The following is a 60,948-nucleotide window of genomic DNA, read 5'->3' on the forward strand; positions in this document are numbered from 1 at the left end:
CAGCCTTGCGCCTTTGTTTGGGAAAATTAAGAAATACGCCGTGTCCTTGGGGTGGTGGAGCAGCCGATTCAAGAGTGCATCAAGGCCAGTCAGGCTCCGGTGGGTCAGAGGAGGAACTCTAATGCAGCTTTTATGAGTGTGCTTCCAGTTAGTGTGGTGTGGCCTATCATAACAGTATGAAAACAAAGAATCAATTATTGAAGAGAACAGTAAACAGAGAGTGTAGCCAGTCCCTCTAGATTTCCCAGTTACCCAACTGATGAGGTGAGGCCGAGCTTAGCTGAGGTAAAGAGTGCTGCTATCATAGGAATGAGTCAACGTTCAAAGCATACATGCCAAGCCATGACGGGTAATGAACAGTCATGAAACAGAGTTAACAGTTTGCTGAAATCTTTCTACAGAATGCAAGATGTATAGCAGTACAGCATATCCAGTACTAATGTCCGAGTAATTAGAGTTGTATAAAGCTTAGAAAGGTGGGAAGGCTGCTCAAGCATCAGTAAGCTTTGTAAAAAAAATATATATAGATACAGTATATATATAAAAAAGAAATGCATTCGATAATGTTGTTAGCACACAATCTGTTAGCACACCTCAATTTCTCCAGAAATTGTACCCTCTCTAATTATAATATAATACACTAATTTGTGAGATATTTCTAAAACTGTTGGACTCTTCATTTACACACATACAAACATTAATTGTTGGCATTACTATCTTAAAGACAGCAAAATACTGTTGTTTTAATGGATTTAATAACATTAGTAGCAATACCGTACTGGGCAGTACAGGCGTTTTATTACAGCAGTAATACAATTACAGTTGAAAGCATGCAGTTAAGTAGGTCTTAAAACTATTGTTATTATGTGAATTGTATTCTGGTCTGGAGAATGGCACTTATCCAAAAAGTTTAGCTGTTCAGTTAAACTTTCTCTAGGAAGGGAAATCTCCATCGACAGGCCCGAGTTGGGGTATAGTATATTAAATAATGTCTCACCGTCGGGTTTGACTATTCTTCCTTAAAATATTCAAGATGGCGGAGAAAATTTAAACTTCCCCCGTCATCAGTAAGAGAAAATTATTTTGAAGAAATTACTCCAGGAGATGTTGTAGGTGGACAGAATGTTAAGAGAGCTACAAGTACAGTTGTGGTCACTCATCACCACCAGGAATACAGGAGGGAGACAGATACAAAATAATCATAATAATAACTAACAACGGCTGTCTTGGAAGGTGCAGTTGGGGTAGAAGCCTCAATCTTATGGATTAGTGCCCCTTGGCAAAGTCAAGACTTAAGAGTCACTTTTGCTATAGGCATATTACCTCTCTGTCACAGACTGCCATTGTGTTTTGTGACATTACATCGAGATAGACTTGACGTTATGAAATCAAATAACACAGAGACGTTTTAAGAGATTTAAAGAGAGTGAGGGAAAGAACATTTGCATTATTTCACAGAAGGCATCCTCATTTGCTGAAATCGTATGAGCGATAACAACTGCGATTAAGAAAAAGACATACACTGCAGAGTGAACAAGTCCGCCCACAATTAGCAACGTGAATGATCAGACAAATGTTAAGTGTGCACCCTCTCATTTAGCCCTGAAGCCTGTTTCCAGCACGCAAGCCTGGTCTCTTGTCTTCAGGAGATCTTCACACATCATCTTCCCCATTATCCATTCAGGACAAGCCTCCAACACTCGAGGAGATACGGTGGCGCAACAGGTGTGCAATGTCAGTCTGAGATGAGAGACTGGTCCACTGGGTATCATGATAGTGCTGATGTGGTACCCGAATTTGCTCATCTATTATTGATACGAGGGCATTTGCAGATGTACTAATTGCACACGAGCACACAAACCCGAGTTGAGTTTGAACACCAATGGGCGCGTTTGTGTCAGTGAGTGAGTGAGCGTGTGTACCATGTGCTCGCGTGTGCCTCCGTGTGTTTGCACGCGTTTGTTTCACAGACCAAATTCGAGCCATTTCAAAGACTTGCAAATCCCAAAACCGTATGAACACACTCGGCATCACTGAGGGTCCACTTCTGACCTCAGTGGGTCGTCAACCTCGCCTCACCACCGTCTGCGATACCTGAGGGTTGGATATGACCTTCTGGGTCAGCGTGCCATGCATGGACCTGCCAGCAGCGCTGACCTGCTTAGCCCAGGGGTGCCACTCCAGACTAAGGGGCCCATTCCCCAGCACACTGTCCCTCTGCGCCCGCCAGCTACATTACATAAAGGTCACTCAGCGTGGCTCTACGGGGGGTCAAGGTTCGGAGCCATGTCGTAAAGCTGAGCCGTATCACAGGCGTGTGGTCCTGGTGGCTCCCCCGTGCGTTTTCATTTCCTTCAGACCTGCATTTGCAGAGTCATCGCAGAGGGTGTAATAAAATATGAAATGCCACACCGGGGGGTACGTCGAGGGGGGGTGGGGGGCGGGTGGGGGTGGAGAAGTGCCAAAGCAAAGTGCCATCCTTTTGGTCGTGTTTGTGCTTGTGGCTGGAATAAACTTAACCTAGACCCCACACTGATAAAAACCTAACCTAAATCACATAAGGGGTGGGCCTAAATTCAACAAGCACTAAAACTGAGGACATTTTCGAATCGAGTGCTTGGTAATGCTTTTATATTTGATTTAAATGTTCGGTTTTGTGGACGTAAAACCCTAATCACGACAGCCGGAGCTTGAGCAGAGGTAATCTTTTCAGGTAGTGCACATTCCCTGCACAATAATACAGGACACACCTGTGTCCCATTTGTAAATTCTACTCTGTAAAGATTGACATTGAACGATGCCTACAACTGTACTCATTGAGATAAAACTCCCCTGCAGTGCCTAGGTGTTTCCCCCTCTATACCTCATATGTTTGAATAAGCCACCAGACACGGTGGAGAATGCTGGTGGCGGATGGAGGGATTTCTCATGGTTTCCGACGAAGGCGTTTTTGCTCAAACTTTGTAACAGTGAGGGCAACTCGTGATGACCCGCAAGAGCAGCCCCGCTTTCGAAAAAATAATCCATTACATCGGGTTGATTGGGTGCGTAAACCATTGCTCTGAGTGTGTCGGAAGTCAGAAATTTTTCACTGGCCTTTTAGACAGGGAAAATAAACACTTTCCATTTTGTATAAAGTAACAGCCCAGCCAGAGAACTGGGTCCTTTCTACAGAGGTGGTCTAGTGAGAGCCCGTTTTAGTTAATATTGCTGCCATAAATTACAGACTGACGCACAAGAACGCCTCGGCCTCATTCCCATCGGCGTTGGGCTTCCACACACGTAGGCATGGACAAAGAAATTCAAACAGAATATTTGCCTTCCCCCACCCCTCCTCCCCCATCATTGCTTGTAAGCACGTTACGCACCTCCATGGAGAGCGTCTCGGCCCTGGCCTGGTCCCTGCAGAAGACCTAATTGTTAGACGCCTGCACTACTGAGGGGACGCGGCATGAAATATTAACGGCGGCTCATGGGAGGAGAGTCGCCCACGACAGTTGGGTAGATTTATAATTAAGCAGGGGGAGGATTAAAGACACACTGAGAATGAAGATTAATAAGCAGCCGGCTGGGCTGATGATGCCAGAGCGGGAAGTCAAGAGTCATTAACCCATCCCGCTCCCCGCGAGCAGCACAGTGTCCCTCCGCTGGGGGGCGAAGGAGGCCAAGGGTCATAAAGTCCCAGGATGTTGTCTCCACTGCAGTCTCCGGGTCGTTTCATACGGACTGAGGATCAGCACTATGGCTTGTTTGACTGGATAGTGAGACATGGGTCGGTAAATTGTTTAAGCAGGGCAGAGGCTTTTGAATGGGAAGCATTCTTATCGAGAGAAATGAAGGAGAAGGCTTTATAAATCTGAAGGCTGGAGGGCATGGTGCTGAGAAACAGCAACATTAAGTTGTCAAAGTGGATGAGGTCATTTGTTTTTTTTCATGACCGGATTAATAGTGCTTTGTGTTTGGGCGCGGAAGGTGGAAGAGAGGCAGGGTGTGTGGGTGTGCGGTGCGTGTGTGTGGGTGGGTGTGCGGTGTGTGTGCGTGTGCGTGGGTGGCGTGCATGCGTACGTGATTGATGTCACACTCCGAAGAGAGAGACTAGGTCTAAGAAATGTATTTGGACTCATTATGCAAACATAATGAAAGCCTTCCTCCATTGACTTTGCATAGTTCTGCTCGGAGTTCTCCAGAAATGTATGCACTGCAAAAATGAGGCCTGGCGCGTTCACTTGAACAAAGCAACATGTCAGTGCTCCAAACTAAATATATAAAAAGCTTGGAGTAAATGTCTCCCACCCCCCCACCCCCCACCCCCAACCCCCCCCCCCCCCCCCACCCCCCCAAAAAAGAAAGAAAATCAAGAAGTGAAAGAAAAAGTTAAATAGCCCTCAACGTTTGCCAGGTATTTGTCTCTCATTTATTTTCCCCCATCTTATCTTCTTGACACAGCGAGCATGCGGTGCACCACAAGCGCACACTAGAAAGTCAGCCTGCAAAAGGGGCTGGATGAAGTGTGGCACACCTGCCCAAAGTTATTACAGCCGTGACACTAATGCGGCGCGCCCCCCCCCAAAAAACAACATTACTCTTCCGCGCCGGGCGAGCGGGAGCGTGTCTGAGTGTTAATGCCAGCGTCAGGGCACGCGGAGGTCCCCCTCTGACAGCTCCCACGGGACACCTTGAACAGCACACCGCCCCATCCTGTGCCAAAGTAGGAAAAGCGGACCGCGAGTGCACTGCGCTCATCCTTTTGGCGTGCCACGCAGTGATGGGTGCGGCGGGGTGGGCCTCCGCTGCGACGCTGACATGCTGTAAATGCATGGTCACAGGATGGGAGGCTGGGAGAGACAGGAGAAGACCCCCCCCCTGCTGAGATCAGGTACTGTGGGTTTGTAACCTGCATTATTAATACACACACAAGCAGAACGATGTGTGTGGTTTGTGTATATGTATGTGCATGTGTGTGCCAAGTCTGTGTGTGTGTGTGTGTGCGTGCGTGCTCGTACGTGTGATTGCGTGCATGAGTGCAGTTTCGAAATATGCAAACGTCTGTGATGTTCACGATGAGCAAATGAAACTTTTGGGGGGGGAAGTTGGCTCCCTCTATACTCCCTCTCCAACTTCCAACTGTGTGAGTGAGTCGTACTTTTTCTGCCTGGAACATAGCTGTCTCCCTCTGCACTACTCTAAGGGACACACACTCCCATCTCTGAAGTCCTTCTCTGCCTAACTACGGAAGCGGAGAGAAGCGCTCAGTGCAAAGAGTCAGTATATTTGGCCTTCCAATGACAGCCTTGGACCAGAAACATGAAATTAGCATTCTTTAATTAACATCTGAGTCTTCTGTGATTATAATTTCAACTTGGATGGCAAATTGTTTAGAATTACAAAGACAAACAAATCTCAAAGGAATAAGGATTCTTATTTTGTATCGTTTTTTTTGTTGTCCTTTTCAATGCACGCTCTGGTGATGCGTAAACATCGAGCATGATGGGTGAATTTGTGGGTAAAGGAAATGTGTTTTATCACCTGCCATAGCGTGGTTTGAGTGCAAAAGAACAAGTGTGAATACCCGTAGCGGTAACCTCGCAAACCCTGTCGACACAGGTGTAGGATGACATCACGTGTCGACTTTGATTAGTGTCAAGGCAGCATGGGAGAATCAGATGAGCCCATCAACAGACAAGCATGCTGCTATCCTGGAAGGTCTAAACAGACCCATTTCTCCTCGAATGAAGCGCCTCGGCATGAATTTTACATCTGAAGACCTATATACATATGCTTACCATCAATGTGTTGTCAGGTGAGGCCACGGTTTTCAAACATTTCATCATGGATGTGCATGAAACCGGTACAAAGGATTCACCCGGAGGGACCTTCCTGTTCTGTGTGCAGCGGCTGATGTGATCCTCTCCCTTTTTCAAAGAGATGTCCCACCCTACAGTACACCTCACATGTACTGTCAAAACTGAGGCATGTTATATGCACTGTCAAAACTGAAGCATGTTTGATTTGGAATAGGGAACTGTCCCGTATTATAACAAGCGTTCCCTTTTCATAAGAAGACGAGACCCCTTGAGATGGAGGTAAAGCTTCCGTTAGAATTTCCATTTTAGGAGCTGTCTGCGAATGGAGTTCACCTCAGAGAACCAATTTTCGTCCAAGATACTGTGTGGATCCACATGATCAGCAGGAGGGGGAAGATGTTGGTATGCCAGGGTTAGGGCAACAGTGAAGGAGGCCTCAGCCACTCTCCTGCCTGAGCCCGGCAACAGGGAGCACACTAATGATGTCATGCATTTTGCTGCGAGAGAAAGTTGCCCACGAATGCCAGCCCTACCTTTAGGGCCACAACAAACAGTCCTTTATAGTCTCTCCCTCACTTTTGGACACACAAACACTCACACTTTTGACGCGTGCACACGCAAACAGGAACACACATTCATGCCGTGTGCCCTCAGAGGCACATCTAGTGGTGCTCATTTACGGCTTCTACTGCAGCCCCCCACCCCCTCCCTCCACCCCCTCCTCCTCCTCTATCCCATGTAGGGTACTAATGGCAACCTCACCTTTGAAGTAATGTGTGTGGCGATACGAAGAGCTGGCCTGTACGAATTAAACAAATGGGCACTGTATTCTCAGGAAAACATTAGGTTTCCGAAGCACCTTGAATCGATTTAGGAAACACTTTGGTCGATTCCCCACAGTATAGACTAGAGCACAGGCACCATCATACAAGCTGTGCCCAAGAGAGAGAGAGAGACAGGAAGAGAAACACAGAGAGAGAGAGAGAGAAAAAGAGAGAGAGGGGAAGAAAGAGACAGAGCGAGAAAGAGCACGACAGATGGAACGAGGCAATGGACCACACAAGAGTGCCATCTAGTGGAGCGTGCATCCATCCACCCACCCACCCACTTCATCCATCCATCCATCCATCCAGCCACATCCGACCAGCCGCCCTCTCATCCTCCTGTCCCAGTCCAAATCCTCTCCTCTTGCGTTACATCTCGGGTCCCCTTTCCTCTCCAAAATATGCGAGTGAATTGTCATGCCAGAAGTGCGCCCGCCCGCTTGTCTCCTACGTTTACATTTAGTCATTTGGCAGACGCTCTTATCCAGAGCGACTTACAGTAAGTACAGGGACGTTCCCCCGAGGCAAGTAGGGTGAAGTGCCTTGCCCAAGGACACAACGTCAGTTTGCATGACCGGGAATCGAACTGGCAACCTTCGGATTAGTAGCCCGCTTCCCTAACCGCTCAGCCATCTGACTCCCCTCCTGTGGGTGCGAGGCGATGTTTGTCCGCTCGGAACAAACAGGCAGAGGACTGACTTCGGCTGCGGGGTCAGGCACTGAGGGAAGTGACTGTGCAACGAAGACTTATTCATGCCTGAGGGGCTGTGTTTGTCTTCATATCTCTCTCTCTCTCTCTCTCTCTCCCTCCCTCCTTCCCCCCTCTCCTCTCCTACGCAGCCTTGGACTTTACCTTGAAAGGTCTCAGTTATCAAACGTTGCCTGTAAGCTGGAGGACCATCTCCAGTCAAGGTCCGAGACTGTAAATAGCCGTGATGGATTACTAATCGGCTTGCTTGGGATGCAATGGGGCAGGTCACTGTGGGTGGATGCATCTGTGGGTCAGTCTGTGTGTGTGTGTTGGTGGAGAGAGAGAGAGAGGGGAGGAGGGAGGGGGGGGCATCTCCAAATACTTCCAACAGACAAACCGCGTCTCCATCAAAACCCGCACAAACATCCACAGGCTTTAGAAAAAAGGAAAAATGCCACTCACTTGCGACATGTTACTTCGCAGAAGTTTGGATTGTTTTCCAAAGCCTTACATGCGAGCCACATACACACTGGGAAAACCATGACTTCAGCTTTGTAATGTTCTAAACTCAATAGTCATTAACTCACTTGATGTGGCACTGAAAGAGACTGCCTTAATTCTAGTTCATTGACTGAGTCAGCACACATGTCCGGGGGCTGACAACTTTCGATCCGAACGCTTCCCCTTCTTCCTCTCCCCACTGGCGAGATCACCCATCAGTCAGGCAGATACCAGCGAATGGAGACGTTATCTGTGTGTTTTGGCAATGCACGAGGAAGAGAGAAGGAGTCGATAGCCATAATGAATTCACATCCATTATTTATTGCCAGCCCCCGGAATACTTTTAAGCAGAGTCTTGCTATAAATAAACCACTGTCATTTCCCTAAGAAACAAGATATCATGGCTTCACACTTCAAGAGGATCACTCGGATGCTTAGTGTCCAATTCCGGGTAGGTTTTTTTTTAGGGTGTGTGTTAAGCCTATACGCCACACTACCTGTGTGTGCCCCCCACTATCCCCTCTAACACACACACACATACAAAAGCGCACCCCCTACTGCCCCCACCCCACCCCCACCCCCTCACCCTGCCCCCTCGAAAAGGTGGCAGTTTCATTATTCCGTAGAGGAAACGAGCTTTTCATCTCCACCGCGAGTAATTAACAGTTATTTAAAGCCCACACTCACCAACCCACGCACCCACCCCATTATCGGCTGTGTATAAGCTCAATCTACGTTCTGAGAGGTTGGATGAGGGGAGGAGGCGCAAGAGATAAAAAGCCAAGAGAGGAGGGGGGTGGGGGGGGTGTAGACAAGCCTCAACCCTTCTCGGCATCTGTCCGTGAACCGGCCGAACGATGCCCCTCGCTTAGCATCCCCACCGCAGTGGCGCGCTCTGCATATCGGAACATCTCACATTCGTCATACTGTCGGAGGAAAGATACGTTTGTCTTTCCAATGCTATGTTGTTTGGTGTGTGTGTGTGTGTGTGGGGGGGGGGGGGAGGGGGGCAGTGTCTATTCTCTATTTTACACTCTTGATTCTCTTTAGCTGCCTTTCTCTTTGTCTCTCTCTTTCCTTCTCTTTCCACCACTCCCTCCCTCTCTTCGAGTCGCCTGTAGAATGTTAACACTTGCTCACATTGTGATGTCCCTGAAGCGGTTGGTCCTGAGAGTGAGAGTGAGTGGAATGTTAAATGGAGTGCTCGACAATCGCCAACGTTCTCCACCCAGGTCCTGTTCCATGCATGGTGCGTATGTGTTTCGATGAGTCACACGTTTTTTTTTTTGCGTGTGTGCGTGTATGCACTTGCCTTCTATTTATGTCTGTGTGTATGTGCGTGCATGTGTTCATGTGGGCGTGCATGCGTGCGAGTGTGTGTGCTGGTGAGCTAAACAGGGTTACAAGAGGGTTGGCAAATGAGCCATTGCCACAGCCTCTCCACTAAGCAGTGTTAATGATGATGAGTGGGGAGCACTTTGTCACACTGAGGTAGGCTAAAGGAGTGTGTATGTATGTGTACGTGTGTGTGTGTGTGTGTATGACCTCACGTGCTGGCTTGGATGTCCCATGATTAGGTTCTTGGATGTATTTGTTCATGCATGTTGCGTGTGCTGCTGGTGTGATTACGTGGGGGGGGGGGGGGGGGGGGGGGGTGAGGGGCTTGGTGGTTCCCATCAATAACAAGGACCTCTATCCTATCTGACACCCCTCACGGAGGCTCCGTCATGGCAACCATCCTCTGCTCTTCTCCAGCTCCATGGTTGCCTTGGATGGAATGTGATCATTCAACTTATTTACAAATAACAGGGAGTTTTGAAAAATGCATAGTTTGGGACCTGGGGAGAGATAGCGTGGGACTGCAGGGCGTTTGATGGAACAGGTATTTTTTACCCCCTGCTTGCCTGCCCAATCATTTCTCCACAAAACAAATACACACTTTCAAGCGAACCGCACACACACACACACACACAAATAAACCCCTCAGTTTACCATCATCACAAAGGATTCACGGTGTGCTCGCCAAAAAGAAAATTTGCAATTCTCTGCCTCTGCGGTTGGCTATGGCTTGTCAGCACTTTAGTCAGGAGGATTCCACACAACCTCACAATTACACTTCCACTAGACATCTCTGGTGGATAGCTCTAAGATATAATCCTCTTTGCATTAAAACTCATCGTTGCTGTTGACGACACAACTGTGAGCATTTCAACAAATGTTTGTCACCCTATTCCCTCCCCAAGGCTTCATCACTTGTGTCCCACCATCAAGGTGCGAGGACGTTTGGTTTAATAGGCTGTGTTTGTCACAGAGGCGCTAGACTGGAGACACAGAGAAACTGAGAGCGAGGGAAGGGGGAGGAGAAGGGGAGCAGGAAGGAGAAAGAGTGGGCGAGAATGAGTAAAGGGAGGCTGGAAGAGAGAGAGAGAGAGAGAGAGAGAGAGAGAGAGAGAGAGAGAGAGAGAGAGAGAGAGAGAGAGAGAGAGAGAGAGAGAGAGAGAGAGAGAGAGAGAGAGAGAGAGAGAGACTGAAGTAAAGACAGGGAGAGACAGAGAGAGAGAGAGAGAGAGAGAGAGAGAGAGAGAGAGAGAGAGAGAGAGAGAGAGAGAGAGAGAGCGAGAGACTGAAGTAAAGACAGGGAGAGACAGGGAGAGAGAGAGAGAGAGAGAGAGAGAGAGAGAGAGAGAGAGAGAGAGAGAGAGAGAGAGAGAGAGAGAGCGAGAGAGAGACTGAAGTAAAGACAGGGAGAGACAGGGAGAGAGAGAGAGAGGGAGAGAGAGAGAGAAATCACAGCACAGTCTCAGCAGCAGGCCAGCTGATCAGCAAACATCAAAGTAAACAGCGCTTGTGAGAATGCCTCTGACAGCTACACGGCTTTTCAGAGAGGCCTTAGAACACTCGCCTGCTCAGAACACAGGCCTCATTTAGGTTAGCAGAGGATTAGCTACAGCAACGAGCACAAGCACAGGAATTAAAATGCAAATTAGAGGGGGATTGCAAAGAGGAGAGCAAAAAAAAAAGATATGCTGAAAGACTGGATGCATCCCGTTTTTTAATTGAGACCATTGTTGCACCCCCCCCCCCTCCCCCCCATCAAAGAATAGTCAGACAAATGCACAGGCATATAAAAACACGCACAGAATGATACACACACACACACACACATATTGCATATATGCAAACCAATAAACATACGCAAATAAACAAAAGGCCACATTTATACACATGTCGATTCTCAGACAGAAAGAAACACGTATTCTTCAAATGGTGAAATCTCCAAAATGGATCTGGCATTGCAGGGGAGACAAACATGCACACAGCCCGGCTTACCATAATCGTTTTTCTGAACTTGATGGAGGAGAGTCCATATTTTCCATGTCTTTTTTTTTGCACTGTCCTGGAGAAGCAATTATAAGTTTCCTCTACTCGCATCTCACCCTGGGCTAAAACACAGCAGCAAATTAATCATCATAAAATGGGCAAAATTAAAGGTCAGCTAAAACTCACTATCATTGTCCAGAGACCCCCTACTTTCTTATTTGCCGTCTGCTATATGCACTCTAAAGGGACATAGCGACAGTTAATGAATAAATCCAGTGTTCATATTTTTTCCGAATTCTATTTTTTCTAACCAGCCTGTTCTCAGAGAACGTACTAAGTGGATTTGCATGGGTCAGTGGCAATGTCGCAAAGGGAAACTGGGCAAATACTATATTCAGCACGATATCTGTAGGTCAGTAGACAAGACTGTTTAATCTGGGTCTTTAGAAACCACGTTACCTATGCCCTCTACACTTTACAGTCATAAGAAATGCCTTTCATACTTGTGCAAATGACTGCCGCAATCCTGTATACTGTGTTTCCATTGAACAACAGCATGACTAGACACAGTTGGATGCTTGTCGATAAATAGTATAGGGAGCGAGGATGCAAAGTTTTGGGGGAAAATACTTTCTGTCAGTTTGGAGTGTGTCAGGGTCCACATCATCCCATCCTCTGCCTCTGACCCAGATACAACATGGAAGTGTGGATGTCTGGGTGTAAACAGAGATTTATGATGTTTCCCAAAGTGATGGCTCCATCTTTGGTCTGATGGGTGTTTCCCTTCGTGCAGGGGGCATCTGTTGACTTGGGGCGCGTGGTGACACTATCTGGCCCATGCATGATTGAAGGATGGAGTCAGAAACAGGAAGGGGGCTGTCACCAGGCCTGACTGACAGAGAGCTGGAGGTGACAGCTGTGTTTATGACAGACCGCGTACCCTCTCCCTCGCTCGCTCTGTCACTCTCTTTCTTTTGCTGTGTCTCGCGATCGTTTTCCTTCCCGCACTATCTCTCTCTCTCTTTATCTGGCTCACTTTCTCTGTCTCTCTCTCTCTCTCTCTTTGGATTAAAGGTGGATGAATTTACCCCCACCTTGAAATGTCATCTACCGAATCAACAAAAACAGCAGGGAGTCATAAATAGCATTTGAACAAACATGCACCCAATTTTCCAGGAGGTTGAAGGCGATGGGGTTGGAGGGGGGGGGGATTGGAGGCGGATAAGGTGGAGGAGGGGAGGTAAGTTATGGGGACAGCTGCAAATGAGAGAATATCTCAAGTATTGACTGACATGGCTGACGGAGGGGGGCGGGGGGGGGGGGCTCGTTGGCTGCTTACAATACGATGTCGTAAATCTGTGTTGAAAGTCTACCGATTTTCTTGGACTCCGGCCGTGCCTCGCTAAGGCGTAAGTTCAGCGACTCCTTAAGCAGAACAGAAGCTATGCAAATTACACTCTCTTCTTCTGTGTCCGGTCTCCAGGTTGCTTTTTCCACGTCGGTGGGCAGTGTCATTGAACCATTTGCTTAACCCAGTCACCATAAACCCACGTTACAGTCACCTAATAGGTCTTTATAAATGAGCATCGATCTATACCCCCTCCCCTCACCCTCTTTTCTAAGCACGCAAGCTCGAGTTCTCTGAACAAACGGCAGTAAACTGGGTTAATGCACGGCAGTAATGGACCACGTCAGTCAAACCAAGGACACCAGGGTAGCAGCAGGTGTTACACTGCATGTCTCTTTAAAAGGCAGCCTTCACATCAAAGCAGGGTTGCAGGTGTTCAGCATCCACCCTCCCGACTTACACTTACACTTCTACAAGAACAAAAGGGGTGTGAGATGGGGGGGGGGGTCACAACTTCGTGACAGCAAGGGCGGGCTGGCTTTTCCAGGATTGTCATAATCCCCGTATGCCCGAACATGATCCCACTTCAACTCTTTTGTTTTCCCTTCAGCACGGCATGTTCGTCATTTACAGATACTGAATGTCGAGGCAGGGGCTTGCCCCGGCTATAAATATCCTCTATTTGACTCGGGAAGGCTATAGACAATAATTCTCCCAAGTATCCATTGGTGGTCATGCTAATTGGTTTGGTGGGTTTGTTGTGCTACCAGCCAATTGCTGTCTGCCGTGTCGTGGGCTTGGCGTTGCTGTCAAAGAGTTGGACAACAAGACCCAGTACACGCCAAAAGCGCGAGACTCGTTGGCAGCCATGCAAGAGAATTTCGATGAAAGACAGAGAGAGAGAGAGAGAGAGAGAGAGAGAGAGAGAGAAGGGAAATAGAGAAAAATGGATGGAGAAGCTTAAATAGAATCCAGTCATTTGACTTTGCCTCGCTCTAGCTCCCCGCGAATCAATTCAATGACCAGAGCGGATCTTAAAAAAATGTACATGAAAATCAATACATGACTGTTTCTCCGATTCATGCAGTTCTCTCTGCCCCCTTTTCTAATTTCTACTGATTGCTTTTCGCTCAATGGGAAAGCAGAGGAGGCCTGGTTCCTCCTTCCTCTGGGTTGATTTACATGAGATTCCTGCAGCTTAAAAATGCCCATGATCTTAAACTGGCAGTGATGTGTCTTGAGTGACAGCATATCGAATCCCAATCTTCTAACAGGTCTTGGTGAGGAATCCGTGAACAGGAAATCCTGAAGGGCGTCGGAGACTTGGCATATTAATTCTATTTGATTTGTATGTATTCTCCATCTGTGTAATGGCTTTGACACTGAGCCATCACATTGTGACTGCGGCTCACTCTGAAGCCCAGTGTTGGGTCACCTGCCACGTTCCCAGTGCAAACAGTATGCGGCAGCTACAGACCCAGCAAAGCCAAGAAGCTGACATTTTGTGATAGGAGAGAAGGACACATGCACGTGCGTGACTGGCGTCATTACTATTTAGGCTACACATCTTTTGTCTCGTGTATTCTACACGAAACAAAGCGATGATACAAAATGTGCCCTCGAGCCATGCTGATTGTAATGCGGAGATACGGAAAGGCAGACTAACATTGTCAGTGTGAACACTGGTAGCGGATGAGGATCGGACGATGAGGCTGAGACACTCCCTCAGTCAGTGTTTTGAGTACTGATTTGGTTTGAATATTTCATCCTGACACAACAACTTGAGCACAATTGGACCTTCTTTATGTCTTGAGTAGAGTTCGTTTGGAGTATTTGGGGGTAAGTGCTCTAGGCTTGACTCAAGAGAAAATAAGTACTTTGACTATACTTTAGCGGTTGCATTCCGTTCAGGACTGAGGTCTATCTAGTAAGCCTAGCAACACATGAGCCAAACACACACACGCACAAAAAAATGCATTTTCCACAATACTGTATGCCAGGGTGCAAAATGAATCAAGCAAGGGTGCTAAAAGCAGAGTACATTTTCTCATCAGGATCCCTTGGCACCTTGGGGGAAAAAACGGATCTATCAAGTCATCTTCAACAACCCTTCTAGATTATAACTCACCTTGTCAAACTCTATACGAGAAGGTCTCACTGACTGCGCTTTTATGCAATCTTTGACAATAACTAAATAACAGACTGAGGAATCCAAACCCTTGGAGCAGATTACCTCAAACTAAGTGAAGACAGAGTGAATCAAACGCAAATCACTGTAACATGACAGTTTTGTGTTGCAACAGCGGAAGACAGCATTCCACATCGTGCCCACAGTTTAAGATAATAACTAGCCTGTTTGACAGTAAGTCTTGAAAAATCAGCCAATCATTGTCCTGCAACTGCCTTGGCACATAGCAGGGCCACAGTTATTATAAGCTTAAGGGACATTTTTTTTCTTCTCCTCCACAGAATCTGTTCAGACAAGATAAGTGTAGGTCTTGTAATTGTGAAGACCTCTTCTTTCCAGGCCTCTGATAATGGGCCTGTGGAAGGCTTTTGCTCATTACGCAGCCTTTGTTTTTTATTGCAGTGGGGTTGATTATTTTTCAAGAGAATTCTACGGTTTAATGCCATTCTATAAACAGTGCAATGGCAACCCTCAGCAAACCCTTGTCCTTAGAAATCAGGGTTTTATGAATGGGCCCATTAAATGCATCCATATGTGCTGCGACTTGGGCACTGGGCACTGATGATAACAGCCTTAGCACTGATCGGAAACTTTAGTCCACTTTATCTCAGTGTAGACAGGCAAACTGCTGCTTACTCTCATAATGATTATAGCCAGACCTTGCAGCACTAGTATAGGGTAATAGAGTGAATTGTAGAATCTATAATCTACTGTACCAAACTATAATTAGTGTTATTAATGATGAAATTGCTGACAAAAATTGATGTCCAGAACTGGTGATCCATAAGGATTGCTGAAAGTTAAACTGGTAACAAAAAGGCCAAAAATTGGTTTTTATTAGAAATGAAAATAACCTGCTGGAAAGTCAGTGGAACCGCTTAGTCCTGTCTAATCCCCCTGTTTAGGAATATGAAGTTCTAACCAGTTAAATAGGCTTGGAATACTATATGACGATAAGCAGAGCAAGAGGGTTAGCACATTAGCATATTTCTTTTGAAGGTGGCAGGTCAATGGACAGGATGAGAACAATGATCACTTGAACACCTTTCAAACGGTGTCCTCATCTCAGGTCAGGACATCCTCTGGTTTAAAAACCTCTTGATAGTCCTAATTTCCGCAAGTCTCTGTTCCTGTGGCATGCCAGTCTGTGACTGGAATGACAAGGAACTCAGGCATCAATCCCCAGCAAACCAGATTAAAGTCATGAGTCATCATTTGGGCCGTGGGGTGCAGTGACCAAAGACCCGGGCTAGAGTCTATTCCTCTATCCGGGGAAAAGAATGGCCAATCCCATTTCTCTCATCTCTACGTCTCTTTGAGGTTCAGTAGAGAGGGTAACCATGACCAATCACACCCAGCAATACCCCCCTTCTCCCCCTTCCCCTCTCCCACTTCTTCCTTTAGCCCTGGGCTTGCAATGTAATTGCAGCTACTCTTGCGAAGGCTCATCGGAGGAAAGTGCAGGGGATTTCGAGTGGGGGGACATAATATTGGATACAGAGAGACGGGTTGAGAAGTAAAACCCTGGGTTGAAAGGTTTGGAGATTCCAAAATGTCAACAGGACTTTCTTAGTTGAAGAGCCAGAATGAAATTGCTTTGGCAGTAAATGGCAGCAATTATTCTATTTTGGACAGATGTACTTGGGATTCATTTAAGTCCAACTCTAAGGCTGTCAGTCAAAGACAGAAAACAAAATGTATAGACAGAACAAAATTCGGACTTTGCATACTGTAACAAGAAGCATGACTACACCCATAATAGTTGGTTTATTGTAGCCAAATTGTGTAAACAGTCATTGGAGGACCATTTGTGGACTAAACAAATGGAATGTTCCACTTTTTAAGAGCACGTGAACAAACACATCTTTGGTCTCCATGACGTTGTTGTCTACTGCCTTCACTGGAAAAACCCAACCAACACCTTGTTATTCATTCAACGCAATTTGTGTTGACAAGAAGTAGCTCATTACTAAGTTATCCCGCCCAGCCTGCCTAAATGCATTACAAATACGACGCAAGGACAACTTGGAATGGGAGCAAATGGTGCGGATAAAAGGCATTGTCTGTTTTAATGGTTTGATCAAGTGTGTCAAAGGCTGGATCAGGGATCTGAAGGACACCGGGCCCCGGGGAGCCGGGCTGAGTCATCTGTGCTCCGCTTCAAACAGCCGACTCTTTCCCTCTGAGGTCCCTCATCAGATCCAGCTCACAGTCAGCCGAGCCGCGGAGGAAAAGTCTTGGTCTACGGATTCAGCTCTAGTGATGCTGCAGGGCCCACACGCTCCCGCGCCGCGCCGAGAAGGAGAGGCGTATTAAAGAAAAAGGGCCTCGGTTGACTTTGATTGGAGTCCAGGCGTCTGTTGGTTTACATGTGCCGGCGTGCGCCTGCGCGCCTGTGTGTGGAGCCGCAGTAACGAGGGCACATAATGAGCAGCGTTTGTCTTTCTTTTTCCGAGGGAAGTCGTAGAAACATATCTGTTGTTCTATGTGTCCCACAGAGACTTCTAGAGGTTGCAGATATTGCGTGTGTGAGTGGGTGGGTGTGGGTATAACTCTGGCCCTCGTGGTTGTATATTTGTGTTGGATTCTCCAACAAATAGACCCCTGGTCATCTGAATTACTGTATAGAAAATGAAACATTTCTCGAAATCTATAAAATAAATGTAAACATATGGGAGGGAAATACATTTGTCGAGTCCGTTTTAGAAGTGTCCAAATGAGTGAACTAATGTCTCTGATCTCGAGTCCTATGTCGGTCTCATTAGTGTGGAAACTTCAGCACCCTGGACAGCGACACAGAAAAAGCCTTTTAAACCATTCAATCTAATAGAATCTGTAGTGTTTTAGCTTTTGTGGTAATTCTTAGTATCTCCTATCATCTTCTAACTCTGTTTTCTTTTCAAATTGAACAAATGTTGTCATTTAAATGCCTGGAAATGAGACATATTGTAATGTATATTCATATTAAAAAGAGAGAATGTCAAGGCATATGTTTAGACAAATGTTATTTTGATATCTGAATCCCTGTGGACCAATTCTCTGAAGAACATGCTTCACATTCCTGCATTTGAATCCATTAAGGAGTTCTCTCTGATAATCCATCTTGTAGACCTCAACTTCCTTAGCTCATCCCCTCCTCCGCTTCCTCCCTCTGTGTGTTTGCCTGTTGCAGTTATATCTGCCAATGATCTCTCTGTTTTCGACCCAGACACACACACACAATGTTCCTCTTCCACAAAATGCCCCCCCACACACACACAGGCACACACACACACACACACAAGCACACACACACTTATGTATCTCTCATTCTCCCTCAACGCACCCTCTGCAGATTGTGTGAGTTTGATTGGGGCATATTTGCATCAACAAATTGTACCGGCTGTTAGTGTGCCATAGAGCTACACACCCAACCTCCCCTGCCTGCGTCAGCCAGGCTCCGACTCTCGCCTACACAGGGATGTTCTTGTGCTGGCTTCCCTCCGCGGGCGGCCTACTTCCCTGTCTCTCCCCTCCCCTCCACCCATACCCCACCTCCCTTGACATGCTTGACATATTAATGCTTGTGGAAATATGAACACATTCAACGCTTGAACTGCCAAGGATTACCATTCTCTGATGTGCATTTGGCAATGAGAATTTGGTGTAAAATTCTTAAAAGGCAAAGGGGCCGCTTTGCTATCTCTTTTTTTTTTTCTTTGAAATTGGTAGTTCTATTTAACTCGGAAGCCTATGCCAAATTCAAATTTATTTTGGAAAAATATCCATTGTGAAACACCTGAATGCTGTTGAATAGGGTGTTGTGTTGGGAGATTTGATTCCTGCATCAAATGGAGAAATGTCCCGATAGGTACATTCATACGTTCTGTACAAAGCGGTGCTTCATGAAAGCTCTTTCTCAGGTAAGTTAAAAACCCACATTATAAACACAAAATACAGTATCAATACTATGTCAATTCATGTCTGCTGGCAGCTGATGATCTGAACTGCATCTAGTATTTTTGTGTACACACCTAATTAAATCAGATTTGCATCCACACACCATAGCACAGTAGCTACTGAGAGCTGAATGAAGCCGCAGGTACAGTGACACATATATATTTAGTTTCAAGTTGTCAAGTGGCCGTACAGTTTCCCAGGTGCCAAATGGTTTCCTAAGGTGATTCTTTGAACACTGCGTTTTTTAATTCATGTCAAAGTGCAATGAAGTTGTACCAAGCATCGGCCACCCACACTGGCCAAAGCCTCTAGTGAGTAAAAAGAAAAGGCATAAATGCCGCTGCCACGTTGTAAGACCATTTCATTCTCTACAGCTTTCTTCCTTTTTTCGTGCCCCCCCCCCTCCCCCCCCTGCAGTGACCTACAGAGCTGGCAGGCTTTGAGCAGAGGGAAGTCAATCAGGCTTTGAGCAGAGAGGATCCTTGGGCAAGCGGAGCCTCGTCTGTGTGGGGGTCTGCCAAAGATTCTTACTGCAGCGGGGGGTTGTCAGCACAGGTTGGCCTGACACTGGAGTCAGTTTCAGGGGTTGCTTAGGCAATGAGGCAAAAGCAATTTTGCTAACTCTGTTCTAAAGACAGACAGGGAAAGTGACTTTGGGGAGTTAACAAGCTCCCACAAAAGACAGGGAGGAGGACAGAAAAATACAGTGTATATATGCAAGTGGTTTCAGCAAATTCAAAGCGACCTATGAGGACAAACCGTGTTTGTAATCACCTTGAGCAAGCATCAAGCATTGATGTTACTTTAGGGCTGCGGCTCTATAACGCTATCTAACAAATTAAATGACGCCTCTGCAGAGGTAAGCGGGAAACGAAAAATGTGTATAACTTGTCCATTGCCCCCCCCCCGAAGTTCAGAAGTGTGTGTTGTCATTTTGGGTTAAGGAGATGGTTTCCACTGAGCTGGAGAATTGCAAATAGCTCAAGAATAACATTTTCAAAGACGGTGGAGGAAAGCCGAGTCGAAATGAAGCAGGAATATTACTCCCTGATGGGTTATTTCTCATGTGATGAATCCTACCGTAGTTCAGGTCCTGAGCCGTCAAGACACTTTGAGCACCGGAGAGCCAGTGATTCAGAAAATGCTAAGTGAACTAAATGCCCCGGCTTCTGTCACAGGAAGAAGGATGAGTGTGGCAGCATGTTGTACACTGTCCTGATCTGACGCTCCTTTATAAAAGACGTGTGCAATGACATGACCAGTGGATTATTCATGTGCTGTACATAAATGTACAGAAGTGTCTACCTTGTAAATGTGCAATGTATTAAGTAATGCGTCAATGCTCACTGTGATGACACTCTTCGACATAAAAAGGTATATTTCTTATTATGAACACATGCAGTTTCCCTGAAGGAAGGGCTAGGGATATTTAATTACTATAAAATGTATAATTATACAAAAGTTATGAATACAAAGAGATAATCATTTGGGTAAGTGACTTAAAGACTGTGCCTTAAAGACTGTGCCTCAAAGAATTGTTTCATGTTTGCTTGTGAAAACTTTCTTTTTAGTTTTACTTGTCAGAGTTTAGAAACTCTGACAAGTTGAGTGGGTGAATTGTATTTGTAATTACAGGAACACATCTTGAACAATTCCACAAACACTACAACCTGTGTGGGTGGTCAGCTTTTTTTCTTTTCTTGGTAGCCTGTGACCATCTTCCGACGACATAAGTGCTGCGCCACTGATGCAGCTCTTCAGTACACAATGTGATGATTAAAATACTGAATCAAAACAACATAGCCACAGCCCAATGTTTCACGTCTTTTTCAATATAAAACCAGAATATGTTGTCAAGTTTTCATGCAGGTGACACATGTTCCAACACATGTTGACACAAGTGGCTGTCTGAAGCACCTTTGTGCTAATACAACAAAGAATGACCAGATGTACAAAATGCCATCAGATTAGTTTTTGCAATTTCTTGAGCTGGAAAATGTGTAATTTAATATGTGAGGCATCATTTTGGTAGGGATGATATGCTTGGTTCACTCCTACATTATTGATCTTCCATTTGGGGGCAAAGTTTACAGTAATATCACACACTCAAGAGGCACACTTCCATATCCAATAGATTATGTTCTTCTGTTGAGTAAATGTGTAGTAGCCACAAGCTAATTTATTTAAAAAGTGGACTGTGAATCAATAAAAAAGCTTGAACTTTGCCTATACATAATACTTATTCAGAGCATCCTTCCTGTGCACTGTTCAATCATGTTCTTGCTTGTATAACCATGCACTGGATGTACATCATGTACTGTATATCTTGGTGAAGTTTTTCTTTATTCAACAAACAATTGGACGGTGTCAAAAGGAACACAGTACTTTATAACATCAGCACTTTTCTAGAGATTCACCTCTAAATCCTGTGTGTTAAATTGGAAGAGGATGTACTTAAAGTGGTATTTAGCACTTCAAGCGAATAATGTGAGCATCAGCAAAATGTCAAAGACTTTTCTAAAAATCGCCCTGAAAGGGAAAGACAAAACACACCCACTGTCAGAAAAAAATAAAAGGGCTTGTTCAATAGACTGTTCATTTTATTATCTGTTTTTGCCATCAAGGCGTGTTTACAAGACAGCTCCTTATTGTATTTCCTGATCTTATCCCTTGCCCCTTTCATTTCCTCTTAGTGCTTTTCATTTAGCCTCACTGGGACTGAACGCAGCTCCTCTGCCAAGCCCAGTCAAAGCCCTGTGCTAAATATCCTATGACCAAAAGTCTGTCTCTCTCACCCCTCTCTCTCTCACCCCTCTCTCTCACCCTCTCTCTCCCTCTCTCTCTCTCTCTCTCTCTCTCTGGCTCTCCCTCTCTCTCTCCTCTCTCTCTCTCCCTCTCTCTGCCTCCCTTCCTCTCTCCCTCTGCCTCCTACAGTACCTCCCTCCCTTTTCACTTATAGCTGAAGAGAGCAACTGGTCCTCCAAGGAAATATAGTAGCTGCCAACAAATTCATTGAATTTGTTGTACAATTGATCCCTTGGAGGCTGGGGTGGAGAGCAAAGGGGGGAGGGGAGACAGGGGAGGGGTCATAAGAGTAGGGAGCCAGGGTTAATGTGGGGGGCTGGCTGTGCGCCTAGGGATCCTGATTGAAAATAACGCTGGAAAGTCTCAATTTAAATAGATTCAACTCAACCCTGCTTCCTCCATACCAATCTCCTCATGCTTTGGTTAAAGAGGGAGTTGCGTTTGGGGCCCTGGTGAGAATAAAAGACTTTAAATAGACGTTCCAGAGCCCCCGTTTCAAGACTTATAGGTTTAAGATTATTTGCGATTGGCTTCGCTCTCCCTTTTCTTCCTACTGACTCAGTGGGTGAGGGTTACTGGGCAGGCTTCAAAAGATCAGCCCTATCAATTCGAATAATGAAGCCTGCCAGAGTAATAAAACACTGTCTTGTTGTTTCATACTGAACACACAGTTCTATCGAACGTGAAAATGCTACACGTAAAAGACATCTGCTCACTCAAACAATAACTGCCCATCAGTTAGAACAAGCAACATGTGCATTCATCCTGTGATTAGTCCAGTTCACGCACCAGTGAAAACGCATTTCACACAGCAGAGAATTGGCTGAGGCACGTAACATATCAAACATTCTCTTTACCTAGGATTTCTGTCACTTCTGAAAGGGTTTTAGAGATGACTGCTGTCATATGATATGTAGAAGACGTAGGCTAGATGTCATACTACAAAAACTGCAATCAATACCTGCTCACATAAGTCAACCACCCTGCAGCCACTTTGTTATCTTGTATCTGACAACATACAGATTGTGTGCTTTATGTACATGGCCGCACATGTCATTTAGCTTTTAATACACATGTTACTTCATGTCAATGCGTCACAATGACGCTCTGAATATAAATATAGTACAAAGACAGTTTGCATGACTTTACACAATCTTCTGAGCTATTGGGGTCAAGACATATCATTTCTTTCATTTCTCCTCTTTCTTTTGTACTTTTAAGAACTAATTGTAATGTTTTGCTCAGTTGGACCAATTTGTTTTCATAAGCGGTAAGCGTGAAGAGATACAAGGGGGACTCATTCATAAGCATATTGTGGACTTTCAGACATTTTGTGGATATCTTCAGACAGATTTGATCATGAAAAGGATGAGCGCTGACCTACTGTAGTGCTCTGGTGATTATTTGCTGTAATAGCTGGCCCAAGCTAATCTCACCATCGATTCAAAACTGTCTAGCCACTGTTCCACTGTTGGTATATCAAGCCATCAGTGGTTCATTTCATATAGTACTAAAACCATTTGTGCTAATCGGACGAGTCTGTCATCCACAATAGGTACTATACTACTGTGACTGATACCTTCATCTTTAGTTGCCAAGGAAGTGTTTGAGAATATAACCCAGCTGGCCAGGGATGTGGACTTCATGACGAATGTGGAAATAATTTGACTGTACAGGTAAAACACCCACATACATGGATGCAAATTGGACGGGACACAAGGTCAGACGAGCAAATCTCCTGGAGACTAAAGGGTGAGGAGCTGGGAGCAGGTAGAAATGGAAAGTTGCTGTTTTGTTCCTCTAAGATAGCTTTGGCATGGCTACAAAGAAGTACCTCTGTGGATTCAAAAATCCCCTCTCCCTGTGCTGGGTTTGAGTGGTCGCAGTTGAGCTGTTCACTCCAATTCTACAGGGCTGATTGGAGGAGTGATGTTGAATCCCTGTTGTGTTCTGCCTGACTATCTCTCTGAGAGCTTTGAAGGAGCCTCCAGACCTCTGGCAATCCATAGGTCAGACATGGTGAGAATCATAGGTGGAAATATAGGGACAAACATATGCCCACATCCAAGCACACATACACAAGTCATGTACTGCACACAACCCGTGTCTTGACATATCCTGACCCATAGCATCTCAAAGGCCATCTTTAAGTGTATCCGTTTTTCATATATCACCATTCTTTGCCCATTCAACCGGCTAAGTCCAACATCGCTTCCATTCTTCCTCTCACTCCACCAGGCTTCGATCTCCTTTTCAGTTGGTATTGTGAGTAATATCTCAATGTTACTGAATGTATTTGAATATGCAGACTCACTGCTGGCGCCATATTTTCATGCCTCCCCATGATAGTGTGTCTCCCCTATGCTTGTGATATTACATTAGCATATGCCTTCCCCTACAGTAAGTATCCAAAACTGTGAATTAATTGCTTTCTAACTAATAAAAACATTAGTAACACAGTGGGGTGTGCCATGGGGCCGTGTCAAGCAAATTATGTCAAGATTAAAATACATGTATTTAGCTTGAGCTAACACTGTATTTCTGGATTGCTAACCAGCTATCTATTACAACTTAATTTATTTTCATGATTTGATTTTGGTAAGTGTGCTTACTACTGATAAGGTTGTTGCATATTTTCAATGGGTATGCACATTTTGATGTGACGTTTACTAATAGGCACCACATCAGCCCCAGTTCTAGACTGCTTTGACTGGGGGTCACTGAGAAATGTTGGGGCAAAATCATTTTCTTCACTGAGTGTGGATCATGTAGGGCTCCAGTACTACTGTAAATCTAGTCTACCGTGTAACCAATCCGTTTCAAATCACCTCCAATCCTAATCTTAAAATAACAAATTACTATTAGCATACTACTCCTTAGCACAAAATTGTACTCACCAAAGCAGCTGGATCACTTGTGCGGCGTCGGTGTTTGCAACCTTCTGTTCGAATTTGCTGTGTAAGTTTTATGAAAGTATTAAAATGCAGTAAAGTGCTACCGCACAAAGTTAGGTATCTAGTTAATTTTCAAGATAGAAAATTCCAATACTTACTGTGATGCTAATTGGCTGATCATGTTCAAATCTTTAGGTAGCTAAGATTGTAGCGTTTATATTTCGTATTAGCCTATAGGCTACGAAGTAGGCATTATTCATTGTGGGGTAGAGCTACAGTTTTTCTATTTGTGAGTAATTAAACACCAAAACCAATTTTTTGAGTGAAACCCCTATGCTTAATCCTTCCAAATAGCTAACCTCATCAGTCCTTGCCTAAAATCGTTTTTGTTTGTTTGTTTTGTTTGGCGGTGGTACACACCCTGACGCTATTAGGCCGAGTGCTAAAATATTTGAGGAATGTGTGACCCTTTCACGATACTCACAAGGGGTTGTGTATGATAATTGAATAATTTGCAATGGGTGTCATTGGCAGCCCCAGAATGAATATTATTATTTTTTTAATCCACCCTCCACAACATTTTATCAGATTTTTGACTGTGTCTGAATGAATGCTGGAATCTGTAAGCGACCTTGAGTACTCTGAGTAGTAGAAAGCGCTATATAAGATCAATGATAATATATTTAATTATTTTAAATTTATTGATTGCACAACAACCCCATATTCGGCGGGGGCTGTGCCTCGCCAAGGCCAAATGTATAGTCCAGGCCCACACTTTTTAAATTTCCCAATTAACCAATGTGTTAACCAAAGGCATGGGATTTGATGATTGGTATGCAAGTGTAAAATAAATGTCTTCTCATTTCTTTGTTTTGATTTTGGGGGGACCAAAATGTGGTGGGGTCCTCCATCTAAGCCTCCAACTTAGGTTCTGTTTTACGTAGCATACATCAAGACTGCAATTTACTGCAATTGTTTCATCGTTGTATGCTTTCTGCAGCAGACCCATAGCCCAAGCTAATGCTTATAGCCTGTTGATCTTGAATGCTGAAATACTCAAATCAATAGTTCATTGAAAGTCTCTCTTTCAACTTTTTCTCTGCACATGTGATTACAGCACAGCTGACCTGTGAATTCGTAAAGCCAAATGCATATTAGCCTCAACCAACAACCCCGGGTTGTTTGAATCAATCTGAAAATGCAGTCAGCACGCCAAAGCAGTAGGCGGCAGGGCCTGGGGTGAAAGATGCCATTCATTGACTCGAAGCCATGGTTTTGCCTGTGCACCCTCCAAGTAACATACTCCAGGGTGTGAATGTGAATAGGTTGCAAGACCCCTTGAGTAAAGACCAGTGGGAATGTGTGTTCATGAGTCAGATCCACACCCTGGGAACAGCGAGCATGGCTGGTGCTGTGATAGAGCTGGTAGAGCAGGCAAAGGGGCAAAGCGCGTGTGACGAGCAGCAGGAGAAAAAGCACATGCCCGTGTCTTGTTTACATTGCCTGGCACAAGTATTGTCTTTCCCTGCCACTCGCTAGCTTTTGGCACACGGGTGTCGCAGGGTTGGTAATGATGCTTTGTGCTTAAAGTCATGTTCTCCCTGGTTACAACCCATACTTTATTAGTATGTCTAGAGCACACTCTACTGGTGAGCTGTACATACTATGAGTCCTCATTCACCTTCCACCTCACCTTGTACTGTAAGGACATTTATTTTTATCTTCCCTATTATCAGGAAGGGATGTATTACTATTTCAAATCAATAAGCATTTCTTGCCAACGGGTTCTATTTTTGTATTCAGGTCTCTTTTGTGTTGTCTTGTGACATAGTCTTACTCTAGGTCATCCTGACTCAAAGACAAAGCCCAGAGGACTACTTAGGGAAAGTAATCTTTATGTCTGAGGGAATGGCTATGACACGGAATTGAAATTAATCTCTGTCTTGTGTAGTAAATCGTTGTTTGGAATTTTTAAATCCCCTTAGGTTGTTCGTAAAGAACCATAGTTTCACAGTGAATTTCAGTTCAATTATAGTTGTTTTGCATGTATTGTTGTTATTTGGAAAAAAGAGTTTGAAATCCGGCTTCAAAGAAGAACCTGTGATGTCTTCAAGATGACGTTAGTGTGATTCACAGAAAAAAAACTAGTTCACACACACACACGCACACACACAATCATAGAGGGATGATAATCAAAGTCACACTCTGACAGGACACGAACATGATTTGAAGTCCTCCCTGGGAGAGTGCTACCTCAACATATATCCAAGGAGAATCTGTGCAGGTAATCCATAAGCAATTAGCTATCCCAGTCATATCTTCCAAGTTGTATCCTGTCTCCGCAGCACAAACACACTGAATCTTGTTGTTCCACCTTTTGGGTCACAGAAACTCTCCGGCAGCTTGAAAAATGAAAGAGAGTATTCTGTTTCAACCCGGGGTGACTTAACAGGCTCCCTGCTTTTTTTGCTTTGGAGAGTCAGCATGTATTTCACAGCAAGGGGTGTGTGGCCTGTGTCTATGTTAGGAGGAGAGCCAGCCACTGCTCGCAAAGCTTCAACTAGAATAAACCGCTCTCAACCTGAAGTGACCCCTTGGCGCCAAAAAGCTCATCCTCAAGTTTTAGATTATTGGAGAAAGAGCTGAACAACACCTTGGTGGGACACTCACTGTCGATGCAGTTACCATTTAATTCACTGCTTTATCGCCTGCTTTGCTCGGTTGCTCGCTTTTTTCCCACCAATTACTTGAAAGCAGAAAAGTCCTCGCAAAATTGGAGTGCAATAAATTATCATCACATAATTAGGCAAAGCAGTGAAAAGGGGGCCTGTCCGAGGAAGTTTCAACCTCACTGAAGATTTGATGATTGAGGGCTGCAAACTAATTGGTTTCTCTCTTGGTTGTCGGGCTAGAAATGGCCTGACTGCAGAAAAGGAGTTAAGAGAGAGAATGTGGGAAAGAGGCAAACAAAAAGGAAATTAAAAGAACAGTTAGAAAGGAAATGTGAGGATGAGAGAGACAGAAATAGAGAAGACGGGCGTTGGAGAAATACAGGGAAAGAGGAAAACAAACCCACAGAGAGAAATCGCAGAATTTTTAGACATGAAGGCCATTTGAATGTTCAATTTCTGTCACAGAACATCTGTGACAAAGCCTTCTCATTTCAGTTTCCAGTGGGAAAGGAGACTGTATGATTCAAGAAAGTAGTTTGAAATGTTTCATAAACATATTTAGGCAATGGAGTGGTGCAGGATTATAAGTGATGGAGACCAGCATGTGTCATTTTGGCATTTCTCTTCTAGTTCCAGTATGTCCAGACCTGGTGAGGTTGAATGGCAGGAGCCAGTAGTGTGTGTCAAGGACCCCATTAACTTCACCTGGACCATGAAGGCTTTGACTCGCTCTATGCTCTGTACCATGTATGTATGGCAGAAACACTCAATTGACCATATCTTCCCTTTCAAATAATCTAACAGAGGAGGAAGGTAAAACATATATTTCCATGAAATAGCCATGTTCGATAGCATGGCACTGATCTTATGGACTACTCCTCTCAGCCCATTGATTTTCTCCAGATCCTTTTTGAGGTACTTCTATCGTTGCCTCTAATTGCTTGCCGTGGTTTGATATATCAGCGACACAGTTCGTCTGAACACTCTTCATTACACGGCATGAGGCACTCGGTTTTATGAGGCCACAACGCAGGGAGGTTTTGATTGGATGCCAGCAACATGAGTCAGAGAACCGGAGCAGTTTTGTGAGACGGAAGTGCCACATACTCAGTGAGTGACATGACTTATGGGGCTCTGCTGTCCATTTCTTTTGTTTTCGTTGTGGTTTTGCGTGCGATTCTCACGTGTATTGATTCCTTTCACTAATGCTTAGGGCAAGAACTACAAAATATGTTGTCGGTTTGTTCTGTATTATCACCAGACACATAGTCAAAGACTTGAGATTAATGATGTCTTTACTGATGCAATAGATGAACCGTTTCTTGATGTTTATCAGAATCAGAATTTGGTTTATTCGCCATGTATGTTATACAAACACGGAATTTACTGTGGCAGTAAATATAGTGTTTATAGGGTTGAACATACATTTGTGCACACACACACAATGGCAGCCTTGGAGAACCAGACCCATAAATAAAGTGATCTTAATTGCATATTGATTTGTCTGGTGTTACAGTTGCTCTGGAACATTTAGCTTGTATTTGAGCTTTTCTGCTTCATGGATTGCAGACAAAAAAAGCCTAACACAGTTGTGTTTACTTCGTTCATTCTATGATAATTTTTCTTTTACCTCTACTGACCTCTGCTGGACGGTTTCAAAGCTAGCTCATCTTTTAAGGTTGATAAGAGAGCTTCTGCATTGTACGTGAGGAGGATGCATATTTTCAGTACAGACAGACAATGTCTGTTTGTTGCAAAATACTACAATAACCGCATATCAGCATTCAAGCACACAATTGTTTCTCATCCCGGTATGTTTTCCAAAGCGCGGCACAAAAAGAAAATTGTGCAAGCTTCAAGTGTTTGTAAAATAATGCCAATATCCTTAAAAGAACTATAGAGGAAACTTGTACTATATCCAAAGGAAAAACAAATGCTGAAAACTTACAGACAGAACGTATATGCCTCCTTATCTTGTATCTATATAAAACCGCTGGACTAATGTTGGCCAAACAAGCAGCCCATAAGGGAAATGTCAGAGTGCTCCTTGTCAGCCTTGTCTTTCACTGAGCAGTAATTAATATGTCAGGTCAATTCAAGTTCATGGACACATGCACGCGCACACACACACACACACAGATTGGCAATGACCATGTATTTAGTTGTAAAAGGAAGAACTCCAGTGAGTGTCTTTGTCTTGTGCTCTCTGTTGTTTTGTGGAAGCACCGGTGAGTAAGGACCTGTGAGTAGAGGCGGTAATGGCTGTTCACATGGCAGCCCCTGTGAAACATAACAAAAGCTGCAAGTGGACCAGGAAGAAGTCTGTTTTCAACGGGAAGTTCTCAAGATAATTTCAACAGCTTTTGGTCTAAACTTAGGAACACATCCTTGACTGGGCAGTCAAAACACCATCTCTGATGCAAAACCACAAGGACATAAGGGACACACACACAGTACTTCTCTTTATTGAACCTTCAACATTTGCTACTGAAGAATTGCACAGTGAAGCAAGCATTCAGAACATGTTTCCTGAATAGTGTCCACAGCATTCATATCAACACATTGAAGATAATTATGGAATATACAATTATGGAAACACATACTAAACAATCTGCATGAAATACAAAGAAACATATTGCCTAAATATTACCCCAAAATATATTTATGGGTAACTTATTTTGTTTCTTGTTTGACAGCACAATGACAAACTGTGAAAATACCAAGGTTTTCTTGTACCTTCTCCACTAATGATCCATGATCCAATGAGCACCAATAAAATAAAATATAAACTATTTTACAAAATCAGGTGCTTGTGAGTAGTGGCATAAAATCTCATATTACTTGTGTTGGTGACCCCTGGGGTCAATAAAAATTCCTAGAGTATCCAGTTGGGAGTCTGGTCTCCGACTAAAGTAATTACTGTAGATAGTTGGGCGCACAATGAGTATATCACAGTGCAGCATAATCATGGAGGATTTGTTAAGCAGAAGACCAACTGGAGAAATTTATAATTAGTTTATCTGGGAGTTTGGAGGAATTCACATGAACATGCATGATTAAACAACCAAGAATCTACCTGACTGAAATAAAAACAATGGGCCGACAAATAATAATAATCAAATCCCTACCTTTCATCCATTTGATATCTATACAAGTACACACTTGTAGGAAAGACATGTTTGTCTAGCAAAAAGTATGGTTGACACAAAATAGTTTACACAATAGTTTAACAGAAAAAAGGTAATTGCACAAAAATCAATTTCCCTAGAGTTTTCATGTCTCTATGCTTCCATCCACGACAAACTCACCATAAATAATGTATGAACAATGTGCAAATGCAGGGAAAAGTATACATGAAAACAACTGCTACTATTTGCCAACATACGCTTAAATAATGTGAATCTATCAAATGAGCACTCGTAGACTGTCAGTAAAAACATTTGCTACTAAAAACATGGCTACTTTGGCTCTTTATTAATGGAAATGGGTTACAAACTATAATGCTTCATGTACAGCTACTTTGAGTGGATTCCTCCTTTCCATACCAACTGTGATCCGTGGTCAGACCCAGGGTGGTGTGTGACCCACCCTTGTCCGGCTGGCCCAAGCGCCAAGAATGAGATGAGGTGGAGGTTTTTCTGTAAAGGGTTCTGGCTTGTATCTAGAGGGCCATCCCTAGTCAGTCCACGGTGGACCAAAGTGCCTTAAAAAGGGGGCAGGATTGGGAGGTGGTTCATTAGGTAGGGTGGAAGGGGCTTGGGGCCTATCAAACACAGTCTGGTTTGGGCTTCTCTGGCTCAGTCTTGGGGCTCCAGGCCTTCCAGGTGGTCTGGGATGGGCAGGCCAGTGAGGACCGTCAGACACTTGTTCCACACGTTGAAGACGGGGCACACCGGCTGGGCGAAGGACACCCGGAAGGTGTGGAGGTGCTGGGAGCCCACCGCGTCGTAGAAGGCCAGGGTTCCCATGTCGTAGTCCAGCAGGACCCCAACGCGCCGCAGGTGGGGGGAGGGCTCGATGGCCATCTCCTTGCTGTTGTGGCGGACCACCCAGGAGTTGTTGCAGCGGCAGAGGACCCAGGAAGCGGAGTTCTTCCCAATCCACTCGTGCTTGGGGGCCGACTTGTAGGCGATCCCCACCGCGTACCTGCCAAACCAACAAGCACCCCCTGTGTCAGCCTGCGACACGCTCCAAACAAAGCAAGCCCTTTTCCATCGTCATCAACGTGTCTCATGCTTCATCGTTCCAACACTTCAACTTAAGCCTTTCCGACCGAGCAATAAAACACCGAAAAGGTCTCCAGTACAATCAAGCATTTCCTCGAGAAACGTAACGACACCTGTTTTTCGAACTCACCACGTGCTTCCTCCAATGAGGGCCTCCCAGTAATGGCGTCCGCTGTCGATGTAGACGTTGGCGATGACGCCATAGCTGCTCTGACTGGTGAAGCGGTCCTGGCTGTGGCCCTTCTTGGACGTGCTCTCGTCACGTTCCACCGTCAGGTTGTCGTGGGAAACCTTCAGCTTCCTGTGGGCAGACTTGGGATCGAGCTTGAAGGGCTGGCCTCGGGGAAGAAAAAAACGAAGAGATAAGCCGTGGGCAGAGTGGAATTCAGGGATGCAGTTTATTCATCTGTTGATGCCATGTGCTTTCTAAGCCTTTTATGCTACTTTGTCAGCTAAAATGGCAAAGATGAGCATGGCTTCAGCAGTTTTCCCTAGTATTGACTGCATTGCCTTCAAATGACATTCCTGAGCAATTTCCACCAGTGCTCGCACTCACATGAATTGCATTTCTCATTGTGTCTGTGTTGTACTATGGGATAGTCCTATTTCTTACTGTTGGTCTTCAGTGTCCCAGGCTCGCTGCTACGGCTGCCAGCCTGATTGATGGCCTTGACCACAAAGATGTACTTAGTGCCACTCTGCAGGCCGTGCACGGTATAGTGGTTCTGTTTTATGTTGGGCACGATCATCCAGCTGTCCAACGAGTTGCACAGGCCTGGGACAGAGATAAACACACACCCGCACTTAGAGTTCAGTTATCACACAGAAGTACACACAGAAACATCCACCCACCCACACACACAAGTAACCTCGAATACAAAACAAAGATGGTCCTCAATACGAAACGTTATTTTCATCGTTGCCTGCAGCAAAACAATACAATAATCTCAATGCCAAGGTCAGCACCGTATTCAGAACCAATATCAACATTACAAATATCACAATGTAACTGATCCCACATTTTTCCCATCTGGTAGCTTTCTGCGGTCAACAGTACTCCCTATGACTGGAGATGAAAGTTTCCTTTAGGAGGGAACAGGAAACGTTTAATCAGAGCCACAGAGATAAGAGTCGGGTTAGAGGTGTGGTCCTCGAGCAGCTTCTTCCTCAGTGTCAGACCGCCGTACATCTTCCAAGTCCACACATGAGACAGGGAAATGGGTTGGGTGAATAATGAGACCATCCACAGACAGGTCCCAGACCATTTACTGGTTGATAACAGAGTAACATATAACACACAGTGTGTATACAGTAATTGTTTAATCTGAAATGACTTTCAAACTGTTCTGATGTACCTGCATGCTCAATGTCGATAGTGGAATGGAAATCAGCAGATGGAAGTATTGGATGGAAACGAAGGAAAGCGAGGTCCTGGGGTTAGTGTGTGGGTGTAACCAGGGGAGACCATTCACATCTCACTGGCTGCATCCTTCCCCATGTGTGTGTCTGGGTGTTTGTGTTTGGCTGTTTCATGCATCTTCCTGCAGTCTTCCTCTTTCAGGGAAGTTTTTCAGACAATTGGAGAATTGATTAATGAATAAAGATCAAATTATTTTACAGTATGACTGTGTGAAGGGGCAGGGCTATATCTGCCTTCCTTTTGCATCTTTGGAATGGAAGCCATTTTAAATTCCCCAGGAACCAGCACCACCATCGTGTGCTTCATCAGAAAGCTGAAAATGTTAAGATAATTCAATTGGTCTTTGAAAACATTTACATTTTGGACACGTTCTGGGATGTATGACTCAGATAGTAAAAGTCTGCCTGCCACCCATCCCACATCATGTGTCGTGACGCACTGTTGAGATGTGACAGTGAAGCCAGCAGCAACACCTTTGTCCTGAGCTCTGGCATGGCAACTGGATGTGAAAACAAAGCGTGAAGAAAACATGCAGGAGGGCGTGTGTGTTAAAAACGCACCCCAAAAAAAGCTAATGTTGACCTTTAAAAAAACACCTTTGTCAGAAAAAAATGCTGAGGGCAAGAATGAATCGATTGCAAAGACAAGACTATTCAAGATCGTTTGGTTGCATCTTTGGGTATGAAATTCTAAAAAAAAAATATGTGAATCCGTCAATGGAAAAATGTGTAAATAATACACCTAAACAAACTTTGTTTAGAGCTATGAAGAATCAGAAGATACCCTCTTGCCCTGACCTAATTATCCTCCTCAGTGAAGCATGCACGTTATACACTGGGGGATGTGTGAGCCACAAGGGAGTCCGAGCCCTGATTCGTGCCGTTACTGTAATCCGCTCAGACTCCACTGTCCTTGCCTGCTTCGGGTAACTTGGCCCTGTTGGCCTCATCGACAGGCACAGAGAGAACTGATGCCTGCTTAGGTTGGGAGTCTGTAACACTGAATACGTCATCAGCTGTGTGTTCTGAGCCCAAGAGCATTGGCAGACACATTGAGAGGGTCTGGCCAAGAACAACAGACTTATTATTTTGATCTCTTTCCATAAATAAAGAAAACAAAAAAGTAATAGAGTTTCAAGAGCAGAGAAGCAGTGTCTGCAGAAGCAGTCTGGGGTTTATACGTACAGTATGTGTGTGCATGCATGTATTTGATTTTGTGCACAGTTTATGTCTGTGTCTCCGGTGGCAAAAAATGTGTCCACAACCACCTGGAGCAGTAAATACTCACTGACAACGTTGGCCAGGCCTGTGAAGATGGCGTACTGGAGCTCGTAGGACACAACGCTGAACTCATCGTCGGATGTCCAGTGGACGGTTATGGTGTCGTATGAGGCTGTGCACAGCTCTTCCCTGATGCCTGGGGGACTCGGAGCTGCAAAGTTGGTAATTCAATAAGGGCAGGGTAGGGAATCGTTATGCAGGCTTCGTTCTTCAATAGCCACAGTGCTGCTAACAGTCATTTGCCAGCGAAGATGAACTGTTATTTCAGAGACAATGGCATCTTGCTGAGAATGAGGGGTAGTAACATAATATTGATTGCAATGCCTCTATCTTTTAACTAACAACAACTCACTACAGAGAGGGTATGTGAGGATAGAATAGTGATTTAGTTGAAAATCGTTTTCCCTCCACCCCCCCCCCCCTCTTTCTCTGTCTCAGTGACTGCACATTGGCAGATGATTCACAGTGATTCATACAGTGATCTGGCCCTGAAGCTAAGCCCTCTGCCTTTACAAGAAAACAAAAAGCAACCTTTTCTCCATGAGCTTTCAGAACATGTTTACTTGATCCTCTCTCTTGTACGCCTACCTTAGTACAATCTGTTTGGTTTGGTTGCATGCTGATCCATTCCCTAGCCTAAGCTCTTTATTGGCCAGCACTGGAGAAGTGTCCCATTAACATAGCTACAGTATTCATATCTTGACCAAATTTGAACTTTTCATCAAATGATTATAAGCAAACTTTATTGTGCAGCACTATAAATGGTAGTACCTCCTAACCTTGCTTTTCAAGTGTGGATTTACTGTCCATTGTAAATGGATCTGACATTAATAAAATGTGTCTCAGGGTCTCTGTACCGGTTAGGTAGTCCAGGTTCTCCAATAGTTTCTTCTCCCGGGTGAAGTCCAGAGCAAACGTATCAAACGTGTCCGTCAAATTGATCTCTGGGATCAAGACCTGAGAAGAAGCTGTCGCCATGGAGACCCTAACACAAAATTAAGAGTATTCAATTTAACCATGGGCCATTGCTAGTTTATTGTATGCATTTGAGATGAACACAGTGCTATTGTTTTTGTTTTAGAGACATCCTGGAAGAGAACCAGTAGCGTTCTGAATTTGTTTTGTACTGTCACCTACATGTTGCGTTTGTGATGTAATAATTCAGTTGATGCTGATTCATATAGGGATATGGCATACAGGCATACAGGTGGATTTGAACCCACAACCTCGTGATCTGCAGTGTAAGGCTCTATGACTGAGCCATACCTATTCCCCATCTCCTTCCTCACCTCTCTGTGATGCCCTTGGCACTCTGGAGGAAGCGAGCATGGTCGGTCTCCTTCAGGGTCTGGTCAGCCTGGGTGATGAGGGAAGAAGACCTGTCGATGCACTGCTTACAGTTGGAGATCTGCTGGGCCAGTTTCCGTAGTCTCACCACCTGGAGGCATTATGTGGGAAATTGGGGATTGAAAGATTGATGGAAAGAATGGGTGAGAGGTGATTCAACTGGGACCCGTCTCAGAGGTACCAGATTTATCTGGGGTTAGCTGTCATCCCATTCAGATGATCCGATCAAAGCCAGACACGCTCTCTAAGATTTATTTTGCTTTCTTTCTTGCTTAGGGCTTTCTCCTGCTCCTGGGGAGATTTAGAATGGCAGAGGTTGGGTGGGTGCAGATGAGACATTGATCAGACACTGTATGAATTATTTTTGGAAAGTTACTGATACAAAGTGTTTGGAGTCTGACACAGGTAATTCTGGCATAAATAATCCCCTTGTATTTCTCTTTAAGACTGGTCACCCCTCTGTAGAAATCTGGTACCGTACATACCAGAGCCGTAAACCTAGCTAGAATGTTTGACATAGCAGCAGCAAATCATCTTAAAGGAGTTTCCTTCAGCTGGTTTTCATTTCCCCTCTAAGGGCCACCAGAGGAAGGCACTGGCCCAAATTTGACTTGTTTTGTTTCTGTGAAGAAGTGGATCGGACAAGTGAAAGCAATATGGTGACGATGCCACCCAGTCAATCAGAAGACGAAGAAGAGTTGGTGCCATTGCCTTATATAGCATAGCGTCCAGTACCTGCAGACTCTCACAGGTTACAGGTTACTTGCTCTCAATACAAGAGCAAACTGTGTGGCTCAGCGGTTGATTTGTAAATATTCAACGTGTCTGTGAAGTATCGAGAGCACACCGGCTAGGGAAGATAGGAAGGGAGAATAGAAACAGGAGAGTTCCATCCTTCACTGGATTTCTGTTACTACCCATCTTCTGTCTCTGTCCAGTTGTGATCATCCTGTAGTCTACCAGGAGGAACAGGACAAACACTTATAAAGTTTCATCGAACGCATGTTTAAATGTGTCTGAGTTGAAAGATGAGATGTGTCCATGTAGGTCAGATGATTCTAGTGAGTGACCACAGTTCGAGTGTGCCGGGTGGAACAGCTTGGGAGCGAACAGACGGTGACTTTTACAAAACATCCCAGAGCAGACTCAGAACATATGGCTGCCTGCTCTCCCCCGTGTTGTTTGAGGAAACTCCAGAGGAAGAGATGTGAGGAGAGAGATATGTTTCCTCCTGAGTTCTCTCACCTTTCCTTCCTTGATCTTGGTGCCAATGAGTTGTCTTCTTTGTTGTATGATGTCAATCAGAAGATCACACTCCTCCATCAGCTTGCCTTCCTGTCTGCACGCATTGACCTAATAAACAACAATTACAAGAACCACAATTACGATTTTGGGATAGAATCTACAGAAAAGTATGTGTCATACTCCATCCTCGTTTCAGGTTTTGTGAAAATACATTTTCGCAGTATTTGCAGTGGGAGACTAGTTTCGCAAGTCGTTATCTCTGCTATCTTCTTACTAGAGTATCTGCTATCTATGTGCAAAGTTCAGTAGTAATAGTATCTGCTGATTGGCTAATACACTGTTAATTAAATCTATTTATCTAAAGAGTCCTCTTTACAGTTACAGTACCATAAAAGCTTTGCTAACAAGTAAACTTCCAAGTGTGGGAAGCAAAGCATTTTGTGTCTGTTTTATTTCTTATTGATACTGATTTGTCAGCGGCTGTATTAGTGTTCTGCTGAGGCTAGGCCAAATGTGATGAGGGGAGTTGTGAAAGAGTGGATTGTTTGAGTGTTGCTGGACCAACGAGGTGTGTTGTGGCCGCTTTCTTGCATCGACAGGCTTTTTTAAATAATATGAATGGGACTCGTTCAAATGCTCACATATCTGTCTTTTCAGCACCACTAATTAGCTCCCTGGACCTGAACGTGTGGTTTTGCTGGTTTCACTTTCCGCTCATATGGTTCAAAGGATCATGGGTAAGTGCTATCTTTCTCCATCTGTTTGGCAGAGGAGATTTGGGGATTTTATTTGAAGTGAACCATCCAGAGCTGTATCTCTTCTGAATGCATTTAATAGCTGTTGGCTCAAATGTCAACTTTCAGTGAAAGTGTTCTATGTAGCTTTCAAATCCACCAGTCTTCAAATATCTCATTCCAAAAAAGAACAGACTCTAACCCTTCTTTCCAAAATAGTTTTCCCACCCCACACAAATTGAAAACTTTATCTTTCTGTCTTTCTTTCTCTCTATACGTATAGACATGTGTAGACATACAGTATACATCAGAACAGTCAACATGTGTGTGCTCAGCCTTTGGCCAGGAGAAAAAGTATGTGACACGTCAGTGTGTGTCAGTGGATGCATACAGTGAATCATTCAACCCCAGGGACATCCGGCTCTGGAAAAGGGCAACGCAAAGCCCTCTTAAAACTTTCAACATCATGTGCAGGAGATGTACTCTGTGTTTCTGAAATATTCAAAGGTCTCTCCAAAACGCAAGCATGGTTCTTGTGTACTGTCTTAAGTGCAGGATCCTTCCACCTCCACGCACAGTGATGCCAGTGTGAACCCTTTTATTAGAACCCCCCCAGGGTTGATATGGTGTGATGAAGTTTACACGCACGTCAAATTAAAATCAACAGATTTAATTCAGTCATTTCATGAGCTGCACAATAATTCTCAGCTCGCCCTGCAATGTTCAATTAAACATGCAGATGACCTTAATTAAATTCTCTGAGCAAAATCAACACATGCATGCATACACACACACACACACACACACACACACAACACACTCTAGACTAGGCTAGTTGGGTTATTAAACTGGTTATTTTTAAGTGTAAACTTGCTGTGTAAAACATGTGCATGCATCTTGCAACCATCTTGCAAGTAAAAGGAGGAGTAAAAGGAGCATTTTATTGCTTTTTCTTCCTACATTATTCATCGAGACCCATTTTTTGAAAGGAAATGTTAAGACTGTGTAAAAGGGACACAAGGATATTATTTTGGGGGTAGAATCTGAAAGTGGACCAGTGCTCTGTCCTCAAGTCAAATGTCATCCTCAATGTTCTGGAAAATGTGGCCATGCAGAAAGTGCATCTATCAAGCCAAATCTAGTGGGGGTAACGTTGAAATATTTTGACATCTAATATTTCGACATCTAATATTTCTTATTATTTGTCTTCCTCCCTGTCTGTTCTTGGTACTAATTGTAGTTCCTTGGCCTGATGACTAGTCCTTGGTTAAACTATGAAGTCTAGTTCTCTAAGGTGCCTCAATTTATAATTCATCACAGAGAAGAGTCTGTTTTCTGTAGACAGATAATATTGGTCAAGAAATCCCTACATTGGTTCAGTCACATACAGTACATATTCTTGTTCTTTATCTCATCATGACACATCTGACTGAACAGTCTTGACTAGACTGAGCTTTACATTTCACCAATGACTTGCTGGTGCTATAACTAAAATGAAACAATTTGCATGCAGCTTCAAGCTTGCACCTTGTGTTTCTTTTTAATTATACTATAATCACATTGTGTATTACAGTACAGCGTGTTAAGAGACACTGGTGGTAGTTAAACTAAAGGTAAATAAAAAGTGACCTCAATCTATTGCATGTTATGTGAAAACAATGCACAAAAGGCACACGACCATCTAATAAAGACTGAATTCTTCAGATTTACAAAAATGACTTTACAAAAGAGGCCTATTTAATAATGCACATGTTTTACCCTGAGGTGAACAGCATGTTGTGACTGGCTCATGATGTGTCATCTATATATCTATGCTATATAAATAAAGTCTTACTTACTTACTTTCAATATACCACGATTTTTCATGCTACAGCATCGTTAGTTTGCACGTTGGTTTTAGGCAGTTACATGTCCTGTGGGAGACTCACCTCGACGTGCTGGCATGTCTGAATCAGCTTCCCCATCAGAGACTCCAGCTCGTTGTTCCTCTTAATCAAATTGCTCAGGTTGGAGTCCAACGCTTGCTGGAAAAATGACAGGAAGACATACATCTTCGATTCTAGAACAAAATCTGATCAAATTACTGCACATATTTTCCCCATAAACACAAGAACCCAATAGGCTGAGAAGCAACCTACCCCACTCTCAGAGACAGAGAACAAACAAGTCGAGGCAAACAATATCGGACGTTCTACACCAGCGTTAAGATAGCAAAGAACACAAAACACTAGATGGAAAATCCCCCTTCTATCCCCTTTCACATGACATGGCCAGCCATCTTCTAACCTCCGGGTGATGCCCCTCGTCCCGATAGCGCCTCATCCTGACCCTCTGAGTCTCTGAGCAGAGAGACTAACAGACACGACTGGGAGAGCCACTCCGGGAGAACCAACCCATGTGTAAACCCGGCCGACCGGCAAATTAAGCGTCAAAAGCGCCTCTCTGACAGAGTAGCTACCTATCAACGGAGTGTCTTTACGTAAGTGCCTTTGCCTTAGCGTATCCCCCTCTCTGCCTGGCAACAAGCTGTCTTCTTTATTTCACATTCCATCATATTATTGCCCAACCGACCATACTAAGCCACAATGTGATGCTGAACAGGGATTAAAGAGAACTGCCCCATGGGAAGAATTGTAAACAACAGCTGAGACAGGGAAATAAGGGTCGGAGGCAGGGGCGTCTGCTTGCCAATGGTCCGGGGGCTTAATGGATGGCCTTAATACAACAATGACACAAAACAACACAAGGTCTATAGGGAATACAGCATCATCAAAGGGTCTAAAAATACACTAGGAAAATGGAGGAAGACATCTGTCAGAGAAGGAGCTGCCGACCGGCACAATGAACGCCCCAATGATTCCAAACACACAGGGGTCCAATATGTGCGCAGTCAGGCCATTGGCGACTGTATGTCCTCATCTAATCGCGATGGCGACTATTGACAGTTAGATATTTTCACCATGTGAGGCTTGATAGTTGGTATTAAGGTCACGGGAATTAGATGTACAGCAGCCCATCGTCTAGGCTTCAGTGGATCAGCGTTTGTGGCTGTTTTTCAGTGCTCTCCATTACAGAGGTCTTTTGAAAGGCTTTGAAGGCATTTGAAACATTTATATGTTTTCATTCTATTAATGGCAACATCAGTGAGCAATTTACTGGATAGAAATATTTGGGAAATATAGTACAGTTTGGTGACTCATAAGAGTGTGTTAGCTAAAAGGAAACGGTAAGCAATACTCAGTTGCTTCAGTATGTCCTATGAAAGGTAGAAATTAGAGTGAATGAAGACAGTTTGACAGTTGAAACTTTGTTCAATGGGTTGAATCCCCAAGCCATCAGATTCGTCCTTGTATTCCATCGCAGCATGAGTTCATTCAGCATGCAATTACAGTCCACCCTCGTTTCCCAATCACACCTAATATTAAGTCACACACTGCCAGCAATTCTAAGTGGAAGTGATGCCTCTGCACTTCATTGTAGGAAGAAACAGACACAGTATAGTGATGTACCTGTTGTAAATACAGCCTTATAAATAATCGGACTGTTCCTGCTTGTGGACAGATGACTTTGAAGGCAGTTGTGTGGGGAACTTGAAAGAGAAAATGTTTACTGTCCTTTATGGCATCTGCTTATAATCAAGAAAGAAGCTAACAAAGCTTTTGGGAGATGTAAATGACTTGACCTTCTTTGCAAAGTCACTGAGAATAATTCCCATCAAGGAGAATCCATTGCTCATGATTTGAATTATAGCTTTCTACAAAGCAATTAAAAGACAGGGGAAGCAAAGTTGTGATCATAATTAGAGTTTAAGCACATGATCAGACTCTAATTCAGAATGAGCTTTGAGAGTATCCGTGTGCGCGTGTGTGTAGGCCTCGGACAAGGTCTAGGATATTGAACATAGCTCAAGGCATTGTGGATGCAAGGTCTAGTCTTGTCTGTCACAGCTTTCTTCCATGCGTCAGTGGGCAACTGTGTTCAGGTTCACTATTTGTCTTACGACAAGCAATGGGATCCTTGAACCAAAGGCTCCAAGGACTTCGACGTCACCTCCTTCTGTGGCACTGTGTACATAAAACATGTGGCAGGCCCACCTGTAATCTCCCCCACTCTTGACAACTCAAAAATGACGCCTCTCCATGCAAGCAAGAGCCTGTATTTGTCTGTTTCTCAGGATACCAAGTGTTTGATTGCGAAACCCTAATGTTCTTTCTAGCTGTCCATTTTATTTACATCTCTTTTCGCTCCTCGCCTCTCTCACAGCATCTTCCCTGCATCTCTGAGTGTTTCATTTGATGCAGTAATAGCCTGCCTTGTTGTTTGTTCCCCTCTCCGGTCCCCTGTTTAATTCTTCCCAGCTGCCTCTGTCAGATATAAACACTGTGATTGTGTTCCGGTGGAGAGGCAAGCAGCTCTGACTTATCAGCTGCAGAAGCAATGTACCTGAGTCAGGCACTCTGAAGAGGGTGTGGGCAGAAAGGAGAGAAAATGGAGTGGTGGAGAGAGACGTTTGCGGAAAAAACACACAGTTTTTTTGGTCCACATCTTCACCACTGAAAAACATAGATTCATTGTGCCTCAACAGTGACCTCTAAAGGTGATAAAAGAACGGCATTTGAGAGTAAGTCGGGTTGAAAATGTAGGCGTATTCCTCCGACCAACAAACTGTGCGTCGGCGTGATAGCTGTTTGCAAGGCTATGTTTTTCTAACCTCTAAACAAAAAAAAATTCCTTTAGGTTATAGCCTTTATCTCTCCCATATGTCTTATTTCCACATTGTCATGCTGCGAGGCAATAAGACTGTAAACTTGTTTTTATTAGAAGCTCGTTGTAGATGGATATTCACAAGCGAGACACTAAATAGCCAGAGCTTGTTTTCCACCATCTCCTTCTTTTGCCCTAGACACATAGTCGTGGGTTTGGTCGGACACAAGCCTCCAAGGGTTGTGCCTGTCACAGCATGACTCAATCTCTCACAGGCATGAGGCACGAGGAAGAAGAACAGCAGACTGGCTGAGGTGAAGTGTTATCGCCTCGGAGCTAGGGCTATTGTGAAGGAGGACAAAGGAGCAGGTCAAATATTTGCCAATCCTCATGCTCTAGTCATTCTGAACTGTGGAATCACAGCTTCCTCTCTGACCTGAACTCGTCGACTTTCAAAGCTATTTTGAACTGTTTCCGCTCTTGGTCCATTTCCTCTAAAAGGGTAATTTTATCTTCTGAAAGGAAGGGTGTACCCACAACCACCAAGTCTCTTATCAGATAGGGCAGCGCAGCAAACTGAAAGAATCACAGAGAGTCCTGAAAGTTAGAATTGGATATTAATTTCCTTGTGTCATGTAGCTAACTCATTTTACCCCCAAGCTGCTTCTGAAGCAACCAAGCGTGTAGACATATTTTCACTCCCTGAGTTGCCGAAAATTTCCGTTCAGGACTTGAGCTCAAAAGTTAAATCTGTTTCCTATGAATTTTGCATATAGCGTTGCAAACCTTTCCTGTGCAGGGGTGACCTACATTGACTTGCCTTCTGCCCTTATACGCCTGTTTTCGAGACTAATGAAGGTGGCGGGAGCTTTACTGCTTGTACTTTTAAATCTTTGAAAAGATGAAGACAACCGACTTGAGAATGTAAAATAGAAGATACTTGGTCCACAATGTACAACGAATATCAACCGAATTGTTGATAAGCTGAAATAAATGTGCTACTTTTAAACAGGTGCTACTTTTATCACATAAAATCTGTTCCAGTGCATAAGGTTAGGGTTGTCAATTTTAGTTCTCATTATTCTAAGTCTTCATTATTAACGTTTGTTATAACGTAGTACTGCATATGTCCCATCTACTGTACTAGATTTAATTCAAAACATTTTCCTATCTCAGATTTAGTATTCCATAGATACAGCAAATAACCAACTATAGTTAAGCCATAAACTAATTCCACACTACCTGTTCACAGATACTGGAGTAACCTCACCCTGTTACTCCAGTATCTGTGTACCCCAATGCCAGTGGTCTTGCAGAATCAGAACCAGGGTTTAACCTATACAGTCTCTGTTGTGACCAGGAGCAGGAAAGCTGGCCAATGTGACCATTTGCAGGCTTGGCAGGCGTCCAATAACAAGAAGAATGAAAAATTTCATTACATTTTAATTAAGTTCATTCGTCCATAGGAAACAATCATGACTGTGTGCACTTTTTGGCACAATACATCACAATCAACTATGTGCTAATCCTGCTACCTTTGACCAACTCTAAATCTTGTATTTAAATAATCCAAAATAGCATGTTAAATATGGAATCATTTTAGCATTAAAGATTGCAGACACAGTTAGAATCCAGACACACCATAGCTTTTTTAAATAGGTTAATTGCTTTATCACAGTAAATAAAACCCTTATCCAACTTGACAGTAATAGTTTCTCTCTGATGCTTTCGATCACTTTGAATCATTGACACGTGTTCTTCATATTTCAATTCTAAATTAGAAAGGCAGGCAGAGGGCGCCCCAGTGATTAACCAGGTTGTCTCTATCAAGATAAATAAAGACCAAAAAGAAAGGAAGACCAAGGAACACATGCCACCCACCATTACAATTATATCTGGTTCATCATTAACCTGGTACAATACACACACTACCAAAACACATCAAATCTGGAATCACATTGCTGTTGTCCAATCAGGGGCCCCATTGCCCGCTAACAGCCAATCACCATCCCAGAAATGGTCATGGGGATGCAGAGAAGAGGGGGTAATAACAGGCCCTCTCCCACGAGGCATGCTTTAATACTCCTTAACAGCTACGCTCAATTAAACAAACTCCCACCTCGTTAAGCAATTAGTACTGTTTAACCTGCTGCTCGATGCCATCTACCCCAACCTGTTTTCACAGTCCTCGCACAGGCGTGAAGAGGTAGAAGGTGCTTTCGGTCTGGGTGATGCGTTACTTGAACTAATTGCTTAATTAATCTGCTCGGATAATGAGACTAAATTGAGGATAATTGAATTTAGGTTTGAAAATCATGGTCGAGAACAGAATCTGCAAGGATTTTATTTCACTTTAAGGTGATCATGAGGCTCAAACAAAAAATGTATAGCAGTTTGATACTGAAATGGAAATGTCTTGATTCCAGCAGATACTCATTACAACATCACACCTCCAGATCACACTTGAAATCCCAATTCAACAATTAAACTATTTCAATTTTCACTCCATTTGGCTCACACTTGATAAGCACAGATTGCAACCTATTAGCAGGTTATATGCGATCCACAGCAATGTCCAAATGCCAGAAACCTCCACCAATATCAGTTAATTGACAGAAAAATTTACTTTAACTGAATCCTACAATTGTAGGCTACTATTATTAAAATACAAACTTTGAATGCATAGTGTATGATGGTTAGTATTAGCTGGTCAAACTAAATCTGCATCCTTAGTTTTTTTCCAAGTGGAGGTAACTAATAGTACCCATTGACAGCATTCTGATGTCACATTCCATCAAACTAATCTTACACATCAAACATACAAATCCATAGAATTCTGTCATGCTGCGGATAGCCTTACCTTGAGTTTCTCGTAGCGGTCGCTCAAAGCTGCGACCTGGTGGTCCCGATGTCGGCCCACCAGCTTGCACAAGGAGCAGATGAGCTGATCGTCGGTGACGCAGTACATGTTGACCTTCTCCTCCTCGTGCTCCAGGCACTGCAGGCCTCGCAGGTGCGTGTCTGGCATCGGCTCGATCAGGCGATGGCCCGTGAAGGGCTTCTTGTTGGGGTGTGTGGCGCGCAGGCACTCGTCGCAGTACGACACCTCGCACGTGACGCACGTCTTGACGGCGTCCTGCGGGGGGTCCTGCTCACAGAACTGGCACTGGATGGGCTCGGGTGGCGTTCCAGGGCTGGTCATGGCGGCGGGCACCAAGGCGAGTCGATTGTCCTCGCTGGGGGAGTTTGGCCCGCTGTGGGGCAGTGGGCAGCCGGAGGAGGCGGCCCTCTGGACGCGGTCGATGATGTTCTGGAGGGTGACGTTGCGTTTCAGTCCTTCTAGGCCGCGCTGAGGGCTCAGTGAGATGACATAGCGGCAGGTGGGGCACTGGAAGGCTCCGATGGACTGAACGGGCTCGTTGGAGGCACAGTGAGAGACCAGGATGCGATGGGCACAGCCGAAGCACAGGCTGTGGGCGCAGGGGAGCAGCAGTGGGTCCTCAAAGAGCTCGAGGCAGATTGGGCAAGTCAGCTCTGACTCCAGCGTGTCCATCCTCTCAGGCGAAACCAAGCGGGCACGGTGTCAGCGAAATCCAGGGAAGCTGCTCAGCTGTCTGCAGAAGGGAACAACCACAGGGATTTGGAATAAATGGAGTGAAACAACTGCTTACTTTGAAGAAGGGAACAGGAGAGTCCTGGATTACATTGATGTTATGGGAATATTTATGTGAAGGACTAAATGTAAAGTTTTTACAGTTTTTACAAAGCTTAAATGACTATGAACTTCTATTGGTGAACATTGGAAATATAGTGCCAGTAACCACAGAGGAGATTTCTATCTTAATATCTCATGCACCCCCTGTTAACTCAAAGCAGTTTCTTTCCTGATCCGTTGTTTTACCAACCTTGAATAAATCCAAACCTGGTTTCTGGGACACGTCTAAAATGTGAAATATCTCTCCCATCTGCATAAGATTAGGTATCAGGCAGAAACCCCAGCCGTGAAGCCCAGCTACACCTCACAGACTAGACAGGTCAGCTACCTCAGCCATGAAGCCGCATGACTCCTCAGAGATTACACAGGTCAGCTCAACACTGATGCCTTTGTTTGGGGGCGCCAGGGCTGGTGCCTCTTTGACGCCGTTGCCTCTTGTACCTGCCGCTCCTGAAGTGTCAGCAAAAATGTATCCTTTACACTCCTCACTCAACCTACTTTTGGATGGACAAGCAGAGGTCTATTGATTACCATTAAAATGGACCCAGCCATGTGCTGTTTTCCTTCCTGTGTCACAAGAGTGACAGACACGTTCGGGTACAGTGAAGCATTCCACTTTTGTCATGTTTTTAAGACACCACTGTTGACATCAAACATTTTGTAAAAAAAATATATAGTGTGAAATTGATTTGGTTTGTGTACCTCTGTCGAAATGAAAGCGAGACTGCAGCACATAAATGCATGGTTATCAGGGTCAGTCTTACTTTATCAGTAAAGTATAGTGTCATGTGTCACAATCACTCATCAAAACAACCTGTCCCCTGGCTTTGCTCTCTGACATCACATCCCTTAAACTCCCTTCAGAGTCTAACATTGCTTAAATTGATTAAATTCTGGTTTCAATAAAGTAGGTCCGGACGTCCTTCCATGAAGGCTTTTCAGCAGATGTCACTGTTTACTGTTCTCTACTGTCTCACCAGTAGATCACATTGACCTAGTTCCTAGGGGACCAGGCGCTGGACTGTGCCACTCCCCGGCCAGCTACGTAGAAAGTATAAACAGACAAGAATGCAGACCAACACACAACTGTCTGTACACATCTTATAACATAGAACAAATAACATTGAGCTCTTACAGACACAAGTCCACTGTGCAAAAGGCAGACACAAGATGAAGCTATTGTCAGGTCATAAAACTAAACCAACCATGTACCTGGCAGGACAGTTAATTTGAAACGCCAATCTCATCTAATCACACTTAAAATGAACTATGAGCCGGAAGCAAGACCTCATTTGATGAACTACAGCTCGACAAGGAGACGGTCTTTTCCCTGAATTGCAACCGTCATTTCTGCCTAATAAGCCATTTTAGAGCGAACAAGAACTGCGAAGCAGCAACTTAGATGATAACAGTAAGTAGCACACGTGGAGAGCAAAAAAAAACGACTGAACCTTCCGGTCAAACTTGAGTGAGAAGCCAAGCCTGACAGCATACTCTCAGTCTCTCACAGTGGATTACTGTCCTCATCCCAAAGCCTTTACACTCTAGTACCCACCGATGGATTTCGCTCTGGTGCTTTTTTTACAGGCATCTCTGCTGAGGTGAGGAGGGAGTTGACGAGCAGAACCAGCAGCCAGGAGACAGTGGTTTAGTCTCAGGCTCCGAGGATAGAGTGCCTGGAATGTGGAGCCAACCGTAGGGAATGCCAGCCTCCAGTTAGGGACATCCCTCTGCTTCTCCTGACTAAACACACACACACACTCGACGAGCTGGCTGGTTTCTTTCGCAAGGGAGCTAAGCAAGCAGAACCGGAAAAAGCTGTACCGACAATTCCGGTAACGTTAGAGAGCTCCTCCAAAGCTTCATGCTCAGTGGGGGGACTCCTGGAGGATGAAAGGAGGTTGGGGGAGAAGTCCATTTCGAACACACGCGCACACACTGAGGCGGGACATCTTGATGTGACTCGGAACACACAGCGGTTGTGACACCACACTCCACAGGACCTCACAGGAAAGGTGAGGGAGGGGGCAGAGGAAGGGAGCTGAGAAAAGAGTTTCAAAGGAGAGGGTAGAGGTGCAGGGGCAAAAGGCAGGGGGGCTAGGAAGTAGATAGCAGGGATTGGAGGAGCCGGTACCGGCTGAACTGCGTGACCTGCCCTCGGGACATTTAAACACAGCAGGTATTTGTTGACATGCTCAAAGGAGCGTGAAAGAGACAAGTGGAATGACATTGAAGTACAAATGACAAATCTTGGCTTGTCTTTATGGCTGATGTTACCTGTGGTGAGGATAACACTGAATGCTGCCTCACTGGTCATATATATGTATAAACTAAAAAATGACACTTGAAACTGTGTGTATAATTGTTCACCCTACGAAATATGGAAATGTAGGTGTCCTTGACATTGTTGCAGTCTTTCTACAGTGAAATGATTCTGTATGTTTGTCAACTCCAAAACCAATTTTGTATAATTTAAGGCACCTATTGCTTAACCCAAATGGGGTGCAGGATATTTCTCTCCTGACAGCAATCAATCTACAGTTTCTGAGAACTACATTTAAATGATTAGAACAGGATACCTTGGTTCTATCCAGCAGGAAAAAAACAAACAAATAAACAGATGGAACCAGTAATAGCCATTATACCAGAACAGAGTAAATTAAAAGTGGGAAAATAAATAAATAACAAACCGGCCAAAAGCTACTCTTATATAAAATGGAGGGGAAATTGCCCATCCGGTGGGTTGATGTGAGTGACTCTGGCATCCCACGGAGCGTAAGGCTCAAAGTAGGTCAAAGGCATTGACCTAGCTAACATAATCATCAGGTGTATGTGTGTATGTACTTGTATTTCAAAATGAGCAGGGCAGACAGGCCAGAAGAAAGCACATATGCAATAATATTTGGACTGAGAAAAGTACCCATTTGTATTATTGTACAAACATAATAACCTATTGCACGGTAACAAATGTTATGCTGTTTGTTACATGTTCTTGGATGTTTAAAACATTGTATTGTGTATTTGTCAATTGTATGTATATATTAATTTATGTTTGCTTATTAATAAAAAATGTATTTACCTCATGCTGGATTATTGGATTTGCATAAAATCTAAACCATAATCTCTTTAACGCACATTAGTTCAGGGCCTATGGGATTGCCATTTGACCCTTCAGGATAAGACCTCATTGTCCTTTGAGTTCTCACGGCGTTGTTTGGTTAACCTGTGCCCTGGAGACAGACCAGTATGAGACCCTGACTCACCCTCTTAACTTACAGTTTGGTATAGATCCATACCAGATCTAGACATGTAGTCTTTTTTTTTAGCAGACGCTCTTATCCAGAGCGACCACATCGAGACCACATCGAGAATGAGTATTCTGGACTGTGAAGGAGATTTAGCATCAAACAATGACACTAATTGGGAAATAACAAAAAGGAAGTCTATAATTTCCACACCTTCCTCTACAAATACACATGTTCATCCCCCTGTGTGCAGTCTCCTCTTTGCCTGGCTAACGTCGCGTGCACAGAGTCTTAATCACCTCTAATGACAGCCCACAGACCACACGTCCACCTCATTAGCGCTCCCCATTTAGCCTCTTGCCCCCCTCAACCTCCCCCTGCCCCTCTTTGTCTGGCCCCAGACACACCACCCTGTTCAGCCCTAATCCTTGCCTGCCTAGTGTGGCTGTGACCAATCGTTGTCTTTCATGTTGGGAGCGGGTCAGTCACGCCTAACAGGATTGGTTAGTGGTGGGAAGCTGGGGTGCAGGACAAGCGCATTAGACGGGGTCTTAATCTGCCCAAATCTGAGTCAGGGGGGTCTGGATGGGACATCTCTTCCTAACTCCCCATGTCTGACCCAGAACATTTCAAATACAGAGATAATTTTCTGTTTGTGTATTAGTTTTTTAATCTTGCGTAGTGACATAAGACCGAAAAAAAAAGAAGAAGAAAGTGTGTCTCAGAGAGAATGAGCAAGAGAGAGAGAGACTGAGAGATAGGAAGAGTTCATGTCTCTTACAGTGTACACGTATATTTGTCTTCCATCTACAGATTTAACATGACGCAGAGGCTCGACGCAGCACAGACTTCTTTCATAATGGATGGCGTTCATCTGTCTGCTGTCACACACATATGGATAACGGATCACCGTACTGCAGTTGTTTGACAAGCACGTGTCCATGTGTTTCGGTGTGTTTGAGTGAGAGCATGTGTGTGTTTACGTGTGTAATCAGCACATCAACTCAGTATAAAGAAGTAGACGTAATCCTCACTGCCTGCGTAGCCAGTGAAGTCATGGAGACTTCCTGCCGCGTTCCACTGATGGAAGGTGTGGAGGTTCCCAGGGGAACAGAAGGGAGGTCAGGGGTTCCACATGCCTCTCCGCTCACAAGGTTGGTTCTGGCAGAGAGCGGGGTGGAGGCTTGAGCAGAGACACAGGGAAAAAGCTACCTGGTGTCCCTGGAATGTTATGCAGGACTGGGGAGTATGCTGTCCTGGTTTCACGGATGTGGATGTGTGTGAGAGTGAGTGAGAGAGAGAGAGAGAGAGAGAGAGAGAGAGAGAGAGAGAGAGAGAGAGAGAGAGAGAGAGAGAGAGAGACAGAGAGAGAGAGAGAGAGAGAGAGAGAGAGAGAGAGAGAGAGAGAGAAAGAGAGAGAGAAAGAGAGAGAGAGAGAGAGAGAGAGAGAGAGAGAGTACAGCCTGGATAGATATTCCCTTGTGCTACCCAAATCAATTGAGTTTGTTGATTGACCTTAAGCAACAAGCCTGTAATTTAGATTTAACTATCATCTAAATGCCATTTGTGTCATTGTGATTGAGTGCAAAGTTATCGGTTGGTTTGAACACTTGCTACAGTAACTGGACCACAGATCTGAGGCTCAGTGAACACAATTCAGTCACATTAGAGATACAGCAGGACCTAATCCACCATATGTATTGCATTACAGTACAACATATTGACATTATTTAAATGCTTCCAGTACAATAAATATATCGCCATCTAATTAGTATCCTTTATATAGATCTCAATTAACAGCAGAAATCGGTACAACAATTTCTCATAATATTTTTTAATCGGAGAGCTTCAAAAGTTTCTTTACGGAACCTTTTTCTAGGACGCTCTCTAGTGGCAGCCATGCAACCATACCAAAAACCGCACTGACCTCTGAGCTGGAAGCATCTGCTCCTATGGAGCCTTGAGAGAAGGCTCTCATTATCCTGCACCTGGACAGACGCCATGACTCTGACCCTTCTACTTGAGCCGCTCCTCTCAAGTCACACGTTTCCCATCTTAAATTTCTGTGCTGGTCGTCTGTTGAAAGAAGTTGAAATAGACCTTCCTCTCCACACGCCTAGCCCCAGTGTACCAAATCTCCACAAATATCTCCTGATCACAGCCCTGCTCTGAAAGTTAACATGGCAACGTGCATCACCCAACCACTGACCTGGGGATCAAACAAAGCATGAACTAGAGTGATTCATGTTGGGGAAAAAACACATTAGTGACAAAGTAAAAAAGGAAAATACCCAGATTGCAATTAGCAGATTGCCTTCCATGTCCAAGATGTGAACAGCGTTGGATAATTAAAGTTGCCTGTCACGTCAACCACTTCAACCTAGATAACCAAAACAAACTCACCACCCACCCATTCAGCTCTGTAAACAAACTATAAGGACTCCAATGTGGACTGGGCATTCACGGAAAGCACAGGAAAACAGAAAACAATACCCCTGCTACTATATATATATATATATGTTCCTGTTGACATACACACATTTCTCAGGACTTTCCCACAGTCTGTTCTGGCTGGGTCATGGAAGCTATCAACCCCTGTCTCATGGCACTGTTCAACACTGAAGACCACACAACAAACAAAAGCCTCAGAGATTAATACAGGTTGAACTTATCCCTCACCCCTCATACAGCTGTGTTGAGAGTTAGAAATGTGAGCATACCCATGGCCTTTGACCTCCTCATTCTAAATTAAGTGACCATGATAGGCCCTGGCCGCGGAGAGAACAGGCAGTTGTCACAAGGCATGCCTGACCGGAGATGAGATGTCTCTGAGTGGACAGACCTGACCTCCTCCCCACCACCCACCCTCCTCGACAGTGTCACACCTTGTTGACAGCAAAGCGCTGAAAGCTTTTTTGATGGCCGAGGAGAAAAACTAAACATAAACACAGACACAGACAGTCAAACACGCACATACTGTACATACAGCAGCTGAAAATGCACTGGTGATGACTAAAACGGAATGGCAAGAGAGCAATGTACTGTAGCGTTATGTAAACACACTTGCACAAACATACACACATAGACAATAACAACTACACATCCACATACATGGATGTGTGTCTCTCTGTAACTTCCTGATCTGATGCCAGCCCCCATTGCTCCCCTACCCTCCAGCCAGCATGTACAATTCACTCCATGGTTGTATGTTCAAAAACGCCTACAGGTACAACAATCTGAGAATCACCCATCACAAACATACTTTTAGAATCCCCCCCCCCAGCATTGTTCTCTGCCCCATCACTTTGGGTCTAGTCAACGGACAAAAAAAACAAAACAAAAACCCTAATCTGCATTTCCAAAATGAGGTCACACAAAACAGTCTCTGGAGAGAAAGCCACCCCGTCACAGTGATAGCATCGCGTTAGCGCCCACAGGGGGCTCCCATCATATCCCTGCTACTACGCACTGTAGGTCCTACGATTACCCATGACTCAACTTCACCTCCCATCAACACGCAGTTAACAGTGTCCTCAAAACCAGCCCCTATGTTGTTGTCATACAGAAGTCCTGCTCCAGGTCCATCAAGAACTCCTGAAGTAAGTGAATTAGCTGAGACGAAAGGCCATCTGGCATTTCAAAGGAATGGTCACTGGACTACTTCAATCCGTCCAGCGAATCAGTGGTCTTAATCCCAGAAGTAATGCTACTCAAACACACTGTGTGTTACAACTACGAAGGTTTCGAAAGGGTCTCTTAAGGACCTTCAGAATGAAGTAAGGGCCCCTCGGGGGCAGCGGGTCCCAGTTCCACATCCCACATCTGAGTCCTCCTTACCTTCCACATGGTTAAAGTCCCAGCATCCACAACACAAGTGAAAGAAAAAAAAAGGGGGAGACAGATGCAGAGGAGGAGAGCGATCGGCTGAGTAAGAGAAGCCCCTTCTCCATGCAAAAGAAGCGGCTGTGTGCCCTCCACCTCCGGTCCCGGGAACTTTGTGTCAGCGCACGGTGGGTCTATCGCTGTGACATCGCCTCCCGTGGCATGTTTCCTCACACCACCGAAGCCCTACCTCCCCCCCCTCCTCCCAGCCCAGCGCGAACACGGAGGAGGAGAGGAACTAGCGCACCGCCCCTCTAACTGCCCCCCTCCTCCCCCCACCCTCCTCACCCTCCCTCCCACTCTGTATTCAAATAGCCCAGTGGGCTGCCCTGCTTAAAGTGGACCAATCGCGCGACAGCAGGGTGGAGATTGTCCATGGATGCAGGGATGGCAGTGGGCATGTCTGCTTGGGGATTATGGCAGCTTCTGCGGTGAAGTGCTCTCCATCCCCGCTGTGGCGCCTTGTCTGTCTCTGTTTCGTTAATGTGCAATAATACTGAAGCCCGCTCTCCCCTCTTTCTTTCCACCTCTCTCTCTCTCTCATTCTGTCTCTTTCTGTGCCTTGTTCTCGACATTTGTTTTTCTGCTCTCTCTCTCTCTCTCTCTCTCTCTTTCTCTCTCTCTCTCTCGCTCCTCTCTCTCTCTCTCTCTCTGCCCTCTTTCCATGTTAATCTTTCTTCCCTTCCTTTCATTCTTTGCATTCTCTTTGTCAGTTTACTCACTCTTTCAAACACAAACACTCCCACACATGCACACACACAGACACAGAAAATGACAGCATGCAGTTTTGAGCTCACTACTTTCAGGTCTAGAAAAAGAGATTAATCTCACAGATATAACCCTATCCTTTCTACTTTTGGGGTATAAAGCCTGATCTAAATCCTTTGATGAAACTCTTCCCCCACCTTCACAAATATCTGAGCATTTTAGGCAGAGAAATGTCCCTGTCATTTTCAATTACACCATGACCTCCTAAGCTATTACAGCAGTGAGAATTTAAAACAAACTTCCTGGAATTAATTGTTATTCTAGTCAGCCCGTTTAACTGCTGATTGCTAACTGAAGGTCAGAATTGCAAATCTTTATGGTTCTCCAGGGACTGTTGGCTAAATGACGACAAAGATGCTTTAAGGTCATCAGCAGGGTATGAGGTAGACTGACCCTGTTTCGGGTCAGAGAGTTAAAACCACAACATTCCCTTAACTTAACAAATGTGTCACTTTTAATGCCCAACTACAGTAAAATAAATGTTACCTAAAAATCTGTGAATTGCCAATGGATACATCTTTTGGGGGAAATGAAATGATGAAATCTGCTTTTAATGGGCAGTGGGAGTTGAAGATAGCTGCTTGAGTGAATCTGGTACTCAGAAAGTTAAGTACCTTGACCGAGGCTGTGACTCTCATTTTAAGAGTAGGAATGAGATGAGTGCAGTATGAGTGAGGCATAATTGCTACAGAGATTATTTTCCTGGAAAAAGACTGAAAAATAAATACGTCAAAACTAAGGTTGTTTTTGGCAAACCTATTTCTTATCTTCCTCATGCAACCGGCACAATCATTTGAAAAGAAAAAGAAAGTTTTCTGTCAGGACATCTATGCGAACGCTATTGGTATCATATATATTGTGCCTTGGACATCTATAAACAAACAAAAAAATTATCAAAACGGCTGCAGAGATGAAAAGTACAGACCAGTGCCTCCTGGAAATTGTCACTTTCATATATGTAATTTCCCTGCTATGTCTTCCCAGTGAGATAACGAGCAATATCCTCTGTGTGTTTGAGAGAAGTGGCAGTTAACTTTGAATAATCAAACAAAAGCCTTCCTTTCTTTGTCCGATTCAAGAGCTACTGGGAACTTGCTTTTTTGGAGGGGAACTCAGAATACCCGCAGCTTGCACTCCGTCTTTAATTAAATCCACAATAGTCTTCTGTAGTGTCAGAGCCTGGCTCCAATATCGTTGGGATAACTATCCGGCCCACTCAGTGCACAGCTAAAACACTTAAGAGTCCTCCAACTCTTCAAGAAACCTCATGCAAGTCAAGTTTTTTTTTTTTTTTACAAGCTTGTTTTCTCCTTGAACACCACATGGAAGGAGCTAATGGGTGTTACTTTATCTTTCGAAATACTTTTTGATCTTGCTTGTTAACTTCTGCGGGTCAAAAAAAGGAAAATAGATTTGGTCAAAAACCTCAAAGTCACTTTTGTTCGTGACAATGCCTGCCTTTTCATTTCCATAAACCCCAAATGTAGACTGTTCTTACTTTTAAGAAAAATGTACAATCTCAAATGAGTTTTTGGGAGCGTACCTCGACCTTAGTGGAATGACTGGAATGTTCTGGAGGTTGGCTCTCTTCTCTGACTGAGCCCATTATAGGGATAAGCCGAGGCAGGGTTATGGCCAGACAATTTAGAGGACACAGACTCAGTGGGTAGTCTGCACTTTCTCACTCATACACGAACACACACACACTCACAGACCTTTAACCAACAACCTATCCTCCTACATTGAATCATCTTTATGACTCAGATAGCTCCAGGACCCCCCATACTGAAAGAAATGGCCCTACATTTTAACAGCAATACTTTAAATAGTTGGATTGAGCTTTGTATACCTAGATAAATGTACTCAGTAATTGAATAAAAGTAGGTTGTGAATAAGAGTGAGTGCAAACATAATTTTCTAAGGATCAGTCTGTGCTCAGAGAGCAACCGAGGTGTTCCGGGGCTTCAGCAAAAACCAAACACAGTTTCTCTTCTCAGTGACCTATGACCTATGAAGTGACTTCACATGTGGTTTTAACGAGCTGTTTCTTCTCTTCCAGGGAGATATATGGCCTGGGCTGGCAGTTGGCATTTAAACACAGGCACTTAGAAGGTTTCATGGGATCAGACAGAAAACGATTCCACAGATACCGGCAACTCAAGAAGTTTTAGAAAGCATCAATGAAAAGACACTCGATACCCGAAATGCAGAGCTAATAGCAAACATTGACATTTATAAGAAAATCTCGGATGATCAGTCCGAAACTGACAAAGATGACCAAACTAAAAGGTCAAACCATTACATGTAGATAGACGCATGATGAGAATACATGCAGCAGAGAAGGACCAACAGTAGCTGACACCAGCTGCCATGGAAGTCACGATCTTTGTCTGTCTGTTTTTCTTTCTGGTTCAGCAAAGCTCATGCTGTTGCAGAAGGAGCCAGTGGTGTCCTTGTAACCTCGGTGAAGACAGTTTGTGGCGACGCTGCGAGTGTGTGTGCAGCCCTCTCTTGAACTCTGCTGATTCACCCGCAGCAAATGTCTCAAGGTCATTCTGTGTCACACGAGGGAAATTCTTCTCAACCGCCTGCGGGGAAGATTGTGGGTCCACACACAAACGGACACACACTCCCACACACTCCCTGTCTCTTTTTGTCCCCCTCTCTCTCTCTCTCTTTCTCTCGCTCACTCAATTCCCACCCCCAAACCGGTTTGTATAATATTGCATTGCCCACGAGGCCTCAATCTGTCACACAAGACTCAAGTCCGTACTGCTCATACTCAACCGCCCCCCCCCCCCCCCCCCCCATACACTCCCCACTCCCCATCACTGACACCAGCTACTAAACACCAAGACTCAGAATACACTAGACAGAGTATCCCTGCATGCTGTGGCTAATCCTCTATCTGTAATGATCCTAATACGAGTTATAATGCTTATTCCGGGTGGTTTTTCCCTACAGCCATCTTTCATGTGCCGAAACAGACGTGCTGAAGGCAGAAGTATTACGACGGATAATCCCTTTAATATGCACCAAGAGTGTTTGTCAAGTGCCCCTGGAAAGCTGGTCAAATACTGTTGCGGTTGAAAAGAGAGGAAGGGTGTCTAATCAGCAACACACCCTGACAGACACTTCCAGGCACAGCCCCCACACATCATAGTGAGTATTCAGCAATCCGGGCCTTCCATCTTGCACTCAACAGCCTACCGAGATCCGAACTAGAACCTAGCCAAAGAACGTATCATGACCCCATAATGATGTCAATGTCCTCACACCCAAAGCGTTGCTACGGCACCGCACCCTTAAAATACCCAGGTGTGTGAATCCTGCCAGTGATGAACAAGTTATAAACAGTCAGTCACTCTAGCCTTGCTCATGTCCCTGGGGGTTGAGACAGGTTAATGCTGTAGATAATGTACCTGCCTGTTAGGAACAGATTCAGATTTATGAGTCCTCTGAAAACGGCAGAGCGGGGTGGGGATGGGGTAGTGATGGTGGGGAGGTGGAGGGTTGGGGGGGGGGGGGGTCCAACCTCATCCCTGGAAGCCAGAACATCTTACTTTCTCTGGGGCTAATACGAAAGTTATGTATCATCTTTAGCCATAAAATAATCTGAGATGGAGTCCAGAGTTATGGGACATAATGGCATAGGAATATGGTACTCTAGGCGCTGGAACATTAATCAGAAGCATGCATTTTGCATCAGCAGGCAGTAATAGCTATGATACAGGAATATGAATAAGTCATGGAATGAGCAATAGGACACCTTGATGTCACATGATCCATTGATAAGGCTCAAGTCTCAGATCTAGGGAGTGGGTGTGTGTCCTATCACAACATTGGAAATGACTGATTCTCCATGGGGGAAAAAACATCCAAAAGCAATGACAGAAGCAGGATATTTAGTTTCATTCAACAGCTTCATATTTTGGAGCAGAATATTCAGAATAAGAAACAGGTTTATGGCTAAGCCGGTTTTGAAAACAAGGAATTTGCTTTGGTCTGATATGACACAACAATAAACAATGTGCGAGGACAAAAACAGGCAAATGCAAAAGTGCAAAATACAGCAACATAAGATCCAAATTAGCAATGGGAACTGAACAGAATATTCCAGGCCAAAGACCTTTTGCGGATTAAGTATTTCTTGGACCTGTCATGTTTTATTTTCGTCATTAGTATACCGGCTGAACTGGTCTTCACATACCGTGTTATCTCTGTGGTATTGTGCACTTCAGAAAGACATGCTGGCTTCTTATCAGTGCATTTCTGAACCTCTATTTTGTCCAGGAAGAGAAAGGCCATGGCAACCATCGCGTTTCTATCCTCTTATCCTATGTGGAAGAAAAGACGTTCAGTAAATCACCCAGCGGCAGAGTCTGGGTCTTCAGGACGTAGTTTGGACTCCGCGGCGAGAGCGATGAAGGGTTTCGCGGCACACGTACGGATTTCACCTCACCCTCAACGCTGTGAATCATGGCTGGTTGTTTCACAGCTTGTTATCTGTTTACCTTTGACGATCGATGCGACCCCGACACTTCTGCTCAGCGTGTGCTCTTGCATAGGACGCGACCATCAGACAAAGATCAGATTAGTCACAATTGGATTGTTCGGTAAACACCATTGAGCGGCACACAGTGAAGGTAGAGGCATACCTCCAAAGTCAATAGTGTGTAGTGCGCAAGTGAGTGTGATAAAGTTGAAATGAGGTCACTGCCTGACTATAGTATGCTTAGTTTGATAAATTAGAATAACACTTCTGGGCTCTGACATGCATGAATTCAGCACTCAAAAAAGGAACAGTAGCAAATACGAGTTGGTATTGGACATTGACTGCCCTCTTTACTCGCAGAGTGATGACATTTTTCATTTGCAGTGGGTTGTCACCACCATGATCGAACACTTTTTCTCTCTTCTAAGCTCCACGGCTTCAGTCACAATACAATCCCTATCCCGTCTGCATCAGCAAATCAATGAGGTGATTAATGCAGAAAGCTATTCCTGCAAAGTCGGGCAGCTTGGTTCATTTGAACTTAAAAGCCACTCTGGCACAAAACCTTTTACACGAGTGGTCAGATGCTGTGTCCTCTACCAATGCAGGCTGACATTCTTCAGTTAAGAGAATCTCATTTGACTATGTTGCCCACATCTGACACAACAAGTTGATACTAACCCCAAAAGATTGAAAGCAAGTTTGATGATTGTTATCATGCCATTGACCCTAATTGCTTGTAACAAAGGCCTGTATGAATCAATAACTATGGCATGGAAACTGCATACAGGGTAAACAGGGTTGCATACAGCAACACATTCTCCACCATCTCTGAGAGTATGGGGTAGGAAGAATGAAACGTGCTAGACATCGTAAGTGTCTTCAGCCATGAGATCAGTCGGGAGGACAGAACGCGTGTCCAACTCGCCCTCGCCACCTACATTGTAAACTCGCCTAGGTTCTCTTCGGTCTTGAAAGAAACCAAGAAGAACATTTCGGTGTCTTGCCCGGTCACGTGGAACACAAGCCCCCGCTTTCACACCGTCTAATAACCCTCTCGACAGAGAGAGAGCGAGTCCCTCACAAACAAACTACTTCTGCCTCCATTCAAGCACCGGCATTCTTGACTGAGGTGCGACGTAGCGTGGTGCTGAGGAGCCAGAGAATGGATGCCAGGCTCTCGAAGCCACAGCAGGAGTGGAGAGTAGATTTGCAGTTGGAATGTGGGAGGCTGGCAGCCGGTGAATGGCTGTGTAGACATGGCATGCTGCTTATGCCATGGCCTGCGTGGAGAGATGGCGCTCCACCATGGCAACAAGGGTGGCAGAGAAATATGCTAACGGTCACGCTATTCAATATGCTTCTGCTACATTGGGACAGCTCACAGGGGCTGAAGTCATACTGTCGCATCACATTATTTGGGTTTGCAACGATGTATATGACATTTAATGACAAAAGGTGCAGCAAATTATAAGAACGATCAACAAAGCGTCACTTCCGCATCATTTTGTTTGTTTGAATTTTAGAAAATGGCGGAGGGGTTGTGAGTAAAATGTGCACACGAGACACTCCTGTGGGTGTGTAGCTTCATCTATTTGGTTTCCATCTCAACAAGCTCTCTAACAGCAGTGTGACCAGCCACAGCTCTCCCACTGCCCGAGGTCCACAACTGTCACTCCCTGGCTTCATCACGACAGCCTCCACTCTACACGTCAACCATCATTAGGGCGTTTCACCCCTAACAGAGGCCAGGCTGATGTTACAATCTATAAATACCTCCTGAGTCGTAACCGGGGCAGATTTCCCAGTTTCTCAGTGTGCAGCAGTTTGAGCGTGAACAGGCGGGAACTTCCAGCATGTTCTCTTCACAGCATTTGTGTTTAAACAGCTTTGTGTTGAAACAAAAAGACAATACAGTTCGATATTAAGAATGGCCAGACAAACACATTCAAGGCAGTCACACCTCTGGCTCGTATTTCTATATTTCATGTGCACTCTGTGTACATACATCTGAGTGTGTATTATAGATGACTGTATACGCTACTTGCATTATTCATTTGTCACGTTCTCTGAAACACTCTTGGAAGGACGCTGAAGGGGGAAACATGCCGGCCCTTAACTCAACTGAACGCCACACATCCAGCAGAAACAGCAATCACGGTGCCTGAGGAGAACTGTATGCGTAAAGCTTTTTCTTAAATCCCAGCTCACCAGAGCTCCCCATGCATGTGCAATGTGCATGGTTGAGTTCTGTAAACTTTCAATATGGAGGCAGGCCAAGACAGGTGTTTTTAACCCCTGAGCAGTCAGGTGTTATGTTTAATTCGATTCAGCTACTCCGAGACTCAGTATTACCTGGGGAAGAAAGTCCAGACCTTGATCCTCTGTCTTCAAATGCAACCAAACACGTTTTTCATGTTAATGATTAAGCTTGTGTCAAGACTTGTAATAGGTCATGTATTGCTGTCTATACAAACTCAAGGTGGGCCTCTACAAATGTATTTAACTTTCTGAATAGTTTTTTGTATAAAATGTCATTGTTTAAAATAAATGTTTTAGCAGTGGACATCGATCTGTGACAGTCTGCCAAAGCTGGATCTAGTCGCCAAGCGGACACCAGTCTCCCTGACGGACAACAGCGAGTTCCCGGTCCCTCCCTCACCCCCCTGCCTGTGATGCTGCAGTGATCACAGTCCCCAGCCCTGTGGCTACCTCTGCTTAAACTGACATTTACCAACACTGACCCAAGCTGAACACTGCATTTTGGTGTTTCAACACCCATTGACATTTCCCTGCTGTATGACTATGTTTAGCCTGTGTACTGCAACTCTCTTTCACCAACCGTCTCTGGAGGAGGGGATCCCTCACTGAATTTCTCCTCCCAAGGTTTCTTCCATTTT

At 44.6% G+C, this 60,948-nt stretch overlaps 1 protein-coding gene across 2 annotated transcripts; it reads right to left on the reverse strand.

Moving 5' to 3' along the window:
• Window positions 1-29,436: 29,436 nt before the first annotated feature.
• LOC136965888 (E3 ubiquitin-protein ligase Midline-1-like) lies at window positions 29,437-48,553 on the reverse strand. Of its 2 annotated transcripts, XM_067260179.1 has the most exons (10): window positions 47,214-48,553; window positions 44,804-45,557; window positions 39,168-39,263; window positions 36,506-36,613; window positions 35,203-35,351; window positions 34,771-34,898; window positions 33,921-34,064; window positions 31,827-31,988; window positions 31,344-31,551; window positions 29,437-31,133 (listed from the first exon to the last, which is right to left on the reverse strand). In XM_067260179.1, exons 2-10 carry the CDS (start codon window positions 45,494-45,496, stop codon window positions 30,785-30,787), a joined length of 2,037 nt encoding a protein of 678 aa, XP_067116280.1. In that variant the 5' UTR covers window positions 45,497-45,557; window positions 47,214-48,553; the 3' UTR covers window positions 29,437-30,784. The 2 variants fall into 2 exon arrangements, with proteins under 2 accessions (XP_067116280.1, XP_067116281.1); XM_067260180.1 differs by lacking the exon at window positions 47,214-48,553 and having other exon boundaries at window positions 44,804-45,567.
• Window positions 48,554-60,948: the final 12,395 nt, after the last annotated feature.

This window comes from Osmerus mordax, chromosome 22 (assembly GCF_038355195.1).
Source record: "Osmerus mordax isolate fOsmMor3 chromosome 22, fOsmMor3.pri, whole genome shotgun sequence".
NCBI classification, from domain to species: domain Eukaryota; kingdom Metazoa; phylum Chordata; class Actinopteri; order Osmeriformes; family Osmeridae; genus Osmerus; species Osmerus mordax.

Coding starts and splice junctions, on each gene's coding strand:
- LOC136965888 (XM_067260179.1), bottom strand. CDS start 45,496: ATGGACACGCTGGAGTCAGAGCTGACTTGCCCAATCTGCCTCGAGCTC. Junction 34,899..35,202: donor GCCAAGGGCATCACAGAGAG/GTGAGGAAGGAG, acceptor ATTTTGTGTTAG/GGTCTCCATGGCGACAGCTT. Junction 34,065..34,770: donor GAACCTGGACTACCTAACCG/GTACAGAGACCC, acceptor CCAACTTTGCAG/CTCCGAGTCCCCCAGGCATC.